The sequence below is a fragment of the Sorghum bicolor genome, chromosome 5 (genome assembly GCF_000003195.3).
Source record: "Sorghum bicolor cultivar BTx623 chromosome 5, Sorghum_bicolor_NCBIv3, whole genome shotgun sequence".
NCBI lineage: Eukaryota > Viridiplantae > Streptophyta > Magnoliopsida > Poales > Poaceae > Sorghum > Sorghum bicolor.
Genome location: NC_012874.2, coordinates 12467221 through 12539309, shown reverse-complemented (window position 1 = coordinate 12539309; position 72089 = coordinate 12467221). Strand labels below are relative to the sequence as shown.

At 41.6% G+C, this 72089-nt stretch overlaps 5 protein-coding genes across 10 annotated transcripts; 2 read left to right on the top strand and 3 right to left on the bottom strand.

Annotated features, from left to right (window-relative positions):
- LOC8076930 (uncharacterized protein At5g01610) lies at positions 2682–3473 on the bottom strand. The gene has a single exon (XM_002449240.2). It carries the CDS (start codon positions 3385–3387, stop codon positions 2863–2865), a length of 525 nt encoding a protein of 174 aa, XP_002449285.1. The 5' UTR covers positions 3388–3473; the 3' UTR covers positions 2682–2862.
- LOC8076928 (probable transport accessory protein MmpS3) lies at positions 15939–16499 on the bottom strand. The gene has a single exon (XM_021461969.1). The coding sequence runs from the start codon at positions 16497–16499 to the stop codon at positions 15966–15968; it is 534 nt and encodes a 177-aa protein (XP_021317644.1). The 3' UTR covers positions 15939–15965.
- Positions 19308–20006, bottom strand: LOC8057163. Its single transcript, XM_002449237.2, has one exon. It carries the CDS (start codon positions 19948–19950, stop codon positions 19486–19488), a length of 465 nt encoding a protein of 154 aa, XP_002449282.1. The 5' UTR covers positions 19951–20006; the 3' UTR covers positions 19308–19485.
- On the top strand, positions 35785–44649 carry LOC8057162 (non-lysosomal glucosylceramidase). 6 transcript variants are annotated; one of them, XM_021461321.1, is made up of 20 exons: positions 35785–36013; positions 36923–37018; positions 37334–37444; positions 37544–37600; positions 37728–37798; positions 38328–38427; positions 38754–38824; positions 38926–39026; positions 39103–39206; positions 39308–39361; positions 39489–39544; positions 39646–39684; positions 39782–39932; positions 40798–40979; positions 41062–41129; positions 41722–41794; positions 41884–41945; positions 42023–42947; positions 43538–43828; positions 44159–44649. In XM_021461321.1, exons 2-20 carry the CDS (start codon positions 36941–36943, stop codon positions 44430–44432), a joined length of 2868 nt encoding a protein of 955 aa, XP_021316996.1. In that variant the 5' UTR covers positions 35785–36013; positions 36923–36940; the 3' UTR covers positions 44433–44649. The 6 variants fall into 6 exon arrangements, with proteins under 6 accessions (XP_021316996.1, XP_021316995.1, XP_021316997.1 ...); XM_021461320.1 differs by having other exon boundaries at positions 36917–37018; XM_021461322.1 differs by lacking the exon at positions 35785–36013 and having other exon boundaries at positions 37718–37798.
- On the top strand, positions 66509–69330 carry LOC8057161 (probable protein phosphatase 2C 74). The gene is made up of 3 exons (XM_002450527.2): positions 66509–67184; positions 67895–68101; positions 68354–69330. The coding sequence occupies exons 1-3, from the start codon at positions 66606–66608 to the stop codon at positions 68852–68854; spliced, it is 1287 nt and encodes a 428-aa protein (XP_002450572.1). The 5' UTR covers positions 66509–66605; the 3' UTR covers positions 68855–69330.

Here is a 72089-nt window from a genome sequence, read left to right as displayed (position 1 = left end):
AATTTGAAAAATTCAAACATAGTTTTTACATGACAAAATAATTTCAAAATAAAAGTTATTAACTACAAAATTTCATAATATTTTGAGATCTACAAAGGTTATTTAGAGAGTTTTTCCATCCGAGGTCATTTGAAAAATTCACATTTTTAAATAAAGATGTAGTTTTACATGACAAGATGAACTCAAATGAAAAGGTTGGCAAATACAAAATTTCATAACTTCTCAAGATCTATAGAATTTATTTTGATTATTTTGTCATTTGTTCATCCGACATGATGATTCTAACATTTTTCATAAATCTTATATATCTCTCTTATAGTTTCATAAACTATAAGAGAGATATATAAAATTTGTGAACAAATTTATTTTGACTTTGTTAAATAAAGAAATAACCAAAATAAAGGTTGTAGATCTTGAGAAGTTATACAACTTTGTAGTTGAAAATTTTTTAATTTAAATTTGTTTAGGGCTTCAAAATTCAATTTGAAATTTTATTTGGCGAGTGTTTTTTTTATATTCTGCAAAGGTCTCTGTCGAGTGTTTTCTCTTACACTAAGCAAATGTTTTTTTTCCGCCAAAGACCTTCTTTGCCGAGTATTTTTTTTACCGAGTGTCTTTTCTGGCACTGTCCGAAGAAATACACTCGGCAAACCATTTTACACTCGGCAAAGAGTTGGATTTCGGTAGTGCCACACTCGTAAAGAAAATCATTTTGAACAAGGTTTAGAGCAAACATTACAAATATAAATCATGAATAACTTTTAAGTTATTGAACTTAGAAATATGAAACGAATAGATTTGTCTTGGAATATATATATATATATATATATATATATATATATATATATATATATATATATATATATATACACACCACCTTTTGTTAAATAACTTTTTAAGTAGTCGAAGTTAGGTTTTAGAGATCGTGTCATTATCCAAAATAACTTTCTTCACGAGTGTGAAGAAAGTATTACACGACGAATTAGAGGAGAATACGTTCGGCAGGGCCCGCGAAGCACGCGTCATTTTTCTAGTAGTTGGTAGGCTTAAAAGCAGCTGGCTTTCTGCCATGTGGTACTGTTGTTGGAGACTCACTAGGTTTCTACCATTTGTTCAAACTTGATTACAGAGTAACTTGTTTCTGGATTTACAGGCATCCAAATTTTGCTTGGCCAGTCGTTGAGATTCTTTTTCTGTATTTAAAAGAGGCTTTGGTGTTCATCTACTGCTTGGAGTTGCAGAATCACACGTCTCTATTTCTTTGGTTATATAGAATCAAAACTGTACTATAATGTTAACAATTGTCTGCAATCCTACCAACGGCTGTTTCTGCATGCTTTAGTTTTAGCAACATTTGTTTTTTTATCCAAATTTAGCAACAATTGTTTTTTTTGAAGAGATTAAACTCTGCTTTAAGAAAGCATAACGTTACAAGTTCGCTGGGGTTGCCAGCACAATACAACCCACTGCATGTTCAGCCCAAAGACAGAAAGGAAAACACAAGACGGCCTCCAGTAAATTTAGCAACAATTGTCTGCTCAGATGATTGCTAATTACCCTGCACACGTCTTTGCACCAAAGATAAGCAGGCCCTGCTAGACTTCGCAGCCTCCACCAGGGTTTTCTTTTTCGGCGAAATTTCGCCGAAATTTTCGAAATTTCACATTTTTCAGTGAGGTTCGAAAAAAATTTTATATCAGTCAAATTTTTCGGTTAAATTCATATTTCGCTTCAAAATTACTCCAAACAACAATAAAATGACCCATCATATCTTCTAGTCTTATCAAAGCCCTAAATTTCTTCAAAAATATTTAATTTTCTCACTCACATATTCCGTGACACTAGCATATGCAGCTCGCCCACCGTCAGCCCGCTGTACTACCGCAATAATATATTGTGTTATTTCGTTAATATTATATAAATTTGTGATGAGTGATATATTAGAAAGCTTTTTTAGTAAAAAAATGTCAAATTTTTTAAAAAATCAATTTGAATTTATTTAAATTTCATCCGAAATTTTCGAAATGTCCGAAATTTCTTATTTATCGGCAGGTGCCGAAAAAATTTTTCACCCTGGCCTCCACCGCCAAACCTGAAGAAGCATGCGGGCTTACATGTTGCGGTCAGAGCGACAGCAGCGGGCTGGGGCTGCGCCTGCGGATAGCCAGCTGCCCCGGTCCAAGGCAAACAAGCTGCTGCGCTGCGACTGGCGATGGCGAGAGCTTCCCTTGTTCATATAATCTAATCTTATCTTACTGAGTACTCACTGAACGGGACAGTGTTCACCACATTAATTTGCCACCCTGCTGGATCAACCAGGGACGAAGAGTAATCATTTGTCACCAATCATGCCAAAGTCCACACAAGCAACCTTTGTCTCCTTCTGAACTGCCAGATCCCTGCCAAGGTGGCGTTGTTCTTTCACTGAACCAGCAGCTATACCGAATATTCTGCTTCCGACCGATTAAAAATGTAGAGTAGTTGGTGTAGAAAACTGAGACGCGATGCCAACGTCGCTCAAAATCTTAACTAAATTAACCCCAAGCACGAAACGACTCCACAAATCTGTCAAGAAATCGCCAGGGGATAATCTGCAGCCCTCGTCAAGAGAACAGCTGTAGGCAATGCAAGAATGCAACATTCAGGAGAGTGTGACTGTGTGAGCCAGCAACGCCATGGCATCGTCAAATTGGAATCGCTCAATCTCCCAAGAACCAAAAGCCTATTTCTTTCATTGATTTGTACACAGATCACAAAACAACAAATAATCCCCAATACTATGATACATGAAGTCATGGACAAATGCAGCAACAGTTACGGTGACAGCCAGCAGCAGCAGGAAGAAGATGAGGTGCCTTGGCATCAGGAGGCCGCGACGGCAGTGGCGGCGGCGGCGTCGCCGGCGACGTAGGCGCAGTCGAAGCCACACTGGCAGCGCGGGCTCTCGGCGAAGTTTTTCGTTGGGAACGACGCGGCGAGCGGGCCGACGAGGAAGCTGAGCTGGTCGCCGGCGCGGTCCACCTCGGTGATGGCGAGCCACACGAACAGCACCTTGACGCTCACGCCCTGCAGCGCGCGGATGGAGCCTTCCCGCGCCGTCCCGGAGATCCGGCGGTCGTACCGGAGCAGGTACCGGTCGCCGACGCGGAACTCGCAGCTGCGGCCCGAGAGGAACACCTCGAAGGAGCCGTCGTCGGGGCGGAGCTCGTACCGCTGCACGCCCTCCGGGAGGATGCCTCGCGGGAAATCGTACCGCTCCAGCATCTCGTACGCCGTCGGCGTCGGCGTCGAGTTGCCTGATGGTGAGGTGGCTGTGGTGGTGGTGGTGGTGGTGCCGGCAGCAGCCATGAGGAATACAGCAAGGACGAAATGGTGGTTCCTGGCCATGGCTGCGCTGGCCTGCTGCTTCCGTCTCTTGGCCGTTGATGGTGCGCGGTGGCTGCTCGCTTTTGTGGTGTAGATTTAATGATTTATTAATGTTGATGAGTCGAGTGAATCTCGCTAAAGAGATGAGATGCTGTGTTTGAAAAAAAATATTTCATGTATAGTATATATACAATTATATAGACCTTGACAATGTTTATGGTTGCAAGGCGCTTAATATTTGGGATATTATATGTATGTGTTGGTATGTAAATTTTTCTTTTTGATGGAAACTGTCAATTGGAAAAAAAAAACTTAGTTTTGATGTGACTTCGAAGCTGACTAATATGTTGGAACATCCTGCACACATGGAACATTAATTGACGATGATGATTCTCGTTTGCTTCACGGCATCTTGTATCCGTCCTTTTTCGAATGAAAGATATAATCTGTTCTACTTAATTGATCTCCAGATTGATAAAATAGAGAAGAAAGATAAAATTACTAATTTACATTTACTATTAGTGAACTGACCATCACTGTTAGCCATCACTGCTAGTTTCTTATGAACCGGTCCATTACTGCCAGTTCATGGCTTGAAACGGTAGTGATAGGCCAAGCCACATTGATTTTGAGGTTATCATTATCGATTTGAGCCACAAAGTTACAGTTGCCGATGTGTGCTTTGGCACCTAGAAGTTTAGCGGAGCATCATCATCATTGCCATTGTTTTTGTGTTTTTGTTGCTGTCATAGGGGATGTGCTTCTCCTCTAACTCCTTTTCTATAACAAGGAAGTGTTTAACATTGTTGCCTGTTTTAGATAGGGTTATTTCTCTACGACTCCCTAACCATTTCTCCCTGCCTCATCCTAAACATTTCTTTCCACCATCACAAACACACCCTCCATCATTCGTCTCTCTCCTTCACGATCTAATGGCCTCACGCATCTAACTCACAACCTCCCTTTATCTCACCGCCCCACTACCTCTCTCTCCTCATCGACTGATCTCGACCTAATGCACCTATGGCACGGGCATTGGTAGATGGGATGGTGGTAGACTAGGTATGTGTGGGCCCCCACCACATCCATTTGGTGGCGCCCGAGCACCTTACCCATTCCAGCTACAGTGAGTGGACTACCGCCCTCTATTTGTGGTAGCTCACGAAGGAGAAAGACGTTGGCATTCGAATCTACTATAAGTCCACAACTGCAAGGACAAAGGCAAATCCCATCAAGCTATAAGCATGGGTGGTGTGGACTCTCTAGAGGCTATGCAGCCCCTCCACTTTTAGAGGCGTCATTCAAGCCCCCTCCACCTCCGGTTGGCGGCTCGAGGAGTGGGTATGAAGGCGAGCTGAAGGAGGCTAGTGTGGAGAGACAAGGTGGATCATATATTCAAGCTGAGTTGGACCCTCTCTCCCTCTTCCTCTCCTCTCTCCCTTGCTATCATTATAATGTCTCCCCATTCCTCACTGTCTAAGCGTAGGCGAGCTTCACTAGTACACAGAAGCACTATACAGGCGGTTTCCAACCCCATTTCACAGGCGGTTTGGAGAACCGCCTGCGCTGGGTGCCTGTGGAAATCAAGAGTTTCCACAGGCGGGTAACCTAGAACCGTCTGTAGAAATAGATTTCTACAGGCGGTTCAGCTATGCAACCCGCCTGTAGAAATGAACTTTCTACAGGCGGTTCTCATTATATAACCGCCTGTGTTAAAAATTTTAAATTTCTAAATTTTCCCACTAGAACCTTTTTTCATTTTATATTTTAATATGTACATACAACATATATATATATACACGTAATATTCAAACTACTGAAGCCTAGAGATCATGTAAACCATTGCAACATGCAATTCATTTATATATACTGTTACTTTACATAAGGTTACATTAATTACAAACATGATCACACATCAAGTTTTTTCTGTTACATGCATTAGAGGTTTCACCTCTGAAACCTCTGCTCTAATAACCGGATCGAGTTAGCTTAAGCCTACTAATCTCCCTTAGCGCTCCGTATTCAGGCTTTGCTAGGGCGCTGGTCCGATCGTGATATTTCCCTTCGCTGGGAATGACTTCTCGCAACATGAATTTGCAGAGGTCCTCAACTATGTTGTATAAAGTGGCTTCACTCATGCTCTTCGCCTTTTCAAAGTCTTTTTGCTGCACAGGAAGTTAGAAAACATCATATATTTAATGTTCATAATACATAATTAACAACCTTAATTACTTAGAGCATTAATTACCTTATAAGGGTTAGTCATATATCTTCCACCCTCTCTCATGAACTCACATACGTAGAATCCACAGTGGACCGATCCTAGTGGTTGCTTGTGACACTATATAAAGAAAAAGAGCATATTTGTGAGTTGCAACATGATGCGTATTCTATGTATATAGCTAGCGAGAATAACTTGGTAAACTTTCATACGTACCGGCCACTTATAAAAGAACCTCAAAGGCTGCCCTTGTATTCCTGACTCGCACTTTCCTCCTTTAATCTTATAATACCTATAGGCCCTATGATATCAAAAACATTCTGCAAGTTATTGTCAAACTCTTATAAAATTTTGTATACATATTTTACTTAGCTTACCGTTCTAAGAGAGAAATGAATGGTGCATAAGTTGTTGGTTCATAGTCTGCGGAGTCTAGGACATGCACACGTCCATGCTTGGGATTAATCATTAAGCAGATCCAGTGGTCCCTGAGAGAATGAACTTTGTGATCAAAGTGCGCATTTTAACTATTAATACGATGCATGCAAACTGACACTTACCTAAAGTTATATGGTGCGAATATTAATTCCCTGTCTTGAAACTCTAGCATTGTCATGGCTAGGTAGAGGCCGTAACTAGCTATTTGTTTCTTTTCCCTTTTCTTTATTTCGTCCTCCTGCTCTTTTGGATCCAAACCTTTTAAGGAGTCATGATCTTTTCCGATCCTAAAAGTGTGCTCGTCCTCACATATCCTCATTGGGCTCATATACGCGACCCTTTTATTCGCATTAGTGCTTGGATCCGGACCGTACCGCATCTGTTGCTGTTCATATTGCATTCTGCAACGTGCACTTGTATGTTAGTATTAAAATTTAATGTAACTCACAAATAATAACTCACAAATTTAAAGCAATGTATGAGTGACACTTACAATGCAAACACAGTTATGAGCTGCACATCGAGTCTTTGTAGGTTCATCATTAACCACATGTCCTCGAAGGTCACAATTGCTCTTGTATGATCACTATTAAATGCCTCTGCTGGTATATCTACACTGATCGTGTCAATGCCAACAGAAGCTGCTCTCATATACCAGTCATGGAACCTTTTTACACCAGCTGGGACCTTTTTAAGTTTATCCCAAGTGAGTAGAGGCCTACCCAACTCATATTTCTTAGGGACATACTTATAATCATCTTTAGTGGGTGGCCTAATATTTACAAAAGCTGGTTCAGACTTCTTCGCTGCCTTCTCGTGCTCAGCCAAGTCAACTAATTTTGTCGTGCGGCTCATAGCAATTCCTGACAAAAATAGGGCAGTACCAGCAGACTTCCTCTTCTTTGGCTCGAACGGCGAAACCAATTTCGGCACCGAAAATTTTAACTTTTTTGGTGGCGGTGGTGTCGTCTCGTCATCTTTGGTTGGTTGTGGTGGTGTCTCGGCATTTTTGGGTGGTGGTGGTGTGGAAGATTCTGGTGGTGCTGGCGAAGGTTGTGGTTTAGGTGATGGTGGTGGGGATGGTGGGTGAGGCATTATAGGTGAGGATGGTGGAGCGAAGATCGGAGAGGGTGGTAGACTCGGAAGAGTTATGTTACCACCGACATCTGGAAGGGACGACTCCTGAGTCAGTGGTACTTCTTGGGATGAAGGTTGTGGTACCTCAGACAACAGGACGTCTCGTCGAGGCCAAAGAATGAAATTCTTGATAGCTTGTCCCAGCTTCTCAATACCCTCAGGACCAGGAATGTCTAGCATGTCATCCTCATATCCTTGGACAACTGTCTGCACTTCCACCCTACAATAGTCCTCTGGAATATTGCTACCATGAAACTGGCGCCCCGGGATTGCAAGTCCTGTGGCTACTTCCCTTGTACGATTATTGTTAAGACCGTACCTTATGACTAGGGAGCAACGAACAGGACTTTCAATCTCGTCAACTGGATACCGGTCCTTGTTTCCAGTAGACGCCACACTACTTGGGACAACTGGAGCCTGTTGTGATGTTGTCGGGGCGACCACTAGCTGCATCTGGCGAGGCTGACCACTCAATTGGCTAGACATTGCAGACGCCAGTCGCTGCATCAACTCAGGAGGAGGATCGAAGAGCATTTTATTCATCACCTGTTCGACTTCTTTCTTAGCCTCCTCCTTAAAAAAATTAGACAATTCTTCGCTGGAGCTAAGGGTTGTCCAGTCGCACTGACATCTGTAACTCTATAAGTTACTTTTGGGAACTGATTCAATCCTCTTTCACCTCGTTTCCTTTTGTTCCCGGTCTCAGTGGTCGTCTCCGTCGTCGGCTCAGGTGCACTTTCATGTGCAACTTCTTCTTGGGATAGGATTTCCTCCATTTCTTTCAATTGAGATAGCACCTCCTATTCATATAAAGACATGTAATTATGAATGAGGCGCATAAAAGTATAGAAACATATAATTATGAATGAGTAATTCACCTCTTCTATCTCTGGGTTGTAATCGGGGTCACGTGCGTACTCACGACGGGCGTTCCTCTCTATGCGAGGATCAGGAATGTCGCTTACCGAGGTCTCGTACGAAGGAGTTGACTCACGTGACCCTTCTGCCTGCTCCGTGTTGTGGGACCCTTGTTCCTTCTCTACGTGCTCGGACCCCTTTTCTTGCACGGTGGGGCTAGACCCTAGTGCCTTCTCGGTGCAGTCTGACCCTTTTTCTTGCACCGTGGGGCCGGACCCTGGTGCCTTCTCGGTGTGGTCTGTCCCTTTTTCTTGCACGGTGGGGCCAGACCCTGGTGCTTGCTCCATAGGGCCGGACCCTTGTGCCTGCTCCGTGTTTTCACTTGGAGAAGTCGTCATTGCAAGATTCTAAAGCATATATGTTATCAGAAATGTTATATAGTATAGTATGAACACTGAAGATAATACTCTAAGTCAATCGTTGACTAATAAATAGTTGACTTATAAATAATTAAAAGTGAATATTTGCTACATCTTTTCTAGAAAGCTTACTAAATTGTGAACTTTGTTCTAAACATTACTTTAAAATACTATAACTACACATGTGCTTAACCAAAAATTGTGTTGTTTAGCTTTTGGGAAAGCTTATGAAAAGTACTACAACTCATATATTTACCTTAAGGCAAGATTCACATCTTAACTGAGTCAAACAATATAAACATGCAAATCTACTAAGAATAAGAGCAAAGCAACATAGGGCATTAGTTATTTTTATATCTCTTAATCTATTATTCCTAAATTCATGAAACAATTACTAGACCTCCAATATCATATGAAAAGCATATCACAATAATTTCATATTTATTTGAGCACTACTACTACAGTTATGAAAAAGATAAATACAACAAGCAATTAAAACCTAACTGCCTAAATCTATTTTTACAGCTAAAATTTCAAACTAAAACATGCCATATTATAGATCTACTGGATAGACAATTTTACAAGGATTCCAAAAAGTCTATATTTGCTATTTTACGATTTTTCTAGAATTTACTATGATTTTCCAAAGATCAGCCAATTTCCTCCAAAAGAAAAATTCATCTGAGTCACTGACGTGTGGGCCCCACACGTCAGGACCTTCTTCAACCTCGAGCGCAGGGGATGTTTCTTCGACCGCATGCGTAGGGGAGGTTTCTTCAACCTCTATGGTGCGCAGGGGAGGGGACGGGGTGGGGGACGGGGAGGTGGGGGTGGGCGGCGACAGCGACGACGGCGGCGACGGCGGGGCGACCGCGGGGCAGCGGCGGCTGCAGCGCGGCCGCACTGTGACCGGAGGTGGCAGGCACAGAGACACAGAAGAGAGGGGGGCGGGCATACCTGGTGGCGTCGGGGTCAGAGAAGAGGGCGGCGCGGAGGAAACGACGGCGGCGAGACCGGCGGCGGCGGCGGCGGCGGAAAAAATGCGCAGCCTGACGGCGTCGTTTGAACTGAATGGCGCCTTCGGACTTAGAAAATTTCGGGGGGGTCTGGGCACGGAATATATATGGGCGGCATTTCTACAGACGGTTGGCATTGACCACCGCCTGTAGAAATCATTTCTACAGGCGGTGGTCAATGCCAACCGCCTGTAGAAATGCATTTCTACAGGCGGCTGTCTATGTGAACCGCCTGTAGAAATGCATTTCTACAGGCGGTTCGCTATGTGAACCGCCTGTATAAATATTTTTCAATTATATTATTTGTACATTATTTGTTGTAACATAATGTAAAATAACTTGTATATTATATTGTTTGTACATTATTTTTGCACTCTTTGTATATTGATATTATAATATGATTATATTGTTTCTAAATTTCTTTTTAATTTTTAGTGTTATATATATTATTTATGTATTGATATTATAATATAATTATATTGTTTCTAAATTTCTTTTTAATTTTTAGTATTATATATATTATTTATGTATTGATATTATAATATAATTATATTGTTCCTACATTATTTGTAACATAATTATGTGGCATTTGACAATGCATTTCTACAGGCGGTTCGCTATGTGAACCGCCTGTATAAATATTTTTCAATTATATTGTTTGTACATTATTTGTTGTAACATAATGTAAAATAACTTGTATATTATATTGTTTCTACATTATTTTTAATGTAAAATATATTTGTATCATATATTTAATGTATATTATAATATGATTATAATATGATTATATTGTTTCTAAATTTTTTTTTAATTTTTAGTGTTATATATTCTTTGTATATTGATATTATAATATGATTATATTGTTTCTAAATTTCTTTTTAATTTTTAGTGTCATATATTCTTTGTATATTGATATTATAATATGATTATATTGTTTCTAAATTTCTTTTTAATTTTTAGTGTTATATATATTATTTATGTATTGATATTATAATATAATTATATTGTTTCTAAATTTCTTTTTAATTTTTAGTATTATATATATTATTTATGTATTGATATTATAATATAATTATATTGTTCCTACATTATTTGTAACATAATTATGTGGCATTTGACAAAGCGTTACGAAAGTGTAGTTCTAAATCGAAATCGAAAGGTCTCACATATAGTTTCATAAATTTGAGTGAGATTACATGATGACTAGAGTTTACATGATGAATGACAAATACAATCTAGGCAGTTACTATTCTTCCTTGTCCATCAGCGCGCACCCAAGGCAAAGAACTTTGTGAGATGCTTCGCTCAACATTTCTTATCTTAGCAGGATAGTCATCCACAAAGAGGGACATGTCGCTGAACTGGTTAAAATCCTCCAGATCCGCTACACCATCAACTCCTATTGCTTGTTGCTTTCCTGGAAAAACTACATGCTTCAGCTTGTCAGTAGTTTTCTTCTCATTCTTAGAAAGGATCTGTTCAGCATAGAACACCTGTGCAGCACGGTTACCAAGGATCCACGGGTCATCTTTGTATCCCACTTTACTTAGATCAAGAACTCTGACCCCATAATTATCCACTGTGACATGTTTATCTTCTACCCATTGACATCGAAACACGAGGATCTGAAATGTACCATAGTCTAGTTCCCATATGTCCTCGATGAAGCCAAAGTATGTAATAATATCACCAGTTTCGTCGTCTATGGCCTCGCATCGAACACCACTATTTTGTGTCATGCTCTTTTTATCCTTGGATTTGGTATGAAATGTGAATCCACTTATGTCATATGTTTGCCATGTTGTCACTTGGCGTGATGGTCCAGATGCCAAAGCCTTGATGGTTTGTTCCTCAATTGTTTCCCCAGATGGAATATCCTGCTCCCTTAGCCATGTGTACAATTGTTTCTTGTGTTCCTTCATTATCCAATCATTCGTTTGCCCAGGATTATGTTCTCGAAGCTCATTCAAGTGTTGACCGAGCAAATGCTCCATAATCGAGAGCTGATGTAAGATGCTGTGATGTGCCTCAAGGACTGTATTGTAATCTGGCGGGATGAATGATTTCCGTCCAATCCTCCCACTTCCATGCAGCCTACCCTCATGCCTTGATGGAGGCAAACCTATTGCGACCTGGTCTCTTAGGACACTATTGCAGAATGGTCCTCCGGACTCAATTGCCTCTTCAGTACAGTACCCCTCTATCATGGATGCCTCAGGACGAGCACGAGTTGATACATAGCCATTTAGTATTGCCATAAAACGCTCGTACGTCCACATTTCATGCAGGTACATGGGACCCAATGCTTGTATTTGAGGAACTAAGTGCACCACAAGGTGCACCATGATATCAAAGAATGATGGGGGAAAACACATCTCAAACTGTGACACTGTCTCCACTGCGAATTGCTGAAGGGATTCTAACTCATCACGGTCAATTACCTTTTGTGTGACCTTATTGAAAAAATAGCACAATCGTGTGACTGCCATCTTCAAGAACACTGGATTGATAGCCCTTATTGCAATAGGGAGGAAAGTAGTCAGCATTACATGACAATCATGTGAGTTGTAGTTGGTGAGTGTAAGGTCTTTCATTGACACAATACTTCGTATACTAGAGCAGAATCCAGAGGGTACTTTCAAATTCTTCAACCACTCACACATCACATGTTTCTCATCTATGCTGAGGTTGTAGCTTGCTGCTGGGAGATGGTACTTTCCATTTTCTTGAAGAACAGGATGAAGCTCTTTTTTTATACCTAACTGTACCATGTCGAAGCGTGAATTGAGTCCTTCCTTTGTCTTCGTCTTGATATCTAGCAATGTGCCAATTAGGCTTTCAAACACGTTCTTCTGGACGTGCATACCATCGATCGCGTGTCGTATGTCCAATTCTTTCCAGTATGGCAAATACTCAAAGAAAATGGACTTCTTCTTGAATGTTGCCCCTGGAGTTGGTTTCACATCCTTTCTTGGTTTTCCATCCTTTGTCTTCTTTCCGAACACAAAGTTGATGTTGCTCACAATTTTGAAAACTCTCTGGCCTTTGCTATTACCTGATGGTGCATCTGAGTTCCTTTCATCATTATTGTCGAAGTACTTATCCATCTTTTTTAGGCGGTACCTGTGCCCTTTTGATAAGAATCGTCTATGCCTCATGTACACTATTTTCTTAGATGCATTAAGGGACACATAATGGGTTCCATCTATGCACACCACACAACCAACCTTTCCCTTGAATTGCCCTGACAATGTGAAGAGAGCAGGGTAATCATTGATCGTAACAAAAATAATTGCTCTTAGTGTGAATGAATCTTTGAGATACTCGTCTACCATTTCAACACCTTGTATCCATAACATTTTCATCTCCTCCATTAAGGGCTCCAAGAAAACATCCATGTCAACTCCAGGTTGGACTGGTCCAGAGATAAGTATGGTTAGCAAAAGGTATTTTCGCTTCTGCATCAACCATGGAGGAAGGTTGTAGATGGTGAGAATCACCGGCCATGTGCTGTGCTTGCTGCTCCTCTCAGCAAATGGATTCATTCCGTCGGTACTCAGTGCAAACCTAACATTTCTTGGTTCGCTGGCAAAGTCTTGATGGTTCTCATTAAAATCTTGCCACTGCTTTCCATCGGCTGGATGGCGAAGCTTGCCATCATTTTTGTGCTCATCCGAAGCATGCCAACTCATTAGTTTTGCATCGTCAGGGTTAGCAAACAAACTCCTCAGCCGATCTATCACTGGAAGGTACCACATCACTAAAGCAGGAATCTTTTTCTGCGCATAATAATCAACCTCTTCTTTATCTTTGCTGGTGGGTTTTGAACTCTGCTGGGTCTTCTTTTGGGTCTTCTTTCGCTTCTTCTCTGCTGTACACATGGAGGCAGCACAATCCTCATGTCGATAGTCTTTATTTGTCTTATACCGACTTGCACCACACTTTGGACACTTATCCAAGTCCTTGTATTCATCACCGCGATATAGGATACAATGATTCCTGCACGCATGGATCTTCTCGACACCCATAGTGAGCGGACTGATCAGCTTCTTTGCATGGTACGTGTTAGCAGGCAATTTGTTCTCCTTGGGAAGCATGTCTCCGATAATACTTAAGAACGTATCGAATCCAACATCAGACAGACCATACCTGGCTTTTGCCATCAGTAGTTTTAGCACAGATCTCAGCGTCGTGAACTCTTTGGTACAACCCTTGGACTCATCATACAGAGGCTCTTCAGCCGCCTTCTTCAAGGCCTCCATCCCTTTCATTAATAACATTGATGGTTCAGTATGACGATGCAACATTGCCTCTAAGAATTCAAAATCTTCTGCGGCTGTATCATTTGGTAAGACATGAGTTCTGTCATCAGCATTTCTCCCAGCAAAACCACCAGCAGTGACATTTGGCACAACATGTTCACTTCGGTGTGTGTCGTGCAAAAACTGAAATCCTTCATCAGGCATGTCTGGACCGTCGACATCAATATTCGCAGGGTCCCCAATTGTATAAGGTGCCGAGCTACCCTCTCCATGCTTTGTCCAAATCAAGTAATCCTTCATAAATCCTCGGCATACCAGATGAGAAATGATTGCTTCAGTATCTTCAAAAATATTAATATTTCTGCAGTCGATGCATGGACAATATATGTGCTTCGTCTTTGTTCTCAAAGCATGGTTCTTAGCAGCATCAACAAACCTATGGACCTCAGGTATGTATGATGGATCTAGTCTTGATAAGTTATACATCCAGAAGGACCGCTCCATCATGAGCTGTGCAAAAATTAGTAAATTAATTGATCTCAATGCAAAACAGGTAGTTTAGGAAAATTGTCATCTAACCTTTCAAACAACAACTTGTGAAGATGAAAACCTCGGAGCTAACATTAAAAATAAAGACAAAACCCTAAGTAATAATAAAAAACTAACAACTAAATCAAATTGACAAGGTAGAAAATCACCATTGATGGATTCAACTAAATATATACCTTGATTCACTATAATAAATTTGATAAGGAAACATGGAAATATATAAAAATACATATTGCATAATGAAATCAAATTTACATAAAAATGAACATCCTAAACAATAGAAAACTTATCTTTCTCTTTCTTCCCAAGCATGGAAACACCATTCATGGAAAGCACTACATATATATTTCTTGGATTCACTAATTAGAGAAGAAAACATAGAAAAAAAGAGAGGAGAGACATCATCTAACCATCTTAAGCAATCTCATTTGAGCAAATATAGTCCATACCTAGCTATTCTACTCTCTCTCTCTCATGGTGAAACCCTAGATCCAAAAAGTAGCTCTAATTGAGCAAGGGGGCACAAAAAGAGCCTTTAGAGGCATCAACTAACCTTTCTTAGCCACCTCCTTCCAAGAAATGAAGATCAAAACCTCCCCCCTTGTATTTTGGAAAAACTGGACCTCCAAGATGTGCTCCAATGGAATGTGGCTGCTACCTACAGTTCTGCCCGAGGAGGAAGCAGGGGTGGGGTATTTATAGAAAGAATAGCACAGGCGGTTCACATAAGAAAACCGCCTGTGTTAATGCTCCATTTACACAGGCGGTTTCCTTATGTGAACCGCCTGTGCAAATCCATTAACACAGGCGGTTTTTAAATCTTGCCGTACAAATTTACAACACAGTCGTGTTACAAGTAAAACCGCCTGTGAAAATTTTTTGCCCCCGCCGGCTTAGAGCATCTGTGTACTAGTGCATGTTGCCCCGACTGCGGGCAGATGGCATGACGGTGCAGTGTCGATCCAACAAGGAAGGCTGATCGGATCAAGGTAGGTTGGCACCATGGTGGTATATATAAATCTAGTACACTTGTGGTGACGCCCTGCGTGTGGGCCACTTATTTTTGTATTTGTTTTGTATTAACAAAGATGGGAAGGCATATATGCACTGCCCCTGGAAATGGCATTAACAAAGACCTCGTAGCAGAGGCGGCTCATTGCCCTCCTCTATTAAGGCTTTTTGCCAGACGGTAAAAATAGTTAGTGTAGTAGTGGCACACCCTACCAAAGTTCTTTACAGGGTGAGTGATTAAACAATTTTTCCTACTACTTTCTTTGAACTAGTCTTTTATCATTGAGAAAGCACAACAACTAAGCTTTAGTAGTTCTCTCAAAAAATACCTAGGCTTTAGTAGTAGTTCTTTAAAAAAACTAGCGTAATTCCCATCACCACAAAAGCATGATTGCTCTTTGTACGTTATATGCCTGTAGCTACGGACCGAACTGAAACAGCTTGTCTACCCAGAATTTACGATCGAGTTATTGCCGAAACTTCCGACCTAAGAATCACATGTTGAGGTGTTTGTCGTGTAGCATTTTTTTTTTTTTTGCGTGAACAACATCTATTCAACAGAAATACCTTATTACCCACCAAAACCAAATGCCAAGCATATATACTCAATCAACATCTATTAGTGGCAATAATATCGATGGTTATATATTGCTTCCTTTTACGGAGCCATCGTACGTCGAAGCCTCAACTACACACACTGGGGGCTATTAGCAAACTTGTCAACAGGAAACGACTTGGATATCCGACCTGCAAAGAAATTGAGCTGGCCGTCTTGGGTGCGATTCACTCCAGTGATGGCAATCCATGTCAGCAAAACCTTCACCTTCACTCCCTTGAGAGCTCGGATCCACTGGGACTGGATGTTCCCAGCGATGACGCTACTGTACCGGATCGGCGTCCCGCCGGCGACATGGACGCTGCAGTCACCGGGGAGGTAGACCTCGAAGGAGCCGTCCGGGCGGAGGTCGTACCCCGTCACGCCTTCGGGAAGGATGCCACGGCTCAGATTGTACTGCTCCAGCATCTCGTACGCTGTTCGTGGTGCTGCTGGCGAGCTTCCCGGCGGCGGTGGTGCTGCTGGCGGCGACGTTGCCGTCGGTGGCGGTGGCGATGTTGCCGTCGGCGGCGGTGTCGATGAGCTAGCTGAGGTAGTGCCTGGAGTGGTCAAGATGGTGGCAACAAAAAGGAGAGTCACGATGAGGTGGAGATGGTGCTTGGCCATGGTTGGTGTTTGGGATATTTTACAGAGCGATCGATAGGACTACCTTTATATATAGGCTATTATAACAACATTTCTTTTGGTATGAAATAATGTCACCCTACATGCACTTCTGCATCTAACATTGTACAACACAATTTACAGTTATATATTATCTATAATAACATACGGAGGACTGGAGGAGTAAAGACAACAACCAATACAGCTTAAAAGCCTCTAACTTTACCGTGCAACCGGCAGGCAATCTTCCAGCCGGTCGACGAGCTCCCCCGGCGGCCGGCGCAAAACAAGCGACCACTCCTCCTCCCCTGAACAAATCAGGCGACAAAGAACCAAACCGCCCACACGGTTTTCTCTGCATAACAGCACAAGGCACGCCATACCTAGCTTCTTCTGGGTTTTCACCGCAGCTAGCTCGCGGCATCATCGCGCGCCTGCTCCACAAACTCTATGCCTTTGCGAGCATCTCCAACAGTTATGCAATTGGACTTTGCATTCTTAAAATTTACCAAAAATCTTAAAAATTGCTCTCCAACAGTTTTGCATTTGACTTATGCATTTTGGCAAACTTGGCATTTGATGGACCAAACTTGGCATTTTTGCATAGGCACAATGGCTTGGCAATTTTAATATCCAGAGAATCTTGGACTCCTTGTCGTGCCCGTACTCCCCACGTCGCGGTAGTTTCCCGCGAGACGACTCCTCCCCGCGCGCGACTCTTTTCTTTCCCCCGCGCGCCGCCTCCTTTCTTCACACGGGGACGAAGGAGATCCATCGCCGCCTCTTTTGGTGACCTCGAAGCCCTCCTTGCGGAAGCCTTGGGACCTGGATGCCGCGGTGCTACCTAGAACTGTTGCCTCGATCGAATCTCGACGACCTGGACCAAGCGGCGATGTGGACTTGCGGGATGAACACGGCCGCGCGACGCGCGAGAGAATTGGCGGCGACGGGCGAAGGAATTGCGCGCGAAAAAGAAAGCGCCCGCGCGACGCGCGAGAGAATTTCCCGTGAAGATGAAAGATTCCCGGACAAAAATAGTTGGGTCCAATATTTTGGGAAATACCAAGTCAAAAATGCCAAACACTTGGAGATGAACTTATTTTTCCTTTGGCAAAACGTTTAGGGACTTGGCAAACTTCAACAAATGGCAAATTCCAATTGCGCGCGATCGACTTCTTTCCTGCTACAGATTGATTGACTCTTTTCTCCTCGATCGTATCCCATGTTCGGTTTCCAAGCTTTTTTTTTCTCAAGAAAGAAAATCTAGCTTCAAGAAAAATCTAAACATTCCAAATTATGAAATATTTGAATTTTTTAACATCAAATTTGAACAAGCCGCATGCTAGCGTTTATCTGAACTGTGACCCAAAAGGCTACTCGTGCCTAGTTTAGTTCTAAAATTTTTGTAAAACGGACAATGTAGCACTTTTGCATTTAACAAATATTGTCTAATTATGAACTAAATTTAAAAGATTCGTCTCGCAAATTATAGATAAACTGTGTAATTAATTTTTTTATCTATATTTAATGATCTATACATGTGTTGCAAGATTTAATGTGATGAGGAATCTAAAAAATTACAAAATTTTTTTGAAACTAAACAAAGCCTCAGTCAGTACTTGTAGAAGAATTTTGCATGGGCAGCACAAAAGGACAGGAGCACGTGCGCGGCCCAGAAAAGTCCTTGACGCGAGACCACAACAATACTACAGGCTGCATCATTGGGCTTTACATTTTTAAAGGACCTCCACTCATGACAGCCTTCTAGATTACTTTACCCAGGCCGTGTTTGAATATAAAATTTGACCGCCCATGTCTGGCCACTTAGCTTTTTATTCAGGCCTTCTACAAAGGGATGCTGCACGCATAATGTTGCCCACAAACACTTTATCAATTATTCAACACTAACATAAAGCGTGCTGATGCTGAACATAGTAAGGTTTTGTACAAGCTAAACTGGCCTATGTGATTTTCTAACACTAACACAAAGCGTGCCAAACACAGTAAGATACAAGAGCTAAGATAACCTAGCTATATATATGGAAACAAATTACACGATATTTGCATTTCACAAGTCACAAGACAATCTTGTACCGGTAGGATTTGATTCTCTGACGGCATGGAACAAGGTCGTGGGTAACAGTGCATAGAAATAGGGTCTCTTGTAGCTTCTCTCTATCTCGACGATATTCGATCCAATACCTACAAAGAGCAAGGGAAAGGTTCTGAGATCTGTTGGTTTGCTCTAGATCCTTTAGTTGGTGTATTAAATATGGAAAGTATAGTTGGCTGGCTTTTGATGCGGTGACTTTGATCTTTTTCAGTTAGTGTTTGTGAGATCTGTTGATTTACCCTTTTTGTTGATCTTGTGAATTTTGTTGGTGTTGGTGCATTAACTAGGGGAAATAGTTTGATGGCTATTGATATGGCTATTTTGACCTTTTTTTTTGTTGGTTCTCCAACCATTATTTTGGTTGTTTGTGAAGATTTGCAAACCCTCTTACGGTAATCCTCTAGCCGATGTTAGCTCATTACTGACAACAAGTAGTTAATACAGAATTTAAAACCTCATACGGCGATGGCGTTTGCATATTTCTTTATTTTCATGTCTTTTCAATGTAATCTTCAAACTCCGACAGGTGGGCCTTTATAGTGTATATATTTTTTTTCTTTATTAGATGTCGTCTTGTACCTAAGCATGCGCCGTCAAAATGACAAGGCCCAAAAATAAGATGGAGTTATCAATAAAGAGCATTGAGCTGCCTTTTTCCATGTATTGAGCTTTTTCACCTCGGAATGTGCCGATAAATATTAAATAACGAACTGGCGAATGGGAATTAATAAGTAGAAACAATCAAACTGGTTACAAATAAGAATGATTCCTAACCACGTACGTCCTAGGGATTCCTAACCACTCCATCTCTGCAACCAATAATCCATCCTAGCAAGATTTGCATAACAAAGGAACACACAAGAAAATCAAATCAAATCAGCTGCATTGCGGGCTGTTGGCAAATGTGTCGACGGAGAAGGACTTGGAGACGGGGCCGGCGGAGAAACGGAGCTGGTCGCCGTCGCGGTCGACCTGATCGACGCCGATCCACGAGAGCAGCACCTTCACCTTCACTCCCTCCAGGCCGGAGATGGACAGCGGCTGGATGTGGCCGGCGACGCGGCTGCTGTACTGGACGTGCATGCTGCCGGCGCGGAAGCCGCAGTCCGCCGGGAGGTACACCTCGAAGGAGCCGTCGGCGTTGAGGACGTACCCCGTCACGCCCTGCGGCAGGATGCCCTGCGTGAAGTTGTACCGCTCCAGCATCTGGTACGCCGTCGGCTGCGGCTGCGGCTGCTGCGTCGGAGCCGGCGGCGAGTCGTCGGCGACGGAGGCCCCAACGATGAGAGTGGCGACGAGGAGGAGCGTCACCAGGAGGCGGAGATGCTGAGTGGCGGCCATTGTTGGTGGCTTGGTGGTGCACTGGTGCTGGTGCTGGTGCTTGCTTGTGGTGTGTCTTGTGCAACTATAAGCCGTTGTATATAAAGATGCCTTGTAGCCTTCGGGTTAGGTGAAGATTTAGTCATTTATAGCTGGATATACGCGCTATTTTTTTCTCTAGAATCATGCAATTTATATGTTAACTAATAAAATAAGCCAAATTCTAGATCCACCTAACATTTGCAATTTTATTTCCTTGGTAAATTTAGCATTAAAAAGAATATGACCAAGAGTGGACTGGATTGAAGGGTATATGATTTGTTTACCATCGTCCTAGAGTATTTTTTTTGCACCCAGATTTTTAGCTTTGCCAAAAAGATGTTAACACCTAAATTTAACAAATTTATTACACCATCCATTTTTTTCAAATTGTAAGTCATTCTAACTTCTCTAGATATATAATATTGCTCGCTTAGATATATGTTATGTCTGGATACATTACAATTTAAAATTGATAGAGTAGTATTTATTTAATTACTATATATCTATACCTATCTATAAAGAGCCAAAATTTCAGTTTGCCAATAGATTTCTTCCGTCACCATGTCCGAGCCATGTTCGAACAGTAGAGGAAAGAAAGAAGGAAAAAATCCAACAAAATCGAAACCATGATAGAATCACACTCTAACAACCAGAGTCCTTGTCGCTCCTGCCTTCCAAAATCTCCACCGAAATATAGAGTATTAACATAAAAACAACATGACTTAAAAGACGGCAAAAAAGAGAAGAGTCCAATCTGTAAACCACAAGACAAAATCCCTCTCTAATATAACAGGACATCATGGGTCCGTATTATATTTCCTCTTTGGGTACCAAGCAATTGCACATGGAATCCAAAATCGACAATAATAAGTGCAATACAACGAGTCAATTAAGGCCTTGTTTAGTTCGCAAAATTTTGCTTTTTTGGCTACTGTAGCACTTTCGTTTTTATTTGACAAACATTGTCCAATCACGGAGTAACTAGGCTCAAAAGATTCATCTCACAAATTTTAGGTAAACTGTATAATTAGTTTTTATTTTTGTCTTTATTTAATGCTCCATGCATGCGACCAAAGATTTAATGTGATGGGGAATCTTGAAATTTTTTGCAAACTAAACAAGGCCTACAAATGTTAAGCAACAAAAACTTGCAAAGCAGGAAACAACGGGAGAGAAAGAATTCCAGATAAAAGAAAAAAATTAAGATGAAAAATAACTCTAAAAGCTATGCCAAGAAAAGAACCATGTTCTTTACGAGATCATAAATAACAGCCTAATATATGTCAAAAAAAATCTACTATAAAGCGGATCATTGTCAATACATGAGAAACTCAGCTTCAGAAAAGGAAGGAAAGAATGGCCTCAAGAAGACTTTGATCTGGCTAACCCGGCGCACCTAGCTTGATGAAGGGCCAAACTCGGCGCACCTAGCTTGATGAAGGGCCAAACCCGGCGCGGGGGACTTCGATTGGTCAACTTGCAAGGAGGAAGAAGCAGATCTCGTCATCCCGCGTCAACTCTGTGCAACAGTGCGGCAAAGCGAAGGCATGGATTTGTGGAGGCGTGCAGCCACCAGGAACACGGGCTATGCGGCCGTCGGGGCACTTGGGCTGGCGCCACATGCTTGTTCGCTCTCCTCTCTCATCACCAGAGCGCGAGAGAAAGGCGGTGGAAGAAGAGATGAAGATAGGGTTTTTGCTGTAAATGTCGACTCATGGATTTGTTCCCGACAGAAGCGTTCTTAGCCACTGGATTGTTATCAACGGCTCAGATGAAGTCAACCGTTAATTGGGCCTGTGGGGCAGCGTGGACCAGGCCTAGCTTAGGTAGCTGAAGTTAAAGCCCACACCGGTGCCTGATGGCTCAGCCCGACATCACAAGGAGAACACGGTCACCAAATCAAACGTGCTCGGCATCTTACAGTCGCGGCCATCTAAACACGGCATGTAAGTTTTCGGAGTCACCAGTCCACCCTGCAATCAGGGATGGATGCTTACAGAACCACAAGAGCTAGGAACAGCGGCAGAGGCTTTCATATGATAGTGACAAAATCTATGGGGGACGAGTCAAAGCTGAGATGGATGGAAAGAAAATTCAGAAAAGCAAGGTGGAGAAGTCAGCTCTCGTGCCTCATGTATGTATGCTGCCGCTGCTGCTCTAAGCCTCTAACAATGTCATAGCTAGCTTTGTATTTAGGTGAGAATTAGGATATCCTATATGGGTGTGTCTGTGAGTACCCTATTGTCAAAGGTTTAAAAATTGTTGTCGTTGGATATACAAATTGTGAAGGTACGCCATGAATTTAATTCTTGCAATACTGCATCGACATAAGTTATAAAGAATTTTTTCTGATTAGATAATAATTATTGCTAGATTCTTTTCTTAGTCACATATTACAAATAATTAATGATATATACAAATAATATGAAAATAGTTTGATGATAAATCTAGAGTATTATTTTTATGTTACTTTTTTCTCCCGTTGCAACGCACGGGCATATTTGCTAGTAAGGATACCACATCAAAGTAAATTAGCAAACGTTGGGTCAAATTAATATATCATATAAAGATACATGAATAATTTTATTAAAAATATCATTTTTTCTAAAAAAAATTGCAATTAAAATTTCAAACTCACTTTAATCTTATGGGATTCTGTAGAAATTTTTATTTTATCTTGAAAAATATGAAGCCAATTTTAATTCTTTCCTAAAACTATTCTTTAGTTTAGAACTATTTGAATTATATATAATATTTTTTTAGTGTTTATTTGCTAGTGCATCTTCTCATTTTATTTATGCAATGGTATTAACGGTTGTGTCATATATAAATACAATAAATCCAAAAAAATACAAACACCCATCTAGAGTCTAGGACAGCCTGGATGAGCAAGTTCAACTATAAGAAACAAAATAATTTGTATTTTTTGATAATTTAGTTCCACATCATTATCATGTGTCACCTTTTTGCAAACAGCTCTCACTAAACAAAATTCATTTGCATGTTTGTAAATAAGAAACATAAAACATTATGTGTGACAAATGGTGTTTCTTTGTAACATGGGGGTATCTAATTGGTGGGCATGTCTAAGTCAGCGCCAATCAAGTAGCTAGAATTTTTATTTCCTGCACAAATAAACCATAAAATGCAACAGTCATATGCATCTTCTCGTGTCGGGTTACGCATGAGGTTATTATAAGACACTTGTATTGTCGTCGAAGTCACTCGAACTCTCATGTACTTTGGATTGATAATGTAGACTTATTATAAAAGAAAATGAGAGCATCTACTTGCAACCAAAGGGAGATCATATAAGATTCAGATAGTTCCAATCTAGGTACTACTTGAGAGAGCATGACTTTATGAATAAATAAATAAAACTAGTTTCATATTTTTCAAAAAAAATAACTAATTTTCTATGATTTTTCTAATAGTAAACCAGATTTTAGGATTTAATTGAATAAAAATTCAATTCTTTTGGATAATTTTTTAAATATTTGTATAATTTTTAATAAAGTCTATTTCAATATAGTGCAGAACTCCCTCGCACCTTATGTGGTGCGATGCCAGTGCATCATCACGTTGGACAAAACACCATGGAGTAATATTGACAGTTTGAAAAGTTGAAGGAGGTTAATTAAAATACCAATTTTCTGACTAGGTGAGAAGAATTGAACTTAACCAAAGTTGAAAGAGATAAAAAAAAAAGAGGTTTTTTTACACCCTGCCACTAGGGTTAGCATATGTTTGGTTTCGTGATAGTCTAGGAAAGGATGGTTTCATCCCTTTTTTAGATGAGATAATTTTTGAGGTATTTTTGGGGGGTGGGGGGGAGGGAATAGAATGGGATGGGATGAAACGATCCTATTTCATGTTTGATTTAAGGATGGAATTATGATATGCATATATGCTACCCTCTCACTTCAGTGTGTGTGAGATTACCTAGCGCTCCTCTCCTTTTTCACTTTTCCATTACCTTTTTCATCTATATATTATTATCCTTTCATTCCTCACGTTCTTCCGCCACGGCCCAGTTCGGCCTTCACGTTCTTTTCTCTAGGTGCTGGTGCCTGGTGCCATGTAGGCCCTACATCATGTTCTTCCAACCTTCAGCTGCCGGAGGTATGTCTCTGCCGTCCTGCGCTACTCTTGGCAGTTGGCGCGCAGGTCAAGCGAAAACTATCCCCACACCACCACACGGTCGGGGCTTCTTTCACGATGGGCGAGATAAAACCACTGTAAGATTTGATTTGTTTGGATCCATACAACTAATAGTTAGCTGAATAACTAGTTTATTTGAATTCAAACTAGTTCATCAAATAGTCTAGGTAATTGTTAGCAGCATCCGAGCTAACAACTATCTCACTAGTTGTCTAACCCAGCTAACAACAGCTAATAGATGTTGAAATTACTTAAATATCCTCCCACCAACCTTATCCAATCCCATCTCAACCGCAAATAGATGTTGTAGCCCGACACCTCCCTCCACCCACGCTCAGCCCACCGTGGACACATAAGCGCTAGGAAGCAGCCGACTGACGCATATGTCCGTAGTGGCAGCGTCACGCATATAGAGGGGTCGAGGTGCGATCTGGTGGGGAGAAGTTCAGGCAAGGTGGCGATTGAGGGTGGTGGCGGGATAGTTAGCGGTGACGTAGGCAAGCTAGGAAAAGAGAAAAACTACTACAAAGAAGAGAGAAGTCGGCACCATGGACAAAACTAATACATCCATCTATTAGAGCATGTTAAAGAGTCTTTCTACAATATACTCTCTAAATCATCATTCGGAGAGTCATTTAAGTAAAATCGTTTCCTATATCTTTATGCTTTCTAACAGCTTTTCTTCATCTTGAGCGCAGTCCAGAGAGCTATTCTCGCTCTACATCTTTGGCTAGCAAGAAATCTAGAATATATATATATATATATAATATATATATTTATTTATTTATTTATTTATTTGGATATCCAATTGAAGAGCATGTTGGAAGTGTTTTTTATCAAAATCTATATTCATGCAATTTAGGAAAGATATAAAAGTCTCTTGGAAATGCTCTTAGCTAATAGATCCAAAAACTCTTTATTAGCTAATCGCTTGCTAGTTAATAATTCGCAGGCTCTTGTTGTCCAAAAGAATAATTAGCAGGCTCATATTAGCTATATATGAGCTATTAACCAGCTAGTGGTTAGCAGCTAATGGACCTTCAGTATCGTCTTACAAAACATAGGATTGATCCACTAAACCAAAACATGCAGGTGCGGCTGCCTGCTCGGCCCGGCCTGGTCGTTAACGATAGCCAAGTGTCATGTCCGGTGACCGAATGTTTGTGGACGTATTTTAATTAATATAATAATACGTAATGTTATTGCGTATTCAAGGGAAAAAGTGTTATATGTTTCTGCGTATTTGAGAAAAAAAAAAGGTGTTATGTGTTTCTGCGGGAAATGCTCACTGATGCGTCCGACCGCCCACTTCGTGCTTTTGGATCGTCTGTTCTCTTTTCCGATTTCATTGGCCAATGACAGTTCAGCTGCCCATCCTTTAACCAATTGGCCCATCAACGAGTTGTTTCGGCCCAATTCAAGGGAGAGAATTACGGTATATTTTGGGGTGTGTTTGAGTTTGAGTATGATTTAGGGGGTATTTAGTTTCTCTTTTTTTTTAAAAAAAATGAGTTTTGGTCTATTATTTTGCATAATGTAGAAAATACGTCCTTGTTTTTCCAAACAGTGTATACATGCACACGCATTTACACTACCTTGAAAAGCAGACAGCATCCTTAACCCTAAGACTGGATTCGAAAAATTGGAGCAGCAGATTTTTAGATTGACAGATTTAAAATAACACCTTACGATTGTCTGTCACATTCTATCAATCTGACTAAATTTAGATAGTCACAAATCAAAGCAACCAATATTACTTGGGAGACTCAAACTCGAATGGAAATGTTCCGTAACAACAAAAAGAATTACTTCGCCTAAAACTATTATATATGTCTATCTAAGTAAATTAATATCTTGTATGGATTCACAACTTAATTGATAAATAACAGATTTATTATGATGGGTATATTTTTTCGATTATAAATTATAAGTCACTCTAGTTTTATTTTAAGTCAAACTTTTGTATTTTGTTCAAGTTTTTTAAAATATATCAACTCTAGAGTTTCAAAAAAAATCTTAATATAATATATTTAATGAAGAATTTAATGAAACAAACTTGATGTTGTAGTTATTAGTGTATCTTTTTACAAATTCGGTCAATATTAGAGAAATATGACTTAAGATAACCTAAAGTAGACAATCATTTGGAACAGATAGATTACAGACTTCTCATAGTTGATATATAGTATATTTTTGTTGAACTCAAAAATGTTGTTTGGTGATTGTTCGGTAGAAGAAGGCACACTAAGTTGAAAAATGGCAGAGGTTGAGGTCATTATTTTTCTCTCTTTACCCCTCTGCTTATAGTCTCTTTAGTCTGACCATTACAATCTTGTACCCCACTGAACACAATTACAAACCTCCTCCAGGTTGGTAAAAGAAGTCATTTTAGACAAAGTTTGGATAAAACATTAAGAATATAAATCATAAATAACTTTTAATTTATTGAGTTTAAAAATGTGAAAACTACATGAATAGATTTATCTTGAAAAATAAGAAGTCAAAGTTATGCTCCAAACACCATGTCACTGTCCAATATGACTTATTTTACTAACATGGATGGAGTATTCGATTTCAAGAGACATGCCTCTAGATTAAGTGATGGAATGAGGCCGACATAAAGACCACTATCTCCATAAATACATTCTAGTTTTTAGCGATGAATTGTTTATTTATGGAGACACTGCCACCTATTTAAATGGATTATGAGGTTCGTCTCTAAAAATGAGAACCATTTTTTAAAGTTTGCCTATTAAGGGACCCGTCTCTATTAATTGGGACACATCGTCTTGTCTAACTCAGCACTTGCAAACCCTAGTATATATCATCTCCACCAACCGCCCCTTCATTCCTCCTCATCAACCATACACACCACCTCTCTCTCTGTCTCTCTCTCTATAGACCTCGAGTCTAGCACTAGGACCCTTCCCTTTTCTGGTGAGCTGAGGCCAAGTGGCTCCACTGATGTCTCAAGCCTTGCGGCGACGCTTCAAGGCCTGTCCTCCTCTGAGTTGAGCAGTTACAGATCCTCACTAACTCCCCTCCTCTCTAGGTATGTTGTGGTGCTCGGCTCAAGCCCCTATGGCGGCGGCGATAGCCGTTCTAGGCTTCAAGCACCAGTTGAGACTCCATGGCACCTAGGACCAAGGCCAAGGTGGATATAATGGTGGCCTATATGCCAGATCTTCTCACCACATCTAGTTCTCAGATTTGCGGCGATGTACTCCCTATAGTGAGCAGAAAAACGACGAGGTTGCAGGTGTAGATAGGACAACAGGACAGTGAGGAGGTTCCAAGGAGGGAGAGGGTGACATGATGATAGGGAGGGAGAAGGATGATGCAGCGGTGGGGAAGTAGAGCATGGAGTGACATCAATGTTGGTTTGCACTTATTCATCCTTCGCCAGCGGAGGCTAAGGGGTTCCCTCACTCGTTGCCATGAGATGGCGGACGACTTGGCGAACAAGGTGAGGCACAAAACCCTAGGACAATCAATGCTTCAACAAATTGATCCCCTAACTCCTAGAAGAGCATTTACAATCCCTTTATAGGGCATGGATTCCGACTGAGATCCGTTACAGAAATACCCTGTGACGGTGGCGGAATATCCCAGCATATTCCGCCACCGCAGTCTACGACCCTTGGGGTTACTTGAGTAATTTCTAACCACGAGCACTTTATAGGTCAACATGCCAGGACTCTGGCCCTAACACAGACACAGCTTGATCCGCTGCTTAACCTTCGCCGAAGCTCACGGATCCTTCGTCGTTCGGCTGCCGAAGGATCAGGGCCCACCACCATGAGGTTCTCTGCTTCGCCCTCGTTTGGGCTCTGTATCCTTCGTCGAACAACGGCCAAAGGATGGACGCTCACTTCTTGGGGTCCTCCGCACTGGGTCGGTTCCCGAACACCTGTCTCACAAAGTCAAACTACATTAGTGTTAACTTTTCCCGAACCTTCGTTCCTTACTGCACGAAGGTTAGGGGTACGAAGGCCTGGCCATCGCGATCGGATCATGCTTTTTTTACTTCCAACGTAGCTGGGGGAAAGGTGCGGTCGAGTCCCCAACAATCAACATATGTGCGACTCCCTAACATCCCAGATCGAGGTCCAAGCATGGTTGGATGCTCAAGTCTAGGGTTTTTATTTCAATTAACATAGACGGTTATACATAACTGTCTCTGTAAATTAATCAAAATTAACACAGACGTTGAAGAGAGGTGGGCATGATGCCCGCCTCTGTTAACCTGTTGCCTACTACTAGTGTTATTGTGCTTGTGGAACAAGCTACCTAGATTTTTTATGGGCGCCCACCCAAATGAATGGTGAATCGGCATGACAACAATCTATCCCAAGTGACTAGGAGCAAACTGACTAGCTAGCCATACAAACTCATTCTCTCTTGATCAAGACTTTTGTGGCACCTACTTGAATTGTCGTCATCCTCCGTTGGTGGTTAGTGGCCCAAAGGCGAAGAGTGGGGCCTTTTGTGAAAGCCAATACATTGCATATACTATATTTGATCTAATACTACTACATTCAAGGAAGAATAGCCTTATTACATGTCTTTATATCAAGTGTACAAAAAAGATGTCATATTTAGATACCAAATTACAGGATTTAATTTGTCATATAATATATTTTCATAGTAGTATATCATTTGGTGTGTTATAAATGTTGATACTTTTATCTACAAACTTAAGTTAAATTATAATAGTTTTATTTTGAGCCATTATTTTTAGGACAGAGGTAGTAGATATCACAGGTGCAATAATTGATACTTCTATGTAATCAAGATAACGACCTGGTGTTGTGAAAAAAAGGTGACAGTGATGTGTCGTCTCAGGATTGGCGGAAGTTTTCTCATTACGTGAAAAAAGCACTAAGAGAACGCCACCCCCTTCCACTATAGGGGCGGCTGGCTTTGGAGCCGCCCTTACAGTGGCTTGGGCGGGCCCCAACTGGTCACCCGCCCTACAGTGGTAGGTCACAGTAAGGGCGGCTGAATCACTGGACGCCCTTACAGTGGACTACTGTAGGGGCGACTCAATCACCAGCCGTTCCTACAGTGGTTTTAGACAAAATTGGTCAAATGAGACACTAAATAATGTCAAATAAAAATCTTTTGAATACTAAGATTGTAAAACTCATCAAGATCTACATTTATTACATAGTTTATTTTTGCATTTGAGGAAGTTTTAGTAAACACTAGTCATAGGGTGGCTCAATCTATCCCCAGCCGCCCCTACACTGGTTTTGGACAAACTTGGTCAAATAAGGCACTAAATAACCTCAAACAAACTTGGTCAAACTGGATTCATAAGTAGTAAATTAGTTTTCTATTAATTGCTTTCCTCTCACTGTTTCTCTGCATAATGAATATATTTTGCTAATTGCCTTATACTAAAATTAATTAGAATGCACTTGTACTTGGTTCTTACTCTGAACAATATATATCCTTCTTGTAACCTAGTTTTGATTTTTAAGAGATAAGTTTTGATTTTTAAGAGATAATTGTTTACTGCCAGCAAGATTTGATTGCTGGAGATCTGTTTTGAAGTTCTCATTTCTTTGCACCTCTGAACACAGCCAAAGATCTGCTGTTGCTAGAGCTGAGCCAGATGTAGGACGAGGACACCATTGATCTTCTACAAGCCTGAGCTTGTAAGACAAGGATCTTATTTCTTGCTCTTCAGTGATGGATTTTGATTGTCGTTCTAGCTAGCTAGTATATTAGATTTCTTCATAGATTTTTAGATCTATAGAAAGAGTGGAACTTGTGGATTTGACAAACTTGTGGAACTAGTTATGATAGAACTTTTGAATTTGTAAATTTGATGATGGAACTTGAATTTGATGTTTGTGATGTGATGTGGTCAGATTTAATATTATATATATGCTATGTTGTGGTTAGATATGATTTGAAATAATCATAATATTATATATATATATATATTGTGCTGACTGTCCTATTTTATTATTGTAGTTTTTATTTTTTTCTGAAAATTAACTGTAAGAGCGGCTCTAGATTGAGCCGCTCTTACAAATGTAGACAATAGGGGCGGCTGGAACACCAGCCGCCCTTACTAATGCTTACAGTAAGGGCGGCTGAAAACATCAGCCGCTCTTACAGTGGTCACTAGTAAGGTACAGTGGACTACTGTAAGGGCGGCTGGTGTTGAACCGCCTTTATAGTAGAAACCACTGTAAGAGCGTTTGCATAAGGGCGGTTAGACCAACCGCTCTTACAGAGCTTATTTAGCCGTCACTACAGTGCCTGAGTGTAGTAGTGTCTGTACAAAAGTTAAAAAAAATAGCATGCATGTTCACAATCATGTTGTGGCGGAAGATGCAAAAACATTGCAAATTCACAATAGCATGTTGTGAAGATCGCACCTAACATGTCTCGTCGTGTAGTAAATAAACGGTGTCCACAATCGCCATCGAAACCACCGGCGGCCGGCCGGACGAGATTGAGAACGATGCGGCCAGCAGGGGCTGATCACTAGACACGTGGAATTGGAAAGCCACAGTTCACCGTCAGATCGATCAGACTAGTAGCAACACGCCAACACATGCATATCGGTGGGTGTGTCGTCGGATCCACAAGGCATCTACGGCCCTATCGGTGGGTGTGTCGTCGGATCCACAAAGCATCTACGGCCCTTTACGGTGTGTTTAGTTGGAGAGAGAGGCGGGTCGGAGTGAACCTCTTCCGTGACTGTTTGGTTGGTGGATGAGAAAGTTAGGTTGGCTTCAGAGTGGGATATTCCTCTCAGATGCAGGTTGGACTCGTCTATCAAAATCTGGCGGACGGAGCTCCAGCCGGGTTGATGTTCACCAAACACTGAATTCCTTCAACCAAACACTGAACGGAGCCGCTCCGTCCCCAATCCTTCAACCAAACACTGAAACGGGTTGGGTCTGTCCCCAAAATCGAAGTGCAACCAAACACTCTTTTGAGTTGGCTCCGTCCCAAAAACTGGGTTAGATCCAACCCAACCCACCCAACCCCCAACCAAACACACGGTTTAGTTTCAAAAAAATTTCAAGATGTCTCGTCATATCAAATCTTTAATACATGTATAAAACATTAAACATAGATATAAAATATAACTAATTATACAGTTCACTTGTAATTTGCGAGATAAATCTTTTAAACCTAATTAGTTCATAGTTGAATAACAATTATTAAATACAAACAAAGTGCTATAATATCTAAAACCAAAAAAAATTACCAACTAAACAAGGGTCTTGTCCAACGCTATAGGCGGTGTAAGGGCTTGTTTAGTTCTATCAAAAACCCAAAACTTTTCAAGATTCCTGGTCACGTCGAATCTTGCGACACATGTATGGAACATTAAATATAGATAAAAATAAAAATTAATTGTACAGTTTGCCTGTAAATCGCGAGACGAATCTTTTAAACCTAGTTACTTCATGATTGGACAATGTTTGTCAAATAAAAGCGAAAGTGCTATATTGCACAAAAAAATTTGGTGCAGGAACTAAACAAGAAGTGTCCCAACGGCCATATTTTGTTATTTATATTTACATTAGTTGTCCATGTCAAAAAAAAAGAAGACAAAAAGAATAGCCTCACAGACTACTTGTAGAGGTCACGATAATCTCATCTCACAAAAACGGTGTCATATTAAACTGCGCCTCATAAACTGTCATTTTTTTTAAAAAAGTGTAGTTAAAAGAGTGACTGTGTCTCCCAATCTCTTCCGCACCTATTTGTCTCTTAGTGCTCTTCGGTCACTCGTCCTTTACTCTCACCATTCTCACTCTGAGTTTATAACTGTAAAAAATTTATTTGCGTAATAAATGCTAGGAATAATAATTTTAATAAAAAACTACCCTCCAACAGATTCTCTAAATGGTCATCCAAATATAGACATTGTCTATTCCGGGTTTTTCGCTAGCCAAATATAGAAGACGAGAATGACTCTCTAGAGTGCGCATGAGATTTAGCAAAACTGTTGGAAATTAGAAAAATATAGAAAGCAATTTTTATGCAAATGACTCTCCAAATGATAATTTAGAGAGTGAGATTTAGAAAGACTCTTGGAGATACTCTAACATGACTGATGTTATGGCCTAGCCATTTGAGCTTGCTCATACCATAATGCATATGCGGGCGTGTGATTCGTCTTCCACCTCTTATAAAATTTATAAATTATACATATAATAAGAATAATCACTTATTTTAATTGAGTCAATATCAATTTTTCATGCGGACTCCTTTATTACACTAGTATTATAAGCATTGGAATTTATTTGATTTAAGGTTGACCAAGCCTAATTGAATTCAACAAAATAACTAGCTTATTACCATTGGCACGAGCATCATACAATATGTACTGTTACAACATGTTTATTAGTAAATAAAACAAATTTTAATGAAAAAGAAAGAAGAAAGGATTAGGACAAAGAAGAATAAAAACAGAAAACTCATAGGTGGACTCCACATGTATGTGTCTTTATCTTACCTTCAATTGTTCTTACCCAAGTACTCCCGTGGTTCCTTTAATTTCTAAGTGACGCCTAGATTTCCATGTTATGTAATTTTTTTAAGTTTGATTAGATTTATAAAAAGTATTAGTAATATTTATATCTCTAAATAATTATATTATAAAAATATATTCAATAATTAATCTAATGAAACTTATCACACACTATAAATATTACTAATCTATTATATATATTTGATTGAAATTGAGCTCGTTTGACTAGAGGGAGTATAAGGAATATATCTATCTACACCTAAAAAATACACAGAGGTATCATCATACCATCCCACTATGCTCAGCTCGTCCTTGGATTTTTGGACTTGCTCCTTCAAATCATAATAGCATATCAAATCAAATCATTCTAAGTCTGAGTCCAAAAAGAGAAAATATCAAACCAAATCAAATGAAATCAGAAAAAAAAATACAAGTCAAATAAGCACATTGCCCTGCCCTGCTTAGCTCGCCCTTGGATCTTTTGCCTCACCCCTCCAAATTACAATTGGATATCAAATCAAATCAAATCAAATTGTTTCAGATCTGAATTGGAAAAAAATAAAAATATCAAACCAAATCAATGAAATCAGGGAAAAAAAATACAAGTCAAATAAGAAGAATGCCCCGCCTACTTAGCTCGCCCTCGGTTTTTTTGCCTCGCTCCTCCAAATCAGATATCAAATCATTCTAAATCTGAATCGAAAAAATAAAAATATCAAACCAAATCAAATAAAATCGAAAAAATACAAGTTAGCAGCGGCGTCGAGGAGGTTGAGGTCTCCGCTGGATGCGAACAATGGACTGCATGTTGCTGCAGCTAAACTCAAACTCGACCTCACATTGCCCGTGCGAGTGCTCGTGGATCGCTAGGCTCGGGTCCAGCGCCACTGTAAAAATAATAAAAGTATGTACAATAATAGTCTGATTCAATTGCCATGTTAGTCAAAAAGAAGAGAGAGAAAGCTATGCTTGACGTTAGTTTTGTCGATCAACTCGTCACATATGCTAAGATGTTTTCTATCCATAGAGGTTACCTCTTGCCTTTCTATCTTTACATATTGAATAAAAAATAATATTTAGACTATAAAAAGACTAAATATTATTTGTATATTATTTGTGCTAGACTCTAAACATGTGTATTGATGACTTGGCATAGCTTATAGATAAGTTGTATTGGACTTGCTTTAAAATCTGCTCTTGCACATGACCCGATCCAGTCCCAAACCTGAGACCTGTGGGGCAAAAAAACACCCTATAGGACTGAGAGAATCCATGTAGTGCTTAGGCGTTCGCAATGGTAATTTATAAATAACTAACTAGATAAGACATAGAAATAATAGAAAATAAGCATTATAGTAAGGAGTTAGTTGTGAGAGAGATGTTTCTAGTAGGTCGTGGTAGACTGGCTATTTGGGAGTCACTGACTATTTGATCTCTCTTCTTGATAGTCAATGAAATTCTTCCTAGAATAGCTATTTGGAAATTATTGGGGACGTCCTTAGCACACAAATTGCGCCTTGTCACTATCAATGTGAAGTGAAACTATTCTATATGATTGAAGGAAGGCGAAGACAACTTTATATTTTCTGTATAACTAAATTTATAGATTTATTAATATGTTTATCTAAACTATAACTTACGCATGTCAACCTAGTTGTACGTAAAAATTCATGACCAAAAGCGCATATCTAGTGTGTGTGTGTAAATCAAATATAAGACAGAGTTATCCCATACCTCTAAACTAGACTAGATCAGTGTCTCACTCTCACCAAACGCATCGAGAGGCATGTAATGACTTTGTGAATCTTGAAGTATACCTATTCATAGTGGTAGGGTTAGCATACTATATGTTTAGGAGGTGATGAGTAAACATGTGTGGCGTGGGCAACTACGTGTAATTAATTTTTCCTTAAAAAAATATCTCGTGCTAACATGCATAGTGCGTCCAGTGACGTGGGCCCCAGGAGATGTAGCGTGGGCCCCACCGGAAGACTAGGCGCGCGCTCATCTGTGTTCGTCTCAGCTGTCAGCCGCCCACAAGCAAAGCCAAACCATGTCCTCCACGCCACAGTGTCCCATCCATTGATATCGATCCCTTCTCGAGGCATTCAGGAAAGGAGGAGGTCAGGTTCCCGCCCCCGCATTCGGACGTCGACCCTCTGGGTGCTCGTCGCTGGATTTTTGGTGAGAGCACGGTTCTCGCGGCGGCTTCCCACGGGATGGCGCCTGCCCTCCTCCTCCATTTCTTTTATTTTTGTGGAATTTGGTTGGAGAATCGAGGTTTTGCTCCCACCGAAATTGTCATATTCGAGTGCTTGTGATGTTTGGGTTTTCGATTGGTTCAGTTCCGTCTTAAGGATGATGATGAAGCAGTACGTGCAGGGATGACTTGTTTATTTTATTTTCTTGTGCTATATCTTCCTAGTGGCAGAGCCAAAAGTTTTATAAAGTCTGAGCGTAATGTCATATAAATATTAATAAGATAAACATAACAAAAGATCATAAAGAGAGATTAAGTGCTAAATTAGCAGTGACTCGCTGACTAAGTTTAAGCATGCTTAAGCATTTCTAATCCTTAAGAGTTATGTGATATAGTAGACATTACAATTTTGATCTTAAACTGAATAAATAGAAAAGAGAGTAGAGACCAATTGAGAAAGAGCAAATGAATACATAATTTCTTGTCTATCTCCCCCTCTTCCTTTTTATAGGAAAGGTGTGAGGGAAAATTTTCATAATTTTCTCTAATAGGGTTTGTATTTTTAAAAATATTTTTAAAGAAATCATTATGTCACAATATTATGTGATTGGGCCTAGAGACACTAGTATTATCCCTAACATATATTATTCTAAATATATAGATATTAATTATATAGGTACTAATTTGTCAAAAGATGTTAGAAAGAAAAAACAGAAGTTACTAAGAAAGAAATGAAAAAGAAAAGGTATTGGCTTTTATTTAGGTCGTGTTTGGTTCTCCAACTAAATTTTAGCTAGCTAAACTTTAGTCACTTTAGTAGCTAAAGTTTTAAACATATTGACTAAAAGAAACTAAAATAGTTTAGTTCTATTAGTTAACTAAAAGTAGCTAAAATAATTTTAACTAACTAAAAAATTTAGTAAGAGGAAAGGCCTGGCCCATCAAACCCACGCACCGCGCTCCATCTTCCTCACAGCGACGCTCAGGCTCGGTCCCTCAGCGCAGATCTTCTGCTCCTTCCCCCACGCGCTCAGGCTCGGTCCCAGGGATCGGAGCGGCTCCCCCTCGGCGGCGTCCAGCGACGGAGGGGCAGTCCCAGGCTCGGCGGCGGCGTCGGCGGCTCCTCCTCCCGCCTCTCGCCAGTCGCCTCGCGCACCGGCCGGCGATCCTGCGTACGCACCTCCCTCTCCCTTCCTGCCTCTGCTGTACCGTGGGAGCCCGGCCAGCTGCCCAGGGTGGCCGGGCCTTGGCTCTGCCGGTGATCTTCCATTGCTCACGCCAGTCCAACCCAAGTTATTCCTGCGTGAACTTGGTATTTCAACAGTATTATACCTCATTTGTTCATCTGTTAACAGTTAACGCTGAAGGTTCACTTGGGCAAACAATATAATTTTTCCTTCTATTCTAGTCCGATGCATCTCTACAGAATTCTGACTTTTGTGCCATATTTATTTACTTCACATTCCTGGTTGATTCCATGTGTTGAGTTTGTTTCAATCAACACTGCCTGTCATCTTTATACAACTACAAATGATGTGTCTGAAATTTGGGTTATGTGTTTTTGTAATGTAAAATTGACACAAACTTGATACTATATGCTTCAACCAAATGATTTGTTTGCCTACCTTTACTCATCTGCAGTTACAGGCTTACAGCACCCAAGTGATATTTCTCTGATTTAAAGAAAACTAGACTTACTGAATCATTTGAGATATCAATTCGACCAATTGATTCTTAGTTAGACCTTGATTAAAGTTTGAAGAATTATTCATTTGACCTTTGTATACCTTCCTGACATTATAGCTCACTGTTGTTGCTTCTACATGTAATATATCCTGGATATAACAGCGGTATTAAGACATCATCTTTTTTTGTTTCTATTTTGGACATACATTTCTGATGTATTTACATATCAGATATCTTTTATTCCCTTTCTGTATGATTTGATATGTCTGTGAATGTTCTGGCTCTTTGTCACTTTAAATATCCTGTAGTTTGTTTAATTCTTTTGTTGATATTTATGGTCAGATGAATTTAATATATAATAGCTTGAGTGAATGTTAACCTGTTTGCAGGGTTAGTCTAAAGAAATAAGAAACATGGTAGAGACTCATGTTGATGAGCAGCCAAAGGGTGTGTCTCGAAATCGTCCACCTGCACGTATGAATGGTGATGAAGTGAGATAATCCTTCCTATATTCATATAAAAGCTGCTGCAACATCATATTATGTTGACTTTATGAAAACCAAATAATTTAATCAGTCACAATTGTGTTTGCCATTAACAATCCAATTTTTATTTATGTAAGTATAAAATGCTTAATTTTATGTTTTGATGTATGATCATGATTCCAGTTATCTCTATCAACCCATAATTTGAATGGTTCTTTCAACCATCTGTAAAAAGAACATGAGTACTATTCATCCATATTCCTGACTTATTAAGATCTCCCATTCTATTTTGGGTTCAAATGAGGTATTCTTTGATGTCAGGAAAAGGTTTATTCTGGCCAACTCCCAGTGTTGACCTGGGAACATAAGCTAACTCGTGGTAGACATGATTTGCCACCATTCAGACTTACATGGAGAGAGACAATGCAGCTGGTACTTCTTCTACGTTGCGTAGCGTACCCTTTTCCTCCACTGTCCCCCACCCCCCAAACCCACCACCACCACCACCTAATCTTCATTTTGCCATTGCAGGCTGGTATTGGTTTACGTCTTAGTCGACATATCCTTGAGGAAACTTCAAAAGGGCGAGTATGTTTCATTATTTTCACATGTTCATGGATAATAACAAATTATCATGTGGAAAACTGATATGTCCCACATGCTTCCGTTTTCACTTGGATACCATGTAAGTTCTAGCTTCGTTAGTTTTCTACAGATTGCTGTTATTGATCCTATGAAAAAGCGGTCTGCAAGATCTGGTCAGGGTGTTCCACTTGGTGGTATTGGGTATATCTTCTTCTCTTTGCGTAATATGTGTTTCCTGTAAATATTGAGTGTATATTCTACTTTATGATATAAGATCTTCTGGGAAACTTATGTTCACCAGATTTAGGGTGCTCTTACTGCTTGATACTGTGCAAAGACCTTGCGAGATTCCCTATGCATCACTATGTTGCTAAACATGTCTGTATAGCATTTGGTAGTTCAAGTGCCATGAAGAAAGAATAAGCATTTTGTATTTACTTTATTGTTTCACTTTAAACACAAAGCTATCTACATTAATTCTCACTTTCCATCTTAAACAACGCTGGCAAATCAAGGTTGCTTAAAGCAACTCAGCCATCTGTTTTATTATTTCCCCTTTCAGTTGTGGTGTCAGGGGTGTCACCACACTGAAATATGCAGGAGTGTGTACTGGGCGAAAGGGAGATATAAAAAAACAGTTTCAAATAGTGCACGCCCTAAAAATGTTTTCCTCTTGTTTGATGAAGCTTGTTGCCATATTTATGTATTTTCCTGATTGTTGGAAGTGTAGTGCAGGAAGTATTGGAAGAAGCTACAAAGGTGATTTCCAACGCTGGCAATTGTTTCCAGGAACTTGTGAAGATAAACCTGTATTGGCAAATCAATTTTCTGTAAGTCTTTAGTTTTCTCCACTATTTCTTTCTGGCTGATAAATGTGTACTTTTGTGTCTGATGATTCTTGGAATTTGAGAACTCTTTTCTAATGCAATCTCACTTTGTACTGGCTTAATGCCCTGAGGTGCTGATGCACCTTGTCAGACTTTCTGTGTATAAGAAATTGAAAGAACAGTACTTTAATTAATGAACTATGCTGTGTTTTGATGCTTCTCAAGCTCTCATCTTCTGGATTACCCATGCATTAGCTGATGAGAACTGCGATACAAATTTTAAATACAATGTTTGCTGTTTGTTTGATATTTAAGTGTTGTTCATTTAGGCCTTCATTTCCCGCCAAGATGGTAGAAAATATTCCACAGTGTTGCATCCTGGGAAACCAGATTTGCCGAAGTAAGCACACTTGATGTTTACTCCATAATTTTCCTATATAACAGGGAATAGTTTTGATTTTTTGAGTACTTGAAAAATTCCTTAGAGCTTTTTAAATGCAGAGGAAGTGACATTTCAGGAATTGGATCCTGGGACTGGAATATGAGCGGAGAACAATCTACTTACCATGCCCTTTACCCTAGGGCCTGGACAGTATATGATGGTATTACAGTAACTACAGAATTCTCTTTTGGTTAACATACTTCTATCTTTGTCTCATTTTGGATTGTGCTTGTTAGGAGAACCTGATCCTGAGCTCAATATAGTGTGCCGTCAGATTTCTCCAATTATTCCACACAATTATCAACAGAGCAGCTATCCAGTTGCAGTATTCACTTTTACAGTAATACTACATACATGAAATTCCTTCAATCTACTATTTTACCTATTCTTAACTTTATGATATAGCTCCACACCTTTAGCAATCACGTAAAAAAATTTCAGGTAACAAACTCAGGACATACAGCTGCTGATGTGACTTTGCTCTTTACATGGGCTGTAAGTTTCAGTAATGTTTTTTTTTGTGAACAGATATTTCATAACTTTTATCATTATTGAATACTTACATTTTGTATCCCTTTTTCTCTGAACCTTCTTGCCTTATGTTTATACTTTATACATGCAGAACTCTGTTGGTGGAAAATCTGAACTCACCGGGTATCATTCCAACTCGAGTATGATGTAAGAAAACAACAAGTGTAAATTGTTTATCTGCTTTTCAAGCTTTTCTTGAATAAATAAGTTCTTGGGTTATATTTTTAATATATCCTAATGGATGACAGAGAAAAGGATGGCGTTCATGGCATATTATTACATCACAGGTAACTACCTAGGAGTTAGATATATGGTATAAACTGGACTCAACCAAGGGCAATTTTCTAGTTCTAAATATCTTAAATGTCATGTATCTGAGAGCAGAACAGCAGATGGTCAACCACCTGTAACTTTTGTGATAGCAGCACAGGAGAAAGAGGATATCCTTATCTCTCAATGTCCTTACTTTGTGATATCTGGGAGCTCTGCATCTGATGAATTCACAGCTAAAGATATGTGGAATTCTGTGAAAGAGGTTGGTTGAAGCTGGAAGCACTCTGAAATAACAAGGCATTTCCTATTATAAGAAAAGATTACGAAAAGATTAGTTGCATTTGTATGCTGAGTTTACACTCCTTCCTCATTGGTGAAACTATCACCTTTATGCAGTTGCACATGTAGCTTACATCATTGAGACATTGAATTTATTTTGTGAAAAGGACCACAGTTCTCATTTAGGCAGCATTTCATTGTTGTTCTATGTTGCTTCTTATGCTCTGTATGTCAGATAGTGGATGGTACCAGACAGTGCATTCCTGTTTCAATCTTTTGAGAGTCATTTATGTTTGAATTCTGAGTTTGTCACTTATTTTGTAGAAATATGTAATGGATCAGACAACTCAAAGTATTCCAAACTGCTGAAAAGTGGAAACGTTGGTAGTTGGCCCAAATTTTTAATGTTTAATTGTGTACCGGCCATATAATTTTGGAATACGCCTGTTGTGGGTGTCTGAAAGTTGTTCCTCAGATGGTAGATAGGTTGAATGAGCCTTTTCCTAATGCCATGCACAAGTGTAAAGATTGAATGAAATCTTTACATATGAATTTGTGGTTGGGGTATGTAAAAGTCAACAGGCTAGCTAAAATTGGGACAGACTTTCTGGTGCAAAGATATATCATTTTCTGACTTGGAAAGTTTCATCTAGGTTTAGCTTCATGATTATCTATATTCTGATTAAAGTGATGCCAAATAATCTGCTTTAGCTTTAGCTTCAGAGCTTGTATATATTTCTTTGGTTCAATGTGTCAAATATTCTACCACGTTATACAGTTTAATTTCTGGTAAAATATGTCAGTAGTATGTATGAGAGGCTAAAATAACTTGCTTCCCATCGTGCCAGCATGGATCTTTTGATCATCTTGATCCCATCAAGACATCGATGTGCTCCAGACCAGGATCATCAATAGGGGCAGCTATTGCTGCTTCAGTTAAGCTGGCTCCCAAGGCAACCAAGGATATTTCATTTTCACTTGCATGGGCTTGTCCTGAAGTGAAGTTCTCTAGTGGGAAAACCTATCATAGGTTAGAACAGCCCAATTTCCAGTCATAAACAATGAACAAAACAGTAATGCAACTGAAACTAACTTCGTTCCATGATTTTTAGGCGTTACACCAAATTTTATGGCACAGATGGTGATGCAGCAGCAACCCTTGCTCATGATGCCATTCTTGGTATAATCCACTTCCTCACTATAACTCTATTAAATGTGCTCCTTTTGTACTTCAATATGCGCAATACACCCATACTACAATGATCCACTTTACATGAATTCAGCATGTTTCTGAAATATTCTAACAACTGGACAGTATGGGTCTTAATGATAAGTTATTTTCATTAATTATTTCATAAATATGCAATGTTAACACTAATAATTTTACATAAGTATTTGAAAAGAATTAAATTAATATTTCCATGTGCAAGCTTTGTTATCAGTTAGGGAAACTGAGTGGTTCCCTGTCAAGTTGCTAAATGCTAACTGAGGAGATTCCTTGTGATTCCTCCCCGTATTACTGCCACACTGGTATCGTCCAATTAACTTTACCGTGTCCAAACTTATTTCATGAAAGACTAGTCCATTTCTCTTTTTCTGTTGTATACCCATTGACACAGCATAGACCTAATTTTTTGCCGACAATGTCATCACCAACGAGGTCCTTGTATCTGAAAGGGGAACATCCTGGATTTGACTCTTCTTTTTTGTAGTCATATTTCTTCCTATTAAAAGTTTTTGCTGACTAACTTTGTATGCTTAATAAATTATAGAGCATGCTTCCTGGGAGAGGCAAATTGACGAGTGGCAGGATCCTATTTTGCAAGATGAGAGGTTTCCTGCTTGGTTTGTTCCAACCTTAATAATTCATTTACTTGGTATACAAGATCTGAGGCTACTGAATGTTGATTTATAGCATAAACTTTCTTTGACAGGTATCCAGTTACACTTTTCAATGAACTCTACTATCTTAATGCCGGAGGAACTATATGGACAGGTATGCATCCATCAATTTTTTTTCCTCTAAATGAAGAAAAATACTTTTCCTGAGAATTAACTCAGAGACATTATCAGATGGATTGCCACCAATTCAAAGCTTGACAGCAATTGGCTGGAAAAAGTTTTCTCTTGACATGTTAAATGGTGAATCTGATGATTTCAATGAGATGGTTCGACAGAATAATACTGCTTCTGATATTCTTCATCGAATGGCATCAGTATTTGAGAGGATGCATGCATCGATTGCATCAAATTCTGCTATAGGAACAACTTTGCTTCAGGGTGAAGAGAACATTGGCCAGTTTCTATACCTCGAGGGCATCGAGTATTATATGTGGAACACATATGATGTTCATTTTTATGCATCATTTTCACTGATCATGTTGTTTCCAAAACTTCAACTCAGTGTCCAGAGAGACTTTGCTGCTGCTGTTATGATGCATGATCCTGAAAAGCTCAGGATCTTGCATGATGGAAAATGGGCTGCAAGAAAAGTTCTCGGTGCTGTTCCTCATGATCTTGGGTTATATGACCCATGGTTCAAAGTGAATGCGTACACGCTCTATAATACAGATCGATGGAAAGATTTGAATCCAAAGTTTGTGCTGCAAGTTTATAGAGATGTTGTGGCCACAGGCGATAAATCCTTTGCTCGAGCTGTTTGGCCATCAGTTTATATAGCAATGGCATATATGGAACAATTTGACAAGGATAAAGATGGGATGATAGAAAATGAGGATTTCCCAGATCAAACATATGACGTGTGGTCAATGGCTGGTATAAGTGCATACTGTGGTGGTCTTTGGGTGGCTGCTCTTCAGGCAGCATCGGCCTTGGCACGTGAGGTTGGTGACAAAGCTTCTGAAAAGCTTTTTTGGGACAAATATGAGAAGGCAAAGTCTGTCTATAGCAAGCTGTGGAATGGTTCTTACTTCAGTTATGATGATGGCGACAACAAAGTTAGCACATCTATCCAAGCAGATCAATTGGCTGGACAATGGTATATATCACTAATATGTTAATTCTTTTTGAAATTTGAAATGTTGTCTAATTTGATAAATAGATACAACTTTACCCCTTAACAGATTACATGAACCGCTAACACTTTCAGTTACGATCATCGATTGACACACGTAATAAATATTAGTGAAATTCTTGGATGAAGACGAGTTGAAACATGGACAGTTGCTGCCAATTTTCTAGGAAATACATTTTTTTCTCCATTCAGTATGTTTATTACGTGTTTGTGTAAATATTTGTGGAAACTAATATGTAAAGTTAACTCCTTTTGCCATTGCTATTATTAACTTCTAAAATGCCTATATTATAACTGCTCGTTCGTGCAATCAACTTTTGGCTAAGTACTTGTGAAGGACCAGTCTTGTATCTGAATGACAGTGAGCTCTAGTTCCAGTAGTGCATAACTTTATATGAAGTCAAGATTGTGCACAACATTATGCTTCGATGATTGGTTTTACCATCACAAAATTTTGAATGTTATCTTTGAATTAAATAGCATAATGAAGTTCTGCTAAACTTACCTTGTTTACTAATGAATTTGATGTTGGGATGGGATGTTACTTTTTCCAGGTATGCCAAAGCCTGTGGTCTCTTCCCAATTGTTGACAAAGATAAGGCACAAAGTGCGCTAGAGAAGATATTTTCTTTCAATGTGATGAAGTTCAAGGATGGTACAAGGGGAGCTATGAATGGGATGTGGCCAGATGGCACTGTGGACATGTCTGCAATGCAGTCTAGGGAGATATGGCCAGGGGTGACATATGCACTAGCTGCAAGCATGATTCAAGAAGGCATGGTTGAGCAGGGATTTAAAACAGCTGAAGGGATCTATCATGCTGCCTGGTCTCCAGAAGGTCTTGGGTGAGTATGTGCACATAAATTGAGGTTTGATGTTTTTGCTGTCAAAATGTGTGTATGTGCTTGGACGTGTATAACATCTGAGATACAGAACTTTACCTGAGCCTAGTTATTTAATATAGTGCAATGGACTTTTTAAGTAAGAATGCATTAACTTTGGGGATAGAAAGTTACTTCCTAAATCTCTATCTTGTGAACTTTTTATATAATGTAAAATCAGTAAGACATGTAGTAAATAAAGGTTGGGGATCTCCCTCTACCTGCCTAGGTTTTTTTTTTTCTGAACTTTATTTTGTACACTATTAAGGAAACCTGACAATTTGAGTTGTTCAGATACTCATTCCAAACTCCTGAAGCCTGGAACAACGACGACGAGTACAGGTCCTTGTGCTACATGCGCCCGCTTGCCATATGGGCAATGCAATGGGCACTCTCGAACCCGAAGCTCCACAACACTCCTCAGGCAGACATACCCCAGGATTCATTCCCCAAGAACCAGTTCGCCTACGCGCGGATCACAAAGCTCCTGCAGCTGCCTGAAGAAGAAACATCCAAGAGCTTCCTCCGAGTGGTGTACGAGATCATCCGGAACAGGTTTAGGTCCTGATCGCCTCCGCGCGCCTGTGCGCAGAGTGTCCCAATTGTTGATGAAACATTCATTGGTCATTGCCGGTTGTAAACATTGTTGCTGCTGGATACCGCAAATTCGTACATAATTGGTCCTAATAAATATGTGAAGTGTGGTAGTTTGCATATAAATAAATAATATATATGAGGTGTTATGAGCTGTGATGGAGACATCTCCCTTGTAATCTCCGCTCAAATTTCTGCCTCAACCTTTCCTGGCCTTTCTCGGCGCTGTCTTTGTCACCCTGACCGCCGGTTTATTTATTTCTTTGGAGTATAAGAATTTCCTTTTTCTTTTTTTTTCTTTTTTTTGAGAATGAAAGTTTCGGTTTTCAAAATTTTATATCTATATACATACACAGTTGCTCCAGGAACAGCATTGCAATATGCAAATGGATGGGGCTGGTTGTCAATTCGCCAGGTGCTGCGAAACCATCCGAAAATGGGTAGGAAATTGCAACGAGCATGGGCGTTTTCCTACTAGTTGGCCCAAGGTGGTAACTGCGATATGATGGGCCAACGTGGATGGAAAGGATCCCCGCATCTTTCCATCTTGCTCCCTCTCCATCGTGTGAGCAAAAAAAAAAAAAAAAACTTTCCAAGAGTCTCCATTTTATGATGATTCATCTGCATGCTGAATCAATATTTTTTCCAAAAAAAAGCTGACACGATAGCTCAATATGTAACTGTTTCTAGATTGTTAACTCAACTTTTTAATAAAAAAACCGACATATCTAATTGTCTCTACAAATGACTAGACTTTTTTATGATTATTCAATTGTTTCTAGGAATTTTTTTTAGAATGTTTTGCTGAGGCAATACATTTTAGTGATTAAATGTTTGCATAAATGTTGACTCATGGCATGGGCGGATCTAGAGCCTGGGCTGGCTGGGCTGAGTTCAGGCCATGTGGTGCAGTCTGAATACAAGATATGTGTGATGATCTGTTACCTAAAGAAAAATGGCCCACGAGGCAGAATCACTTAGTTTGAGTGGCAATTATTGTGAGAGGAGAAAAACAGTTTTACTCATAAAACTATTTTGAAAATAAGTTTTTGACAAAAAAAAAACAGCTCACCGGCGCTAAGTGATCAAGAGTACTTGTTTACTTCTACTTTATCCAAGCAGATACTTTTGTTCGATATAGAAGTTGGAGACTTTTACACCTGCATCTTGGAAGTCTATTATAAGTTGCAACTTGTATCTTCCTTTTGAATAGACAAATCTACGTACCAAACCACGCCCAACGACGACTTGGATGGCGACCAGAGCCAAAGAATTAAGAAACGGACGAACATGTATGTCCCTGTCTTCACGCACGCACGTGACGTAATTCGATCCGCAATGCAGTGACAGGTGGCCCGGCCTGCAGGGAATGTGTGCGTGCTCTTCTCGAACTCTGTTATAAAATACTCCCTCTACCAAAAAAAAATTGTCGTTTTTGACTTTTATAAGCATCTTATTTAACCATTCCTTTTATTTAAATTTTTTATTAAAATATCATCTGTTTTGTTATATTTTATCATTAAGTATATTTAATAATTATTTATTTTTATTTTATAATTTATAGAAAAATTTTAAATAAATTCTTTTTGAAACGGATGAAGTACCAAAGAACGAGGAAACCTTTGAAATGGCTGTCACATCACATCGCGGACGGCGTCGTACGAGCCAGGCAAATTAAAAAACCAGAAGAGGATTGGACTGCGTCAGCACAGCCGGCAATCGAGCCGGCCAGCTTCCTGTTTCCGGCCGGCCGGATCAAAATACAGGAGCTGCTGCTGCTGCTACTCCTTCTCCGTTCTCCCTCGCCGGCCTGCTGGTAGCTACTACTAGGACAAGTCTTGCGTTTGTTCCAGTCGTCGACCGGCGCCTGCTTGCAGATGCAGATGTCGATGAAATGGCTGCGTGTAATAATACGTACGCAGACGAATTCAGAAGACATGCATGCATCAAGACGTAGCACGTGTGCTAGCAGTAGTTTGCAAAGCATGCAGGTCGCCGTCGAAGTTTTCAGCAGGTTTTGATTCTTCAGTATAGCTATATACTTGCTCCTGCCATATGAAGAAGCATTTTTGTGCGTTTCTGTAGACGCAAAATTTCACCCTTCAGTTGGAGTAGTTCTATGAAATGGTGTAGCGCATAGTGCCAGTAAATTCTTAGTTTTGTATTATTTATATATTTTTGACAATATTAGCAAACTGTTTATTTTCCATTCATGCTACCCAAAAAACAAACCCTGCATATACCACATTTATTCACGAATAATGGGAAATAATTAATAATTACGAATAGCCCATGGTAGCATAACAACTAGTACTTCGGTCAGTTCTTTTGTCCAATAACGTCTTCGTCAGAAATAAGTCAGCGGCTTTACACAGTCTCCTGCAGGTCCAACCAAAGCCAACAAGACTTTTCCTAAGTCCTAACCCAAAATGAACAGTTCTTCCCTGACCACTTTTGGCCATTTTTCTTATGTTTTATTTTATTTTTCTAGCAGCTGCCGTTTTGTCAACTCCACCTACCTATTTGCAGTCTCCAACTAATTAATTAGAGGATCACGCAATGCCATTGTACTTTTAATGTACACATGCCTTGTGGATGAGCAACTGGTTGAGTAAGAGAACGAAGTAGCTGGAATAATCCTTGTCTACTAAATAAAGAGAGCAGTTTTCTTATTCCTAAGGTTCATATTTAAAAGAAATATAGAAGGCTGTATTTTTTATCTGTATATCGTCAATGTCCAATCTATATACCTAATAAAATAAAGCAAATTAAACCCCGCTAGAATGTCTCTCTCTCTCTCTGTAAGTTCTCCACATTAGCAGTCCACTAAGAAATTCAAATATCTACTAATGCAAGATATTCACGTCAAGAAGTAACCTAACGTGCACTTATTTATCAATTTTAGCATACCACACTATTTATTAATATTTATTTATAATAGTTTATCCCTTCATGCAACTAAATATAGGTATTCTTTTAGTTTCTACTCCCTCCATCCCAAATTATAAGACATTTAGAGAGTCAAAACATTTTGACCAAAATTTATATGATAAGATAATAATATTTATTATAACAACTAAATATCAATAAATTCTTCATTAATTATTTTTTCATAGTGCACCTCTTTAATGTCATATTCTCTCTATAATTTTGATCAAACTTGAGATGTTTTGTCAATCTAAGATTCTTGGAATGTCTTATAATTTGGAATGAAGTATATAAATAATGTACGCATGAAAACGAGAGGACCATCAAGGCACCTCCAATAAGATAGAGTCACCTAGGTACATAGGGATTCATACTATTCTTTGCCCTACATGTGGAGAGTTAAGGAAGAAAGAAAAGATTTTCATTGCTGGTTTGTGTCAAGCACCGATATGGTGAAAATGTGTCCTAGGTGTGAATTTTAGATTCACTATATTTAATCAATCAACTTTGCACCCGTATTCTATCCTCTTCTACCCCCTTATCACTTGGCCTCTCTCTCTCTCTCTCTCTCTCTCTCCCTATCCTCTCCCTCTTCGTCTCTCTCTGTCGGTCCCTCTCCCTCCCCCCTCTTTCTTGGCATGGACCAGCGCAGAAGCCCTGGCACGAAGCCCTAGTTGGCATAGCGCCCCACCCCAGCACGGTGGCCCTAGGCAATCCTCGGACGAACGATATGATCGATGACATAGGACCCCATGCGGCAACCTCAAGCAGCCCTTGATGTAGCGCCCCCACCCTAGTAATGCCAAATGCTTTTATATAAATTCCATTTACATATGCTTTAATCTTTACTAATGCCACTAGTATAGAAAACTTAACCGTGGTATGCGCTTTTCATTTTCTGTGGCAGGCAAAGGCGTCTACCATGAATCTAAGGTCACGGTTGATCGTGGCCTCACCGCGGTGGTCGCCTATGCCTACCATGGTAAATTGATTAACTGAGGCGAGCACATTAGGATGCCCACCTCGGTTAATCGTTAAAAAAACAATAAAATCCCAAAGCCCACTGGCGAGCCCATTTTAGAGCCCAATGAGCCCAATCATAGACCCAGTGCCCACGTGCCACCGTCGTAGATGTGACTGACCCCCGCACGCCAGGCCAGAGGAGAGGGAGGTAGGGACCTAGCCGCTGCCGGATTGGCCAGCCCCGTGTGCCTTGCTGCTAGAGAGGGAGGAGGGGGCCGCTCCGCTGCGGATCCAGCCACCTCCAGTGTGTGCCCGACCATTGGAGAGGGAGGAGAGAGCGTCACCATCGTGGATCTGGTCGCCCCTGCATGCCTGGCCACCGAAGAGGGAGGAGGGGCGCGCCGCCACGGATCTGACCGCTCCCCGCACGCCTGGCCACCAGAGATGAGAAGAGGACCATTCCACCGTGGATCTAGCCACCCTAGTGTGCCTGGCCACTGGAGAGGGAAGAGGGGGCACCACCATGGATCTGACCGCCCCCTGCACACCTAGCCACCAGAGAGAGAGAAGGGGGTGCCCCACCACGTCGTTAGAGGAGAGCGGTGCCGTTGCCATCGCCGAGGGAGGGAGATTGAGAGAGTGGCAGGGAGGGGGCTGCTGCGCCATGTGGGGAGAAATGGAAGAGGGAGAGACCGAAAAAACACTCGGAGAGGAGTGATAGGGATAAGTGAACCGAAACCCTCCAAGGGTCATTTTGAAAGGTCACGGTTAATAAATTTTGTAGTTAGTGTGCCAAATGCATGCTTGGTTATGTCAGGTGTATATTATTGTACTCACAGTGATTGATGAGTTGTTTTGCAGGTGTGCCATAGTCCATCTTCATTTACTTCTATCCTGACAGTACCATGAGTTGTGTTTGTAGGTGTGCCACAACCCATCTTTAGTTACTTCTATCCCCAGTGCCATAGTGTGCATAATGAGTGATGACCAACCTTTTATGACAGATGTGTATTAGACATGAACACTCTATGTATTTTTCTATGTAGTGATGCATATGAATGAATATGATGATTAAAACCACCCGCTATGTGAAGTCTAGAAACTCGAAGAACCTCTTTTACAATATCTTATGAATCGTGTGATGAATCTGGGTTTAGCTTGTAACGTTTTGTAGTCTTGCACGGCATGCTTATGGTGTGTGTTCCAATGTGACTATACCAGAACTAATTATCTTAAGCTAGGCCTGTCAGAAGGTCGATAGTTCGGTTTTAATAGGTCAGTTTGGATGATTCCTCACAGGGTTATCTCATTTGCCAACTACTCCATTCGTCTTGTAATATAGTTTATTCTAGCATTTAAAATTTATCCTCAAATGTAATGTATTCTAAAGATCAAAACCCAATTGTCGACGAAAGCTAGTCGGTAGTTTACCTTGGGGGTATACCCACGGTAGTAAATTATCGGCAAATAGGTGCGCAAGCTATGAACTTGATGGTGACGCAAGACACAGACAAGAGTTTTATCCAGGTTTGGCCACCGTGAGGGCGTAATACCTACGTCCTGCGTCTGATTGTATTGATATGGGTTGTAACGAGTTGATCTGAGGGGGGTCCCTTGCCCCTCCTTATATAATCCGGAGGACAAGGTTACAAATCTAGAAACTAATCCTAGTCTGTTACTATTGTAATAGATAATACAATATCAATTCCTATTCTAACCGACCAGGATCTTGCTTGATCTCCACGTCGTGTTTTGTTACGTAGAACTCCGAGTAGATGGATCAATCTACGAATTGTCTTGTAGTGGGCCAAATCGATCTCCTGGCCCAAGTCTAGCCGTAAGGGTATAGGGCTTTATACCCCTGAAAGGATCAAGATGCCCAAGAGGGGGGGGGGTGAATTGGGCTTCTCTAAAAATTTAAGCAACCTATAAGCACCAATTCAACCCCTTGTGCCTAGTGTGATCTAGAGAGCTACCAGATAAAAGTTTTGCAACCTAGTTCTAAACCTATTCTAGCATGGCAATTCTAAGAATATAAAAACACAAAGTAAAAGCTAGAATGTAAAGGAGTACTGGAAGAAAGTACTCGGCGATGTTTTGCCGAGGTATCGGAGAGTCGCCACTCTCCACTAGTCCTCGTTGGAGCACCCGCGCAAGGGTCTTGCTCCCCCTTGGTCCGCGCAAGGACCAAGTGCTCTCTATGGGCTGATTCTTCGACACTCCACCACGGTGAATCGCCCAAAACCGCTCACAAGATTGACACGAGCCACCCACAAGAACTCCGGGCGGTCTTCGTGCCTCCAATCACCACCGAACCGTCTAGGTGATGGCGATCACCAAGAGTAACAAGCAAAGAACTCTCACTTGACCCAAACAAGGCTCTAGAGAGTGGTGGATGCACACTTGACTCTTGGAACTCACTAGAGAAGGATTCTCTCAAGAAATCACTCAATTCTCAATCCTCTCTAGGCTCTTGCTACTCTCTTGCTCCACAACAAGTTTCTCTGATGTTCAAATGGGCAAGAGACCTCTCATGGACGAGGTGGAGGAGTATAAATACTACCCACGAAGTCCAAAGGTCAGCCAACCGTTTTCCACTGAAAACGGGGTCACCGGACGCACATTATGTTGCACCGGACGCACTGCACCGAGCGTCCGGTGCTCCATAACGGCTAACTGTACTTGCTTCTGACAGGTCACCGGACGCTAACTTTCAGCGTCCGGTGCACCGTCCGGTGCTCCGGGGAAACTTACATGCTCCCTGCGCATGGGACCGGACGCTACCCGGTGCGTCCGGTGCTAGCGTTCGGTGCTCAGGGCAGGTTTGCAACCTCCCTGGGTAAGGGACCGGACGCTGCCCGGTGAGTCCGGTGCCAGCGTCCGGTGCCTAACCCTAAGCACGACACTGTTTCAACGGCTAAGGACCTCACCGGACGCACTCACAGAGCGTCCGGTGCAGCGTCCGGTGCCCCCTTGGGCACCCTAACTTCGTCGAAACGCGATCGCTCCAAAACAAAGTTTGTTCCTCTCGATCTAAGGACTATCTCTGAGCTGCCTAGTGCTAGGTTTACCAAGTGTGCACCACCTAAACCTAAAGCCTTGCCTAAGTCAAGCTACTAGATCAAAGCCCCTCTTAATAGTACGGTCAAAGGAAAATAAAGTCCTAAACTACTCTAAGTGCCCTTCTTCACCATATGGCACTTAAACCTAGTCTAGTCTTGACGATGTCCATCCATCCTTTGAAAACCGAAACGATTTCCACTATTAAGTAGGCATGTACGTCCCTGTCTATCGAGTACCTATTTACCATGACCTTACCTATGACTTTGCCTCTGCAAAACACATGTTAGTCATAGTAATAAATAATGTCAATAATCACTGAAACCACTAGAGGCCTAGATGCTCTTTCAATCTCCCCCTTTTTGGTGATTGATGACAACCTCGAGTATGAAGGGAGTTGAGGTTTTCAAATGACTTGGTTTCAATAAGCATGTTACAATAAGAGCAAGGGGATTAGTCATGCTTATATCCACCAAGTCCAATACCCTGCATCCAAATATGTGAGTGGTATAGAACAGGATAATAAACACAAGGCTCAGAAGTACATCGGAGTAAAATGCGGAAGCAAAAGAAATATGAGCCAAAACACATGACATTAGGATATCATAAAAAGCACAAGTCATGTCTCACAACCATAGTAACTCTCACAAGTGCAATGCATAAACATAGACATGATGCATGATGGAGTGGCACATATAAAAGTATCTCAAAAGAATAGGGACCCTCTCAAGCTCTCTAGCTCTCTAGCTCCCCCTAACTCCTAACTCTCATACTCACACTCTCTCCCCCTTTGGCATCAAGAGCCAAAAACCTAAGAAGTCGGTGGAGGAGGTGAAGCAGTGGAGTCCCTCGGCACGGCCTCGAAGCGAGCTGCATCGTCTGAACTATCGGCCGTTGAGGCAGAGGAGGTGGAGTGACCCTCTGAAGCTGCACGGGCTGGCGAAGCGGTCCGGGTCTGCTCTGTAGGTGCCAGAGCTGTCACTGGCTGTGCTGGCTGCTCGAGTCCTGCTGATGAGGCTGGCACAGACTCAGTCACTGTAGCTGACGTCTCTGGTACTGTGGAAGACGGTGCAAGCTGCTCGGACGACGCTACAGACAACGATAGACGCTCAGTAGTGGTGACTGGCGCCGTAAAGGCGGCTGGAGCCTGCAGAGGTGGAGGCGTAGGGTCACCAGTCAGAGCACTGTATGAGAAGCTGAGGTGCGGGTCTGTCGACGTGTCCAACAAAAGCTGAGATGCTGACGCTGACTGAGGAGTGAAACCAGAGCGGAGAGGCGTGAACTGCGGTATCTGCTCAAAGCCAGAAGAGATAGCACCCTGGGAGACCTGGTGCTGAGGCGTCGAGAATGGCTGACTCTGAGCGGGGAGCTGGAGGGGCTGCTGAGACAGGCTCTGAGTCTGAGGCGCTGGAGTGGGTGGCCTGACAGTCGAAGTGCCTGGAAGCTGTATCTGCGGAATCTGAATCCCTGAGGCGGCCATGATAGCGGCCATCATCGCTGTCTGCTGGGCCTGGAACGCAAGCTGCTGCTCCTGAAAGGTGAGAAACTGACGCTGGAGCTCATCCTGCCTAGCCTGCACGGCTACATTGATGGCAGCCTGGTCCCTGTCTCTCCTCGCCTGCTCCTCAGCTGCACGGCGCTGATCTGCCCTCATACCCTCTAAAATAGCAAGTAAAGCTGGGTCTGAAGCACTAGAAGAGCCCCCTGCCTCGTGGTCGTGTGCTCTAGGAGGGAGGTCTGACACTGACGGCTGATAGTCATCATCCGAGCTGTCTGAGGCGAAGTCAAACTCTCCCTCAGCCTCTGCATCTGCGAAAGCCCCAATGGCTATGTCCTGCTACTCCTCTGTCTCTGGTATAGCTGCTGTACTGCGAGTGCCCCTAGGAGAGGGTGGGGGCACCGGTCCACGTGGTGCACGAGGAGGTGGAGTAGCTCTGAGGTCGTGGTGCGCTTGCAGCATCTGCCTAGGGTCGTAGTGGGGAAAGACTGTGTCTGACTCTGTCAACTCCCTCTGCAAGTGAGCTGGCTGGGGTAGTGGCCTGGCACGGAGAATAAGAAGAGTGATCCAATGTGCATACGGCAACTGACGCCGTCCCCTGAAGCTCTCTGAAATAGTGTCCTCAATCTCTGAGACGATCAAATCCGACAAGTCAAACTGCGTCTAGGAGATGAGGTGAGCAACTAACCACTGCTGGATACCTGTGAATCCATCTCTGTAACCTGTCCTGGGGAGAAGGGTCTTCCTCAACACAAAGTCGAGGATCCGAGCTGGTCGTGTCAAGTCTCCCACTGTCCGGCTGGAGCCCTCTCCAAACGGTGGACAGAAACAAGGAGCCACGAAGTCAACTGGTGGTATCTCACCACCGTGAGGACGTCGGGGAGGCTCAACGTTCTCGTAGCACAGCTGGTGAATCCTGGTGGAGTAGGCTCTCAAACCCAGTACCTCTCTAGCCCTCTGAGCTGTCACTCTATAATCGGTGCCTGCCAGTGCGTAGTGAATGTAACTATGATCTGGAGAAACCCACACTGACGCGTAGAACTCTCTAACCCACTGCTCACAATAAGTACCAGGGAGTGCTAGCAACTCTGGGAGTCCGTGAAGGTAGGTGAAATACTGAAGAATATCTGCCCCAACCATGTTCCCGAGTATCTCAAGGTCAATAACTCGGTGCTCCCTGAACTGAAACTGAGAGCGAACCAGTGCCTCGTAGATGTCCTCCTGGACTACTATGTAAAATCAGGCACCGGCTCTGGGATCCCTAGCAGCTGGGAACCAAGTAGGAAACGGGACAAAGCGTAGCTGCTTGATCTCGCGGGCTGACACTAGGGTGAGATCCCTGTGAATCCTGACTGGCCGCTGACGGGAAGCTGGACTGCCTCTCGCTGGTGTGGCACGAGCCGTGGAGGTAGACTCTAGGAGTGGCCTGGGTACGTGCACGAGTCGACCTCCTGAGGGGCTGCTCCTGTGCCTCTGCTGGATCCTCTGCCTGGGCTTCTACCTCTGTATCTGGATCCTCCTGAGCTGGATCTCTGACCACAAGTCTGACCCGCTGACCTCCAATCATAACGGTGCCTGGAGGGGATCCATGTCGAGCCTCGGCCTCAAGTACTGCATGCCTCTGACGTGGCGTGAGATCGGCTCCGATCCGCAGGGCACCTGACCGTCCTCCCCTCTCAGCTGCCTCTGCTGCTGCTGCAACTGCCTCAGCCACCTCTGCCTCTCTGTCGCTGGCCTTGCGCTTCTTGGTGGCCAACTTCTTTCCCTTGCCCTTCTCTGCCGCTGACAGGCGACGGGGAGGATCACCTCCACCATCACCCTCTGGGGAACCTCCTGAGCCAGCTACCGGACCACTGACGTTCTTAGTACGAGCCATTGCGAGAGCAAACGACTGAACGAACTGCCGACAAAGCCCAACTGACAACGGAGATCAACGTGCTGCAGAGAATAGACAAGATAGGGTATATATACGAAATCATAATAGCTAGAGGTGAGAAAAACCTATAGATCGCAAGAATAGATAAGGAACAGTCGAGAACGGCTTACGATCGGAGGACGAGACGCGTTCCGGTTTTAGATTTGCGATCGAGGACTGCCGGAGAACGCGAAACTTCTCAACAAGGTACTGCAGATATGAAAGGAATCAAATCGTCGTCGGAAACAACAACCTAATCCATTCAAGCATTGAATCGAACACCTCGAGGGCAGGAGATTAGGAACTCACCCAAACCCTAACCACTTCGCAGGAGAGAAAACTCTGTGCGAGAAGAGGGAAGAGAGGAGTTCGCGGGGCGGATCTGCGCGCCGGGGAGGAAGGCCTCGAGGTTCCCGGGAATCAGCGAACGGACGGCGGCGGCGGATTTGGAGGCTTAGGGCACGGCTCGGTCTCGGGCGAGATCGCGAAAGGAAGAGAGTATCCGCCCGCAAAAGCCCCTGGGCGCGGGCTTTATGCGCCCACCGCAGGGTCACCGGACGCTCTTAATGTGGCACCGGACGCGTCTGGTGACCACCGGACTCATGCGCAGAGAGATATGCATTTCGGCATTGCACCGGACGATAGCCACCGGACGCTGGCTTTAGCGTCCGGTGCTTCAGGTCACGCCAGGTGAGCACCGGACGCAACTCACCGGACGCTGTAGGGACACTGTTCCTACGTCCGGTGAGTGCAGTCTGGCACTCACAGCGCACAGGACGCACCGAGACAGCGTCCGGTGCAGCGTCCGGTGCTCCTCTGAGCACTCTTTCAACTTAGCACTACGTCCGACTTTGACCCAACCAAGTTCCATCTTCAATAACACACAAAAAAAAAACACCAAATGGAACTGGTATGGGTGACTTCTCTCAAACCCTCAAATTTTAACAAATATTTAGCCATAGGCTTAATAGTTTTTATGAAAATAATTCGAGAAATCACCAAGGAGCATCATATGGCCATAAAGCTAGGGGTTTTAATCATAATGAGCTTTGAATTGTCCCCCTATCTATGGACGAACACAACGGATGCTCAACGAATAACCGAAAAGAAAGGGTCAACTAACAAGCATGCATATGATATGAGTTGTAATGCAATACTTGAAAGTAAACTAATGCTCGTCAAGTTTGATCCAAGGTTAAGCTTTTTTCACAAGGAGGTTATCTTAACCATGTTAGACAAGCCCTACATGCAAGTTGTATTTTAGTTTTAGTATGCATGATATGCAAAGCAAAAGTTATTTACAAGTTTCAATACACAACATTTATCTTTTAGTGAAGTTCGAGAGGTCAAGCACATTAAGTTCATTTCTTAACATACAAAACCTAGCTTCATCTAGGGGTTTTGTGAAGATATCCGCCAATTGATTTTCTGTTCCCACATTCTCTAGAGATATGTCACCTTTAGCAATATGATCCCTAAGGAAGTGGTGGCGGATGTCAATATGTTTTGTGCGGGTGTGTTGAACCGGGTTGTTTGCAAGTTTTACGGCACTTTCGTTGTCACACAACAAAGGTACTTTGTCTAGCACTACTTTATAGTCTAGCAAAGTTTGTTTCATGTAGAGTATTTGTGCACAACAAGCACCGGCGGCAATGTATTCCACCTCGGCCGTTGACAAGGCAACACTATTTTGTTTCTTTGACATCCAAGAGACAAGTGATCTACCTAGGAAGTGGCACCCTCCGGATGTGCTGTTTCTATCAATCCGGCACCCGGCATAATCCGAATCGGAATAGCCTACAAGTTGGAATCTTGCACCTTTGGGATACCACAAACCTAGACAAGGTGTGTGTTTTAGATACCTAAGAATTCTCTTGACCGCAATCAAGTGAGATTCCATAGGCATTGCTTGATATCTAGCACACATACACACACTAAACATGATATCGGGCCTAGATACGGTGAGGTAGAGGAGACTTCCTATCATGGAGCGATAGAGAGTCTTGTCAATTGGGTTACCTCCCTCATCCAAGTCGAGATGCCCATTTGATGCCATGGGAGTCTTGATTGGCTTGCAATCCATCATCTTGAACCTCTTGAGAAGATCTTGTGTGTACTTCTCTTGAGAGATGAAAAATCCTTCCTTCATTTGCTTGACTTGAAATCCTAGGAAGAAGGATAGCTCGCCAATCATGGACATCTCAAACTCCTTAGACATCAAATCACCAAATTCCTTGCAAAAATCTTCATTAGTAGAGCCGAAAATAATATCATCAACATAAACTTGGCAAATAAAGATTTCCCCATTCATTTTCTTGGTGAAGAGTGTTGTGTCAACTTTCCCAATCTTGAAGCCCTTCTCAATGAGGAAGTCCCTAAGCCTTTCATACCAAGCTCTAGGAGCTTGCTTGAGATCGTAGAGAGCCTTGGACAACCGGTAGACATTCTTGGGGTACCTAGGGTCTTCAAAACTGGGGGGGTTGCTCAACATAGACAAGCTCATTAATATATCCATTCAAAAAGGCACTTTTCACATCCATTTGAAATAACTTGATATCATGACTAGATGCATATGCAAGTAGGATACGGATTGCTTCAAGTCTTGCCACCGGTGCAAAGGTTTCACCGAAGTCAAGACCTTCCACTTGTGAAAAGCTTTTTGCCACGAGCCTTGCCTTGTTGCGCACCACTTTGCCTTGATCATCCTTCTTGTTCCGAAAGACCCACTTTGTTCCAATCACTCTTGCATCTTTGGGTCGCTCTTCAAGTGTCCATACTTGGTTGCGAGAGAAGTTGTTCAACTCCTCTTGCATGGCCATGATCCAATCCGCATCACGAAGAGCTTCCTCTATGGTCTTTGGTTCATCTTCAAGAGACATAAAAGCGTGATGTTCAATAAATAAAGCATGTCTAGAATGAGTAGTTACACCACGTGATGGGCTCCCGATGATGAGATCTTGAGAGTGATCTTGGAGGAGATGTGATGTTCTTCTTGGTGCCACTTGAGGGGTAGGTTGGGGAGCATCAACATCTTGTGCTTGTGCCACCGCTTGCTCAAGAGTGACTTGAGTGTCTTCATGAGCATCTCTCACATCCTTGTCTTCATCTTGTGGACTATGTGAGGTGGATGGTGGCTCAATGACTTGCACATCATCATCATCTTCTTTTGGCTTGATGTCCCCCACCGGCATGTTTTTCATGGCATCCCTCAATGGTTCACCACCTACATCATCAAGATTATCACTTGCTCCTTGGGAGCCATTAGTTTCATCAAATTCAACATCAAATGTTTCTTCAACCATGTTTGTGGCATGGTTAAAGACCCTATATGCCTTTGACTTTGATGAATAGCCAACCAAGTAGCCAATGTCACATCTTCTTTGGAACTTTCCCAAGTATTGGCGCTTCTTGTAGATGTAGTATTTGCATCCAAACACTCTAAAGAATGAGACATCAGGCTTCTTCCCATTGAGCAACTCATATGGTGTCTTCTCTAGGAACTTGTGAGAAAAGAGCTGGTTTGAAGCATAGCATGCGGTGTTGATTGCCTCGGCCCACATCTTCTCCGAAGTGTTATACTCATCTAGCATTGTTCTTGCCAAGGTGATCAATGTCCGGTTCTTTCTTTCTACAACCCCATTTTGTTGTGGTGTGTATGTTGAGGAGAACTCATGCTTGATTCCCACTTCATCACAATACTCTTAAATGTTGGTGTTGTCAAACTCTTTGCCATTGTCACTTCTAATCTTCTTGATCTTGACATCAAATTGATTTTGGGCATTCTTTGCAAACTTTTTGAATATTGATGCAACTTCGGCCTTGTCTTGCAAAAAGAATGTCCAAGTGTACCGGGAGAAATCATCAACTATGACCAAGCAATATTTGTTGCCTCCAAGACTAGCATATGTGGTTGGTCCAAATAAATCCATGTGAAGTAGCTCAAGCACTCTTGAAGTAGAGAGATAGGCCTTTGTTGGATGAGTGTTTGCAACTTGCTTGCCGGCTTGACATGCACTACAAAGCTTGTCTTTCTCAAATGTCACATCCTTCAAGCCTCCAATCAATTCTTTCTTCATCAACTTCTTGAGTGTGCCCATTCCAACATGTGCTAACCTTCTATGCCACAACCACCCAAGTGAAGTCTTGGTGAATAAGCAAGTCTTGACATCAACTTCATCGGATGAGAAATCAACTACATATAGGTTGTTGTGTCGGAAGCCTTTGAATATCACTTCATTGTCATCTTCCTTGGTCACAATTACTTCCTTCTTCTTGAATAGGCATTCAAATCCAAGATCACAAAGTTGTCCAACCGAGAGCAAATTGAAACTCAATGATTGCACGTAGAGCACATTGGTGATGGAGTTGTCATTTGATATAGCAACCTTTCCTAGTCCCTTGACCTTGCCTTTAGAATTATCACCAAATGTGATCTTCTCTTGGTTGTCAACATCTTCATCAAGAGAGGTGAACATCCGGGGATCTCCGGTCATATGTTGAGTGCAACCACTATCAATTACCCAATGTGATCCACCGGTCTTGTAGTTCACCTACACACAAGAGATCAAGCTTGAGATTTAGGGACCCACATTTGCTTAGGGCCCTTGACCTTCTCTACTAGTTACTTTGGCACCCAAATCTTCTTTGGCCTTTGCTTGTTGGGCGGCCCCATGAAGCTAACCTTGACCTTGCCACTCTTGTCTTTTCTTACAATGTAGTGAGCATTGAAGGCAAATGGTCTTGCATGCTTGGGCAAGGGTGGTGGTAGTGGTGCCTTACACTCATGAGCAAAGTGTCCTTCTTGACCACACTCAAAACATCTCTTTTGCTTTGGCTTGCTTGGTTGGTCATGAGTGACTAGTGACTTGATGAGCTTTGTTTGATGAGCTTTGTAGCCAATCCCACTCTTGTCCATCTTCATGACGGTGTTCATGAAAAGCTCACTTTGAAGGTCCTTCCCCTTTGTGAACTTTGCTAACCCCATGGTTAGATGTTCCTTCTCTTTCTTGAGCTTGTTGTTCTCTTGAGTTAGCTTCTTGATGATTGGGTCATTGTTGCTTGCTAACTCATCCAAGATGAATGTCTCATCTTCTTCTTGCTTGTCATACATCAAACCAAGCTTGAGATATTGATTCTCTTCCTTGAGCAACTTGTTTTCATATGCAAGCTTCTTGTCTTGATCAAGTGACTCAATTACAATTGTCTTGTGCTTGACTTGGTCTTGCAACTCTTTCTTAAGCATGTCAATTTCATTCTTGAGCTTGATAGTGTCCTCATAGCTTTCGGCCACTACCACTTTCTTGCCCTTGCAATCAACACATTTGCTTGTGCTCTCCACAAGTAAGTCATCACAAGATGTGGCTACATCAAGCTTAGCAACATTGTTAGTAGCAACATGTGTTTCATCAATTGCAAGTTCATAAGAAATTTCAAGGTTGTCATAGTTTGCTTTTAGAGTTGTTAGCTCTTCCTTCATTGCTCTATATCTAGTGATAAGCTCATCATGAACACTCTCAAGTTTATCATGTTTTTCTTTGAGCCCTTTTAGAGAGAGTTTGAGCTCCTTGAGCTTAGTGGTCATGATCTCATTTTGGTCTCTAAGCTCATCACTAGACTTAAGCTTTGCTACAAGTGTTTCATTTTCAAGTTCAAGCTTTTCATTTTCACTTCTAGATTTTCTTATGACTTTTGTGTACTTGTTAAGCAATTTTACAAGTTCATCATAAGAGGGTGATTCATATTCACTATCACTTTCACTAATCTCATCCTCACTTTGTACCTTCCGGTCACCCTTGGCCATAAGGCATAGGTGTGTAGAGGATATAGATGGTGGTGAAGATGATGGTGAGGGAGCATCGATGGCAATGGCGGCAACCTTCTCATCATCACTTTCATTGCCGGAGGAGTCACCACTTGAGCTTTCAATATCGGTGAGTCAATCACCAACTATGTAAGCCTTGCCGTTCTTCTTCTTGTAGTGCTCCTTCTTCTTGCTACCTTTCTTCTTGTATTGCTTCTTGTCATTTTTCTCATCATCACTTGAATCATCTTTCTCTTTGTTCTTTTTCTTGTATTTGTCCTTCTTGGGCTTTGGACATTGATGAGCAAGATGACCAAGTTCACCATAATTGTAGCAATCCATCTCGGAGATGGGCTTCCTCTTGCTACTTGTGAAGAACTTCTTCTTCTTGGAGTCAAAGTTGACTCCATTCTTGTTGAGCTTCTTCAACATCTTTGTGGTTCTTCTCACCAAGAGAGCAATAGATGGATCATCATCACTTGAAGTTGATGACTCAACTTCAATCTTCTTGGCTTTGCCCTTGTGAGAAGCTTTGAGAGCCAAGTCCTTCTTTTCTTTCTTGGCCGACGAGGAGCCATCTTGGGGGTTCATGTGCATGTACATCTCATGAGCATTGATCTTCCCCAATATGGCGGTTGGTGTAGCGGTGGAGAGATCGCCTTGATGAAGCACCGTTACTATATGCCCATATTTCTCAATGGGAAGCACACATAGTATTTTCCTTGCTACATCCGCCGCACTCATTTGAGTGAGCCCAAGTCCATTTAGCTCCTCTACAATGACATTCAAGCGAGAATACATTTCATTAGCATTTTCTTTAGGAAGCATCTCAAATGTATTAAGCTTGTTCATCACTAGGTGATAGCGTTCCTCGCGTTCACTCTTTGATCCCTCATGGAGCGCACAAAGTTCCTTCCAAAGTTCATTGGCGGTTTTGTGGCTCCGAACGCGGTTGAACACCTCTTTGCAAAGGCCTCTAAAGATGTGGTTTTTGGCCTTCGCATTCCACTTCTCATTTTCTTGCTCTTGTGGAGTAAGAGTGATGACTCTTTCCGGAGGGGTAAACCCTTCGGTTGCGGCTTTTAGGCACTTTATATCGCATGTCTCAAGGTATGAATCTATCCGTATTTTCCAATACGGGAAGTCATCCCCATCAAACATGGGTGGCGGTCCATCCCCGTTAGACATCTTTTCTCTAGGCGGTGAAGCCTAAATAATGAGCACTAGGCTCTGACACCAATTGAAAGGATCAAGATGCCCAAGAGGGGGGGTGAATTGGGCTTCTCTAAAAATTTAAGCAACCTATAAGCACCAATTCAACCCCTTGTGCCTAGTGTGATCTAGAGAGCTACCGGATAAAAGTTTTGCAACCTAGTTCCAAACCTATTCTAGCATGGCAATTCTAAGAATATAAAAACACAAAGTAAAAGCTAGAATGTAAAGGAGTAGTGGAAGAAAGTGCTCGGCGATGTTTTGTCGAGGTATCGGAGAGTCACCACTCTCCACTAGTCCTCGTTGGAGCACCCGCGCAAGGACCAAGTGCTCTCTATGGGCTGATTCTTCGACACTCCGTCGCGGTGAATCGCCCAAAACCGCTCACAAGATTGACACGAGCCACCCACAAGAACTCCGGGCGGTCTTCGTGCCTCCAATCACCACCGAACCGTCTAGGTGATGGCGATCACCAAGAGTAACAAGCAAAGAACTCTCACTTGACCTAAACAAGGCTCTAGAGAGTGGTGGATGCACACTTGACTCTTGGAACTCACTAGAGAAGGATTCTCTCAAAAAATCACTCAATTCTCAATCCTCTCTAGGCTCTTGCTACTCTCTTGCTCCACAACAAGTTTCTCTGATGTTCAAATGGGCAAGAGACCTCTCATGGACGAGGTGGAGGAGTATAAATACTACCCACGAAGTCCAAAGGTCAGCCAACCGTTTTCCACTGAAAACGGGGTCACCGGACGCACATTATGTTGCACCGGACGCACTGCACCGAGCGTCCGGTGCTCCATAACGGCTAACTGTACTTGCTTCTGACAGGTCACCGGACGCTAACTTCCAGCGTCCGGTGCACCGTCCGGTGCTCCGGGGAAACTTACATGCTCCCTGCGTATGAGACCGGACGCTACCCGGTGCGTCCGGTGCTAGCGTTCGGTGCTCAGGGCAGGTTTGCAACCTCCCTGGGTAAGGGACCGGACGCTGCCCGGTGAGTCCGGTGCCAGCGTCCGGTGCCTAACCCTGAGCACGGCACTGTTCCAACGGCTAAGGACCTCACCGGACGCACTCACAGAGCGTCCGGTGCAGCGTCCGGTGCCCCCTTGGGCACCCTAACTTCGTCGAAACGGGATCGCTGCAAAACGAAGTTTGTTCCTCTCGATCTAAGGACTATCGCTGAGCTGCCTAGTGCTAGGTTTACCAAGTGTGCACCACACCTAAACCTAAAGCCTTGCCTAAGTCAAGCTACTAGATCAAAGCCCCTCTTAATAGTACGGTCAAAGGAAAACAAAGTCCTAAACTACTCTAAGTGTCCTTCTTCACCATATGACACTTAAACCTAGTCTAGTCTTGACGATGTCCATCCATCATTTGAAAACCGAAACGATTTCCACTATTAAGTAGGCATGTACGTCCGTGTCCATCGAGTACCTATTTACCATGACCTTATCTATGACTTTGCCTCTGCAAAACACACGTTAGTCATAGTAATAAATAATGTCAATAATCACCGAAACCACTAGGGGCCTAGATGCTCTTTCAACCCCACACCAATTTTACATTAAATATGTTCTATTTGTCAAACAATCACCATTAATCAAGTTGATGATAACGTCTAATTAGGAAATAAAGCGAGGGTACATGTGTCTTTTATATGTTCTCTTAGTTTGTCTTAGAATTCCTATAATGCACTATGTCACATGGAAATTTTCTGTTATATATATAATTTTATTTCTATCCTTGTTGGGGAGAACATATGTATGGGCCGGCAGGCAACAGGGTGGACTTTCAGCATTTGCTTGCTTTAATAATGAGACCCTAGCAAGAATCTAGTAGCCGTTATGTTTGAGTTGGTATGGCTTCCGAAGTCCGAACAGGTAAGTCCTCTTTTTTTTGAAATTCAGATAAGTCCTCCTTGTAGACCCAACCAACCCGACTTTTCTGAACTAAATTGAATTATTCTTTCCATATTACCACTTCCACCGACTAAGTACATCATAATAAATGCAAATATTATTGTACATGTGGAGAAAAAGATTTGATATTGGACATCAGAAGATATCATTACTGGCCTGCTTTTATAGAAAAGAACATACAGTAGTATTTTTTAAAAACAAAAGAAAAGTAATATTTCCATTCCTAAGTTTCATTTTTTCACGTACCATTATTCTAGTATTTCTAAAAATTAAATTAATACTACATATCATTTCAAAATAGTAATAAGCCTGCTAGTGCAATTTTGAAAAATGACAGCGACAAAAGACATTCAAAATGCAATGTTTGGATTAGGCAAACGACGTTAACCCCATTAAAAATATTGATTCCAGTTACCAAATCATTTAGTTTTAATTTATATTTAATGCTTCATATATGTGCGCAAGATTTGATGTGACGAAAAATCTTGAAAAGTTTTTGGATTTTAGGGTGAACTAAACAAGGCCTAAGTCATGTATACTAACAGATTTTTCAATTTCTCCTAATGATGTGAGGTTCTAGTGTTTTAGCATTTAAATTTGGTATAAATTTTTCCTAGTAAATGCCTTCTAGTGAGGATTTCTTAGTGTTTTGACTAGTGGTAGTGTTTTATTACTAACTAAAAACACTAGGAGAACACTATTTTGGTAGTGGTACCATGTTTGAGTTAGTGGAAATTAAATAATACATTCTTCTAGAAGACAATGAACGTGACAGGTCACGTCATGTTTTACCAATAAATTAGCCACATGCACTCCTAGTAGAGAAATAAATTAAACCATAGTAGTATCTGATCCTAGTGTTTGAGCTGGTATGGCTTTACACAATGCCATGCATGCATGCAGGACTATGGCCAACGAACAGGACTTTTTCCTAACCCAATTTAAACCATTCTTTACTTAGTACTTTTGGCCACTGTGTTTAGCATTTTCCTATAACACCTGCCAATTTGTCACCCGCTATCTACTCTTGCTGTCCCCGGCTATACTCAACTAAAAGGATCAGCATCTAGAAGCTAGAAAGAGCATCTCCAAGAGTTTCCAAAACTCATTCCCAATCTTGACTTGTTGGCAAGGTTGAAAAAACCTCTCTCTCACAACTCTTTGTGTCAACTCTCGATCTTTGTGTATTGGGAAAATTGATCCAAGATATGCACACCCATCCAATTGGCCAACCTAGAGGTGAGAAGGAGGACAGAGGATAAATAAGAAAAAAAAAGATAGAGTTTTTAATGCAAATGTATAAATGAGAAAGAGAGTATAAAAGTGGTTGCGATGACTTAAAAAATTGTTTGGTACTCCTATTCCTATGAAAAATAGTTTTCTAGCTTTTAGGAGCAATATATTGCATAAGATTGGAAAAGCCAACAAATATATTGCAAAGAATAAAATTCACCGCTGGTCCTTAAACTTCACTAAAAATGTCATCCCGACCCTCAAACTTTCAAAGTGATATGTGTAAGTCCCTAAACCCGGCTAACGATATCATCCTAGTCCATGAACTTCTACGGCGATCACTGTTGATCCCTAAACTTGGCTAGTGGTGTCATTTAAGATATTAAACTTGGTTTTGAGTCTCATCTGAGTCCAAATGAGGTCTAACCCATTCTACACGCTGATGTGTTGGAATGAATTTTTTTATTAAAAAAATAATTCGTAACTTGAACTTTGATGAAGACAAATTTGAAATTCAAATTTATCAACCAATCTAGGATATTGACATGTCTATTTGAAAGTTATAGTTCTCGATATGATCTAAAACTTTGTATATGCTCTAAGTTTATAGATTTAAAATGAAATAACTTAGAACACATATTTGGAATACTAAATGACTTCAAATAGAAAAACGTTTCAACTAAACAGTTGTAGATCATATTGAGAACTATAAATTTTATATAGACCATATCAACATCCCATATTATTTGGTAATTTCAAAAGTTAAATTTCAAAATCTATAAACTTAAAATAATATTTTGGGAGCCTAAACAGTTTTAATTCAAATACTTTTTAACTACAAAGTTGTAGACCCCGTCGATAGCTACAATTTTGATATAAAGTTTATCTTTATCCGAGTTCACATGAAAAAAAATTATGAATTACTTTCTGAAAAGTTAGTATGCCACATCAGCCCTATAAAATGGTTTAAGTTGCCTTTAAACTCGGATGAGACTCGAAATCAAGTTTAGGGTATTAAATGGCATCAATAGCTAAGTTTAGGGACCGCCAATTATTATCTTAGAAGTTCATGGACTGGAATGATACTACAGACATCACTACTTTGATAGTTCGTGAACCAGAATGACACCACCGGACAAGTTTAAAGACTGACGGTGAATTTTACTCTATTGCAAAATAGTTAACCAGTGAGTGCATGAGCTACTAGACCTCCCCTGAATTGCTCCACCTTGCAAGATGGTGCAAAATCAAATTTCTTAATGGTCAGGTCAGATCTGATCAGATCAGATGATAAAGGACCCGGCACGATACTGGATGCACGGCCGTCCGGATTAAGTAAACGAAAATCCCCGGTGACAGTATTAAAAACACATGCACAGCCCAGCCCAGATGATCTGGTCACTGCATTGACCGGTCAGCATCACTGACCTAGCCCTTGTCCTCGTCGTCTCTCCCACTTCATTTCCTGAGACTCCTCCTTCGTATAAAAACACACCTCCTCTTGTATCATCTCCCTCAGCTCGTTCCAGAATCACCAAATTAAACCAAACCATCCAGAGCAGCCGAGCATCTCGTCCAATCCATCTCACCGGCCGGCGATCGACCCGCGACGCGACATGCTGCTGCACACCGTCCGGTTCCTCTGCTCCGTCGTCGCCGCCTTCGCGCGCCTGGTCCGCGAGCTCCGCAAGGCCATGGCAACCGCCGCATGCTCTCCGTCTCCTGTAGCTGTACTCACCGCGCCCGCAGCCGTGTCGCCCATCGGCCTGATAGCATCCACGCCGCTCCCGAAGCGTAGGAAAACGCTTGCCCAGTTCGCCGTCCCGGAGAACCTGCTCGTCGCGCCGCCGCCACCACCGGCGGTGGTTCTTCCTGCAAAGGTGTCCACCAGCGGCGACGACGACGTCAGTGGGGTCGGGATGGTAGAGCAGCAACAAGAAGCTCGTCAGAGCTTGACGAAGACGAAGGCCGCGTGGGCGGCCAGGAGGAGGCCGTCGAGGCTCGTCATACCGGTGGCGGACGACGCTGGCGAGGTCGCCGCCGGCTGGGCTGCGGCTGCTGCCGCGCCGGCGAAGGAGACCGACGTGGAGGTGGAGGGGGACGGGTTCTGGGTGGCGAGTAGAGCAGGACCCAGGCATGCGATGGAGGATGCTTATGCTGTGGTGACTGACAAAAATGATGCAGATTCTCAGCTGGTAATTGATGAATCTTTGCCATCACGTCAAAATTTTTTGATTCATTATATATCTTTAGGCAATTTTTCACCACTTTAGTTTACACTGATTTCTCTTCATATATGGTGGTACATGGTACATACCTCAGTTTGCCAGCATTATATTGATTTAGGAATAAAGAATAATTCGGAGTTCGTTCCATTTCAAGTTTTTAGAAGATATAATAATATCTATATAAACTAGAACAGAAAAAAAAGTTCAATATAAACATAGGAATAAAAACTTGTATTCCATTCTATGCCCGTTTAGGGGTAGTACTCTATATGTCATACTATTCTGTGTGGGAGATTCTCTTTTATGTCATTTTTTTTGCAAAATATTTTGTGCAATTAATTAATAATTTAGGAATATATATATATGTACACACCTATATATAGATTTTTCGATCTAAAAAGAAATTTCTGTTTAAATAAATTATTGTTGTGAGGTAAATCATGATCAAATTAATATTCAAATATCAAATATTATAAAACAAATAAAGAAATGCTAGCTAGATATCTCACTCTCACTGCCTCTGATCGAAGCATAGCTCCACTAGAACCTATATATAAAATCTGATCTGTTTTGAGTTTAATTTGACCCAGTAAAAGACCGACGTTACAGTTACACACTCAAACACTGAAAACATACAAAAGCTTTGTTATTAAATCATTGTCCACTTCATCTCACAGGCATTCTACGGTGTGTTCGACGGCCACGGTGGCCGCGCGGCCGTGGACTTCGTCTCCGAGCGGCTCAGCAAGAACGTGGTGTCCGCGGTGGTCGCCGCCGCGGGAACGGAGGCGCGCCGCGAAGCATCGTCGGAGGAGGACGCCGTCTCGGCGGCGATCAAAGCGGCTTACCTGGCCACCGACAGCGAGCTCCTCACGCAGCATCAGGTGTGTGTACGTGACAGTGACGCCTACGCGCACACACGTTATAGGTTCCTTCGTTTGTTCACCCGGTCTACGCACTTTCACACGTTGAACGCGTCAAAAAGCTAGCTTCCTTTTGTTGTTGACCTACACTGCTCGCCGTGTCCCTAGCGTCTTATAAAAAAACAAAAAACAAAAAAAAAATTGGTTGGAATTGTTTCCATGTGAAAAACAAAGTATAACATCTGATTTGTTTCATCTTTTGAACTAACGCAGGATGCAAGCGGCGGTGCGTGCGCGGCGACGGCGGTGGTGAAGGGCGGCGACCTCTACGTGGCGCACCTGGGCGACTGCCGCGCCGTGCTGAGCCGCGGCGGCGCCGCGGCCGCGCTGACGGCGGACCACACCTGCGCCAGGGAGGAGGAGAGGGCGCGCATCGAGCGGCAGGGCGGCTACGTGTGCCGGAGCGGCAGCGGCGTGTGGCGGGTGCAGGGCAGCCTCGCCGTGTCGCGCGCGTTCGGCGACGGCGCGCTGAAGCAGTGGGTCGTCGCCGAGCCGGCGGTCACCAGGGTGCCCCTTGTTGCCGGCTGCGAATTCTTGGTCATGGCGTCCGACGGGCTCTGGGACAAGGTCAGCAACCAGGAGGCCGTCGATGTCGTCTCCGGGAGCCGGGCGACGGCGTGCAGGGAGCTGGTGGATATGGCGCGGTGCAGGGGAAGCAGGGACGACGTCACCGTCATGGTAGTCGACCTCCATAGGTTTGTAAGAGAGGATTGACGGATCAGAGCTGTTGGATCGATCGGGCACACTAACTGATAGATGACCAACAAGTTTCACTTGGGTTTTGATTGAGGGAGAGGTGAAAGTGAAACGGAAGATGATAAACTGATGACTGAACACACTACCAGCAACTTGGTCATTATTAATTGATTGTAGATATTAGCATAATGAAAGTTTATTTATTTGCATCCCTGCGGCTGGCCGGCCGAGGAGCAAATTAATTAGTTGCCGCCGTAAATATCATTCTTTTTTTTCTGACCCTCACTGTAAAGTACGTGGTTACAGCTAGCTATTTTAATTTTGGCAGGTAATTTTAACTCTGATGTTTGTTCAAAAGATCTTTGTAAACTGAGGCGCGGACTTGGATCTGCTGAACTCATTTCCTTTAAGAAGCTCTTACATAACTGTCTAGGGAGTGGAAATAGAATGTCTCCAAATCCGCATCCACTAAAACTTTTGTACTATAGATACTCCCAAACATTTCTAATTAATATGGATATTAAAGAGATGTATGTATCTGAACCTATTTTATATTATTTTTCTCTATGTGATACTAGATCTGCATTAGAAAAATATCCGATAACATCTGTATCCTTAAAGAATATACTACTAGCAGGTGAAACTATCTAGAAATTAGAGACAGCTAGAATTCTGTCCATTTCTAGAGACAAGTGGAAAACCTAAGTGCATCGAAAATAACATTTTAGAGGCAGTTTGTCTTTCAATTTTCACTGAAAATAGCGGGCATTTGACGAGGTTGTGGGAAAGCCCAACTGACTCAAAATCGTTTTCTAGAGGTGGGTCGCTTAGAAATCATTTTGAGGGTTAGTTTGGTAGGGCTTCAACTCATCCTAAAGTGGCCAACTACATCTTTTCATTTGAAGTTGAAGCCATTTTTGAAACGTTTGGCAAAAAATAGCTTCACAATTATGTAATAGTTTGTGTCAAGTTTGTGAGCAAAATCTAGGAGAAACCACATTTTTAGATAGATGCGGATTTTGGTAAAGCCATCTCTACCAAAACAAAAGGCGGATGTAAAAATGGTTTGAGTGGTAATGAATTTCCCATCACTAGAACAAAAAATATTTCTAGAGGCATGCAATTTTTATTATCAAAAGCGGGCAAGCCATCCGTCTCTAACCAAAGGTCACTTTTAATCACCACTTATAGAGGTGGATGGCTTTTCCACCTCAAGATTCAAAGACACGACCTATTGCTCAACAATAACACCTCCTTACCACTACGTACTACACCACACACACTCAATTGTAAATTATATAGCATTTTATTTTTTTTACAAATATTTCTTAATTTTGTATCGGATATTTCAGCTACTAAATAAACTCAAATAAAAAGTTTCAACTGTAAATTTTTAAATTTTGTTAATCACTACAACTTTGGTATAGTATATGTCACCATCCATTCTTTAAAAAAAATTGAATACCAAAATATGTGAATTTTAAATAAATATTTGAGACACTAACAAACATCAAATATCAAAAAACTTGTCAACATCAAACATGTATATCAGGTGGGCCACTACATCTTTCGTGTTAATTATGTGAACATTCAAGGTTGTTTAGAAATTCAAAATTTTAAAATTCAAAATCTTTAAGAACACATGTTTAGGACTCTATTTGACATGAAATCAAGAACATTTTGACTGCAGATTGTAGATTGTATTGATAATTATAACTTTGATATAGACCCGTCAACAACTGATGATGTTTCAAAATTTTAAGTGTTGAATTTCAAAATCCATGAAGTTAAACAATGTTTTGGGACTCGAATTAGTTTCAAATCAATAGCTTCCCAACTACAAAGTTGTAGATCACGTCTAGAGCTATAATTTTGATATAAAATTTATATTTTGTCTGAGTTCATATAGATAAGTTATGAGTTATTTATAGATGAAACTGTTTTAGAAATAGACATCTTAAGATGCCCACATTTGTTAATTATTTTTTAGAGACAGGTGCTTAGAATGTCTAAAAAATAGTGATTTTACATGTTAAGTGTTTGTCTTGAAAAATTAATTTACAAAGACAGTTATGCTAACACGACCGTCAATCTTAATAGACGATTAACAGAGGGGGCGTCTTAGGGCACCCACCTCTGTTAATTTTTAGAGGCGGACATTTGTCTAAACCTAGAGACTATCTATCCATTTACAGAGGCGATGTCTGCCCTCTGTTAGTCTGAGAACCTATCTTCTAAAATCATATCATTTTTGCTGCAGTGCATGTACGTAGAAAGACTTGATCAAGTCTTTGAACCAAAAGGAAACCAACGAATACGTCCTTATCCTGAGGTTTCAGCATCAGTGTGTAATAGTAAATCATGCATGCACGTGATTTCCATATATATATATATATATATTGTCACACCTATATTTTCAGAATAAAATAGGATGCATAAAAGACTCATATGTGCCCCAGAAACAGTCGCACACATAAGTAGACAAATCTCAAATGTACCATTGCAGTGTTTATTACATAGCGGAATATAATATATCACATAGTCTCATACAAAGATGATAGCATAAAGTAAACAACGCTCTCGACGGAAGCTCCACACAGGGACACTGTTGACTGGTTGACTCCAAATCTAGTACTCATAGCGATAATCCTCATTCCAGTCATCTTCATTATCATATCCTGAGGTGTTGGGAAATTGCAAGAGTGAGCACATATCGTACTCAACAAGTATAACCAGGGGTTCATGAGGCTCAAATAGCTGACACTGGTTTGACTGCATTTAGCTTTTAATGGTGGATAGCATGTTCATAATTAAATAGCAATTGTCAAGGTAGCATAAATAATCCATTAATCCCATGATCAAGTGTAAGCATAATTAATTCATAGCATAAACGATAATCAAATGAACATAATAACATAATAAGCTCATCATCTTAATGTAGATGTCCCCAAGGCCGCTCTTGACCGTGAGCTCGGCTAGTATACCAGTTTTACACTCTGCAGAGGTTGTACATCTTTACCCATGAGTCATGATTTACCCTTTCGCCCGAGGTAGCTAATCTCTTAACCCCCTTCCTAGGGAGGTTGGCAGGGATCACTATGAAGCCTTTCAAAAGTTCGTCTAACAAGTTAGGGCCGCAAGGTTTCCTTTACGAGCAGATATAGATACCCCCCTTCCGAATGGCACAATGACGCGCAGCCTATACACATAGGGACAGGGGCTCGCACTATACCCGTGTCGGTTCAGCCCCTCC

What these genes read in the sequence shown, in the direction of transcription:
- LOC8076930 (XM_002449240.2), bottom strand. Translation starts at nt 3,387, where the DNA reads ATGGCCAGGAACCACCATTTCGTCCTTGCTGTATTCCTCATGGCTGCT.
- LOC8057163 (XM_002449237.2), bottom strand. Translation starts at nt 19,950, where the DNA reads ATGGCCGCCACTCAGCATCTCCGCCTCCTGGTGACGCTCCTCCTCGTC.
- LOC8057161 (XM_002450527.2), top strand. Translation starts at nt 66,606, where the DNA reads ATGCTGCTGCACACCGTCCGGTTCCTCTGCTCCGTCGTCGCCGCCTTC. An exon ending in ATGATGCAGATTCTCAGCTG is followed by an intron (nt 67,185 to 67,894) that starts GTAATTGATGAA and finishes TTCATCTCACAG; the next exon opens with GCATTCTACGGTGTGTTCGA. An exon ending in AGCTCCTCACGCAGCATCAG is followed by an intron (nt 68,102 to 68,353) that starts GTGTGTGTACGT and finishes GAACTAACGCAG; the next exon opens with GATGCAAGCGGCGGTGCGTG.
- LOC8076928 (XM_021461969.1), bottom strand. Translation starts at nt 16,499, where the DNA reads ATGGCCAAGCACCATCTCCACCTCATCGTGACTCTCCTTTTTGTTGCC.
- LOC8057162 (XM_021461321.1), top strand. Translation starts at nt 36,941, where the DNA reads ATGGTAGAGACTCATGTTGATGAGCAGCCAAAGGGTGTGTCTCGAAAT. An exon ending in GTTCCACTTGGTGGTATTGG is followed by an intron (nt 37,799 to 38,327) that starts GTATATCTTCTT and finishes TTGGAAGTGTAG; the next exon opens with TGCAGGAAGTATTGGAAGAA. An exon ending in GGCATATTATTACATCACAG is followed by an intron (nt 39,685 to 39,781) that starts GTAACTACCTAG and finishes ATCTGAGAGCAG; the next exon opens with AACAGCAGATGGTCAACCAC.